This window comes from Apis mellifera, linkage group LG14 (genome assembly GCF_003254395.2).
Source record: "Apis mellifera strain DH4 linkage group LG14, Amel_HAv3.1, whole genome shotgun sequence".
Taxonomy (NCBI): Eukaryota; Metazoa; Arthropoda; class Insecta; order Hymenoptera; family Apidae; genus Apis; species Apis mellifera.
The window spans coordinates 9,574,793-9,646,464 of record NC_037651.1 but is presented as its reverse complement, the minus strand read 5'-3'; the positions used below and the strand labels follow the sequence as shown (position 1 = coordinate 9,646,464).

The 71,672-nt window shown below is 49.7% G+C and overlaps 1 long non-coding RNA gene across 1 annotated transcript; it reads right to left on the bottom strand.

Annotated features, from left to right (window-relative positions):
• Window positions 1–52,588: 52,588 nt before the first annotated feature.
• On the bottom strand, window positions 52,589–69,882 carry LOC107965550. Its single transcript, XR_001705629.2, has 2 exons — window positions 69,594–69,882; window positions 52,589–53,111 (listed from the first exon to the last, which is right to left on the bottom strand). It is a non-coding gene; the product is annotated as an uncharacterized LOC107965550 (long non-coding RNA).
• Window positions 69,883–71,672: the final 1,790 nt, after the last annotated feature.

Below are 71,672 nucleotides of genomic sequence, written 5' to 3'. Positions count from 1 at the left end.
ATGGAAAGTTTTTACCGGCGCCCGGCGTCTGCCGCCGCTCTCTCTCTGCGCCGCCAAGTAGTGGTAGGGGTGGAATGCGAGGAAAAAACGGGGATTCGTCGGCGGAAAACGAAAAGTCACACCCACTGGGTCGCGGAGACATCGATGCGGGGTGCAAGAATATTCTTTTCCACGCGTTACTCCCAGCATTTTTTCCCCTCCCTCCTTTCTCCCTTTAAACGCGTCTCTGTTTCCTGCCCTGGCAATCGTTTTATTTCCCATCTTTCGTCTTTCTTTCCATCTTTCTTTCGACGATCACGAATCTCTTACTTTTTCCTCCTCCTCTTTTTCTTCTTTTTTCGAAAAGAGACGAGACGAAAGAGGGGATGAAGAGATCAGAGGATCCTGTCATCGAGTAAAATATCAACAGCAACCGTGTGCGATCGACGATATATCTCGACTCCTTTTCCAGGTTACGCGAATTTCGTGGGATTGGAGGAAGATTGGAAGGAGAAACAACAGTTTCGCGAGGAAGGATGGGGGGGAGAAGGCGGGTGACGCTTCAGCAATGAAAATCAGACGCGTCTCTGCTGATTACACGACGAGACGAGCCTCGCGGGTGGTGTTGTCTCGCCAGTTATCCCGAAACGTTGCCGGCAAATTCTCTCGTGTTTGGTCTTAGCGTATTTTCACAAGGATTGCTCGTCCCGGATCGACGATACCTACTAACCTCGGAGAAATATTACTCGAAATACTTTCGCTCGTCTAATTCTCCCCTCCGCGTTTCCTTTTCAAACGGGGAGGGGCGAATTAGAAAAAAAAGAAATTCCCTTTCGATCGATATAACAACCCTCTTTTCCTCCCTCCCTTAAACACTCGCCACGATAATTCTTTCCCCCGTTTCCGACGAAGCGAAACACCGTTGCGGCGGAAACTTGTAAAATGCATAATCAGATGCAAATGGAAGCTGGAGAGGGCGGGCATATCGGAGTGAAACGAAGCGGGTGTTCCCAAGACAGTGGGTGGTTTTAGTAACGAGTCGGGGGTGCACAGGCATCGAGGAATGTACCACGGCGGATCCGTACGATCCGAAAGAGATGGACGGAACCGGTGGAAGGAGGAGGAGGAGGAGGAGGTAGGTTGGGAACGAAGACAAGGAGACAGACAACTTGCCGCCCCTTCCTCGGCCGGTATCTTAAGTCTTACAGGATGGCTCGGTACGCCTGACAAGCGACGTTAATGTATGTATGAGATCCAAGAGAGCGCGGACCTCTCTCTCTCTCTCTCTCCCGTGCCCCATCCACCACCGCCGTTTCATCCCCTTTTCATTCACTCCCCCAGAGGAGGGGGCACCTCCTCGTACCCTCCCCCACCCGGCTCGTCCTCCTTCTAACGTCCTCCTTCTCCTCCATCCCGTCCTCTCATCCATCTGTACGTGTACTCGCCTTTGAATTTCTAAGGGAGGCTCCACAATGAAACGAGAAACATGAGAGAGACTGAGCGGAGTCGGGACCTACCCTCCCCCTCCTCGTAATCAGCTCGTCTCCTGCCAACCTATCCCGCCTATCCCTCTCCCTCCCCCCTCGTCGGCCGCCGCGATATACTCTCATCCGTTCAAGACGAATAACCCCGTGAAAGCGCGGCAAACCCGAGCGCGCACACCGCCTCGTTTCCAAGGAATCTTCCTATTTGAATGACAAAGTGACGCAACGCGTTTGGCTGCGTGCAATCAGAAACGACGTTCCTCCGAGTTATATATATATATATATATGTATGTATGTATTCTCCGACCTCTTTGCCTCCCAGGGAATTCCTCCTTCCTCCAAGGGGGGAGGAGGCCGCCCTTGTTTAAACGATTTACGAGCAATCTCGATCGTTGGACTCGTTGGTCGGACGATGGAGTTCCGGTAGCTGGAGTAGGCTAGAAGCGTGGTTAGGTTAGGAAAGGGAAACATATTGACAACCATTTTCCCCGGAATTTCGTTTCCAAAACTCGTAAACTCTGATTTGTGCCCCAAGTTCCCCATCTCTGCTCGCTATATGTTATATATCCTTGCTCGCTCTCTTGCTTGCTTGCTTATTTGGGAAAGAAGGCGATCGAGGATCGTGATTGGAAAATTTGAATCTATCCGAATATACTCGTCCTTCGCCATCATTCTGCTATATATATATATATATATATATATATATATATATATATATATATATATATAGATAAGTAAGATCCTAGGAAGATAGAAGAGATTGGAAAGCCGAATTTGGAAGGTACGTCAGACTCGAGACGAAGGGGAAGGAAAGGATGGTCGGATGTGCGAAGGGTGGCTGAGGGAGGGGAGGGGGGGGGTTTACGGTACGGCATAATATAAGGATAGTTTGCGTTGGAACAGCTAGTGGTGGTAGCACGCTCCGCACGTGTCTCCCCCTTCGCCGGAGCACCCGCCACCCCCCCAAGACGCGCGAGCTCAGCTTCTGATTGGTCGACATTATTCAAAATGGCGTCTTCGCCACATAAGATCCGTTTTATTAGCATACCGTGGAAAGGAGGACCTACGTTGCAGGACCTACGTTCTCTCGCGGGAAAAATCTTTCCCTTAAACCGTCCCTTTTTCCTCCCTTCCCCTCCCCCTCGGCCGTCCGAATCTCTCCGAATCTCGCCCGCTCCTCCCTCTCGCCCCTCGATCGTTCAACGGCCGGAGGTCATCGATATTGACCTTGAAAGGTGTGCCAACATTTGGCCCAGCTTTCCACGGACAACACTTTCCAGAGTAAGGGGTTTTAAGCCGCCATCTCGAGGTGGTGGGGCTTAAGGGGGGAAGAAGGAGGAAGGCAAGGGATCATAATGTTGGATCCCAGGAGCCTTGGATGTTCAGAGGGAAACTTTCATTACTGTACCGGCTCTATATATTTATCGCTATGTAGTTGGAGAGCGCTGGGTCGGCTGGGTAACGTAAATCCTATATTAGGCGTCCTCTGTCCGAACACCGTTGCAAGGAAATTTCGTTACGTTCTACTTCCTCGTATCATCAATTACGCTAAGACGGAATTAAATTGGGATCCCCCTGCCCTCCCTAGGCGGATCTCCTCCCCTCCTTCCTCCCTCCTTCTTCGCACAACTGGTCGTACTGGAAACCTGGGAAATGAACGTGTTTCGTTTTCGTGAATCCTCTTTTCTTTTTTTTTTTTTTTTGAGGGAAGGGGAAAGAAGTCTTCGAGGACGAGTTCTTAATTGGGGAAACGAGGGATTTGAGGGATGTTCGAAAAGAGGAAAGCACGGGAGAACCGGTCGGCGTCCTCCCTCCGAAGGACGATGAGTGAACGAAGGGAATATTTGGCGCGTCCTTCGCAAAACTAGTCCAACGATTCTGGTCGAGCGGGCAAGTTTATTGTATCCTCGCGTCGCGGATTCGAAACGAGGAATCTTTTCTCAGGAAGGTTGAAAAGAGGTGGCGGACCACCCCGAAGGAAACCTGTTCGTTTCACCCTGAAAGAATCGCGTGAAAACTGATCGAAACAAGTTTGATCGAGATCAGGGAAGGGAGAAAAAAAGAAAAGAAACAAGAAAGGAAAAAGGAACTGGTATCTTCGACTTGACTGGTGAGAAAATTCGAGAGAAGCGGAGATATAAAAAGATACGTTTATTCCAAGAATAATCGCTCGTCTGAAAATCGTGTCTAATCTGAACGTATCTAAATTGAAAACGCCGCTATTTCGAGCGATACGCGACGATTCTGACAATAAACGTTTGAAACGTTTATTTCCCGATCACGAAAGATGGAAGAAACTCGTGCACGTTCGATCGATCGATTTTACACGTTTTCGAATGTAAAAATAGGCGATCCAAGAGGAAGGTATATTTTTTAAAAATATAATGCGACTGAAGGGAGCGACTCGAAACTAGTAATACCGGTAAAGGAGTTTCTAGGAAGCACACGGCGCTTTCCCACCGCTGACCAGTGGTCAAGCAACACCGAAGACCCTTGAACTGGCACGTAGTAACCGATACCGAGCGAATACCGAGAAACAGTTGCCCCAGGTATCGAGCGAACCGGTGAGATTATTCGCCAGATAAGGGGTGAAATAACAGGAGGGAGGGGTAATGCACTTTCTCTACTATATTCTTATTATAAATCACTTTCTTCTGTTTCGCCGACTCGATGAAAAATTCGAATAATAATGGAACGAAATCCGGTTTTCACGGAATCCAGAGCGTGAAAGATCGGCAGAGATACCTTCTTTCATCGATCTTGACCAACAAATTGTCAAAAGGCGAATTGTAGTCCAGATCCTATTTTTATATTCAACCACTCTTATAAACTACTCTTTTGTTCGTCGATTCGATGAAAATTGTAACAACAAAATCGAAAGCGAGTTAGCGTGAGAGAAAGGAAGAAGGGAAGGCGATATCTTTCATCGATCTCGTCCGCGTGCAACGTAACCAGTCGGATTGTCAGAGGACGAGTTGTAGTTCTACAGCTCTATAAACTACTCTCTTTGTTGGACTCGATGCAAAATTGTAACAAAAACGAAACAAGATGGAAAGCGAGCGAGCGTGAAAGGGAGATCGGCGATATCTTTCATCGATCTTGTCAGAAAACGAGTTATAATTCAGAAATGTAGATCAATTTTGTATCCAATCGTACAAATTATTCTCTTGTTAGTCGACTCGGTGAATAATTGTAAACACAACAGAACGAAATGGAGAGAGAGCGAGCGTGAAAGGGAGATGAAACGTGAAGGAAGATCAGTGATATCTTTCATAGATTTTGTTCGTGTGCAACGTAGCCAGAAAAATTGTGAAAAGACGAGTTCCAGAACAGCAGATCATTTTTATATTCAATCATCCTTATACATTATTCTCTTGTTCGTCGATTCGATGAAAATTGTAACAACAAAATCCGGACAGAATTCAGATCGAATGAGAGAGGAGAGAAGCTCGACAGAAGTGGCGATATTTTTCATCGATCTTGTCCGCGTGCAGCGTAACCAAACGGATTGTCAGAATACGAGTTATAATTCAGAATTCCAGACTTTTGTATCCAATCAGTCTTATAAATTATTCTCTTATTCATCGATCTGGTGAAGAATTGTAATGATAACGAAACGAAATCCAGAAGGTAGTCAGAAGGATCGTAAAAATTGCAGTTCAGAATTTCAGACCAGCATTTATATGCTTATAAATTATTTTTTTGTTCGTCGATTCAGTGAAGAATTGTAAAAACAAATCTAGAAAGAGCGTGAAAGGAAGCAAGATCAGTGATATCGATTTTATTCGCGTGCAACGTAGCTAGAATTATAAAAAGACGAGTTGCAGTTCAGTTGCAGTTCAATTCCCTTTTTTGTTCACTAGATTCGTTGGACTCGATGAAAAATTGTAAAGACAATGGAACGAAATGGACAGCAAACGAGCATGAAAGAGAAGAAAATCAATGATTTCTTTTATCGATCTCGTCCACGTGCAATGTAACCAAATGGATTATTAGAAAACGTTATAGTTCAGAATTCCAGATCATTTTTATATCCAATCACTTTAAAAATTATTTTTTTCGTCGATTTGATGGAAAATTGTAGATAAGGGAAAGAAATTCAGAACGAGCAAGCGTGAAAGGAAGGAAGATCGGCGATTTTTTCCATTGATTTTGTTCACGTAGCCAGACGAATCGTCAGAGAATGAGTTTCAGAATTCCAAACCATTTTTATATCCAATCATCTCTGTAAATTATTTTCTTCATCGATTTGAAAAATTGTAATGAAACGAAATGGAAAAAAGATCGGCGATTTTTTCCATCGATCTTATTCACATAGCTAGGATCGTCAGAGAGTGAGTTTCAGAATTCCAGATCATCTTTATATCCAATTATCTCTGAAAACTATTTTCTTCGTCGATTCAAAGAAAAATTAACAAAATGAAATGGAGAACGTGAAAGAAAGATCGGCGATTTTTTCCATCAATCTTATTCGCCTAGCCAGACGGATTTTCAGAGAGTGAGTTTCAGAATTCCAGACCATTTTTATATCCAATCATCTCTGAAAACTATTTTTTTTGTCGACTTGAAAAATTGTAATGAAAACGAAACGAAATGGAAGAAAGATCGACGATTTTTTCTATCGATCTTGTTCGCGTAGCCAGACGGATCATCAGAAAATGAATTTCAGAATTCTTATTCAACTTAATAAAAAATTATAAAGACAATAAGGAATGAAATGGAAAGGGAACAGAAAGATCGGCGATATCGATCTTGTGCAACGTAATCAGACAGATCATCGGAAAACGAGTCGCAGTTCAGAAATTCCATTTTTCTATCCAATTACCTTTAAAAATTACTTTCTCATTGATCGATATTCGGTAAAGACAACGGAACGGAACGGAGAGGGAGGGCGAAAGGGGGCAAGATCGTCAGAAGTGGCGAGATACCTTCTTCCATCGATCTTGTCCGCTGGCAGACGGATTGTCAGAGGGCGAGTCGCAGTCCGAAAATCCTATTCGGACATTAGGGAAGTTCGAGACGCGTGCACTGGCAAACAACAAACTCTAATTACCGTAATTAATCCCGTTTAACTCGGTTAATCGGATTTTTCAGTTAGCACTGCGGCCGCCTTGTCGAGCGGCGAGTTCCTCGGCTGACGCCGCTTGGACATCAACCAACATCTCCGAGACAATTAGCGAAGACCGAAGGACAGACGACCGATGAAGACGGTCTCTCCCTCAAAATTGTCCCCTTGTTTCCCTAACTGTTTCCCCGTTTCCTGTTCCTCCATCTTCTCTCCCCATCTTCTTATTCCTCCTCTATCATACCTCTATCCAACATCTATCTATAGATAGTGAAACAACTTATAAAATACACTCTTACACTCTCGTACTCCCCTCAAATATAAAAGTAACATGATCAGAGTACATCAAATAATCGTCATAATTCGATCGAGATGATTAATCTCCCGGTTTCGCGGAGAGATGCAGCGTATCGAGTTTTGAACTTGTTCGAAGGGGAGGAAAAAGCCGGGGAGGAAGCAATTTGGCGGTGGCCGCAAGTTTCGACGCGGGCCGGTCAATTCGAAACACGGCGGGGCCGGGGGGAGGGAGGGGAGGGCGGAGAGGGCATAGAATAGCAAGACACGCGATCGCGCAGATTCTTCGGTGCACGACGTACACCGTTGATAATCCATCTCTCGGGGAATTACTTCGCTAACTACCTCCGCAGACTTGCCCGGGGTAGGGTTCTTTCCCTGCGATCTCTACGACGATCATGCCGGCGTTGCACCACCGCCACCATCGCCTCCGCCACCACCACCGTCATCGGTGGCAGAAAAGCGGTAAAGGAGGGAGGGGGGCTACGTAGCTGCTTTCGGGGCACATTAACGTCAATTTCCATCCAGGCTCTCGAGAACTTACTTCCAGTCCAAGTTGCTCGCAACCGAGGCTTGCAGCCCTCGTCGAGTCTGCAGGTGGAGGCGGAACAAGGGGGCAGGGTGGGCTAGGGTGGGAGGCAGTTCCCTCTTCGCTCGCATTATTAATGTTACGAGACACGCGAGGGCCGCGAGAGCGACGGAGAGAACGGAGCGGAGCCGCGCTTCCGGGTTTAAGGAAGAGGATTTGGAAGGAAGAGGAGGAAGGCCACGCCGGCGAAGGAAAGCTAAGTAAGCAGGAGAGGAACGAACGGATCGGATCATCCGGAAGGAAGTGCGCCAGGCTCGTGCGTTAGCAGCCCCCGTTTCTCCTCCTGTCCTCTATCCGTTCGCTAATTGTGCCCGGTGATGTTTCCCGAGGCAAAACAGAGGCGCGCAGAGGAGAAGGATTCGGGGAGAACCACTTTTCGCGGCCATCCGTTTCCGCGATCGATAGACGAAGACCACCGGTTCACGGTTTGTTATTATAGCAATTTGTTGTATAGCAAGGGGATATTGGTCTTCTTCGAAATTCTTTTCAGAGGGAGATGCGGAGAAATTATCTCGAATTACACACCCTCCCCCCTCGTCCCTGTCGAATTTTCGGCTTTTCAATAAAGTTGATTAACCGGTCGGTGGGAAATTAGAGAGATACGATTATCCGTGATTGAAATAACGGTGGGAGCGAGGGAAGGGAAAAATATGGGGCTGGTCTCGTCTCGTGGAAGTCCCGTTTCGTGGAAAATTAAGGACGATGGTAGGTCGTGGACGCGGATACGCCGTGTATAGAGGGAGCGTTCGGGGCTTTACCCTGCGGTAATTGCGTAATCGAGTAAAATATCGTCTTTCGAGTGCAGAGGCTTCGAGTCGAAGGACGGAAGAAGGGAAGGGTTGGTTGGGTGGGTAGGTAGTAACCCCGCGTTAGGGTAGCGGGAACGTTAGAAACGAGTAGTGGCTCCCGAGCCGTCTAACTTATCGATTTCTCGGCCTCTCCTTTCGCGGCGGGCCCGGATGTGCCATTGGCCCCTTAAAGGCTCGCGAAAAGCGAAGAAAAGCGAGCGCGGAGCCAATGGCCGTGGCCCGCTCCCTCGCCGTCGCCTCTTTTTCCGCCGATTTTTCCGCGGCGGCGACGCCTCTAAGAAAGCAAGGTGCAGCGAATCGCAGCGGCGCAAAATCGGCCGCCCGCGGCCCCATTGGCGGAGCGGCAGCGTCTTGACGCCGCCCCTCGAGGAACAACCCGGGAAAACAGAGCTCTCTCTCTCTCTCTCTCGCACTCTTTCCCTCTCTCTTCCCTCACCTTTTCCTTTTCTCTCGCTTCAACCCCGCTTTCTTCTCCGCTCCCTCTTCGTCGCCCACCTGCCGCATCCACCACCGTCCTGCCTCGCCCCTCCAACCCTCGTTTCCTCTCTTTCTTCCTCTCTCTCTTCTTCCACCTACACTTTCTCGCTTCTCTCTCTTTCTCTCCTTCGTCCCGGTCTGCCGCGATCCTCCGCGTTCCTTCTTTCTCTCCATCCCTTTCTCCATCCCTTCCTCCTTCTGCCTACTCGCAGCCTCGCCTGCCTTTCGTTCCTTTCTCTTCGACCACCCCTCCACGTTTCGTTTCCTCCGTTTCCTTCTTGTTCCACACCCGTTCTCCTCCTCCTCTTTCTCCTCGGCTACGACGACGACGTACGTACGTAGCCACCACCGATCATGGGATAGAGGCGCGGAAGAACGAAGAGGACGAGGAGGAAGAGGCGAGAGACGACTACGACGACGACGACGCTTCCTCCAGATATTAGATTTTACAAGGAGCGCGCTGGGATTTTAGAGGGGTCACGGAGGGGGGCGACGTCGGTGGTATCGTCGGCTCTCGTATACAGAGGCCATCGGGGGTGGGATAAATATTAATTACGTTCCTAAGGGTTGCCTGCGGCTACCGGCCGTTATACTTCCCGGTGTATCGGTGCACGAGCTCCTCTTAGCTCCCACCAATCTCTGGAATTACCTCGCTCCCCCCTTCTCTCTTTCTTATCGATCATCTTCTCCGCTTTCTCCGCCACCAATATCATTTTTCTTCTCTTCTAATCGGAGGAGATCCGTTTTCGATAGGGCAGAGAGTAATTATCGTGGTTTTTCGTGTCCGGTATATTCTCGACGATGTTCCCTCGACTCGATGAATTTCACTCAGAAAGGAATCGGGATGAAGCCTGACTTCGAGCGGCGCGGCGCGATGAATGAATCGGCGCTATTATCCGTCCTATTATCGTTTTTCTTCGAGGCTTCGAAGGGAGTGACATTTGTCGGGAAAAGGAAATAAAAAAAAAAAAAAAAAAAAAAAAGAGGAAAAAAAATACTCGATACGAGCCTCGATGCAAGGACAAAAAGTATACTCGGCCGTTCGATCGAGTTCCACGGCCGGTCCATTATCTCTACTCCCCGGTAAATTGATTCCCATTATTAGAGGCAGCTTGAATTGGCCGCGAAAGTTTTTCAATTTCCCTGCCACTGTCTCCGCCCGTAAATTACATTGATAAATTACACAATGCCGTTAGTGGGATGATGCGAAGAGAGAGAGAGAGAGAGAGAGAGAAAGACTCCAAGACACGCGCGCTCCAGCGTCTAGACGCATTTATGCGCTTCGTATAGGGGCGAAAATTTCATTCCGTCCGAGAGTGAAACGTTGATTTTCCAGCGATTTTCCACATGATTGATTTTTTCACACACGGGCGAAACGCGATCGCTTTTTTTTTTTTTTATTCATATTTTTTCAATACCCTTCAACGCGTTTTCGCGGTCCGGCTCGCAGGATTCACTCCCGATTGGTTTTCGATTACGGCCGAAATTGGAGAGGAATACGATTAAACCATTCACCGACACCTCAGGCATTTGATAGTTGATCCATCGAATCTGCGGGTAATTATACGAGATAGTGGTGGTTAAAATGGAATGATCGCATGATTTCGCGTTACGCGTGGCTTGTTGCGATGTTATGTTACCCGCGGAGCAGTTTTTTACTCGGCGGGTAACGAACCGCGGCAGGCTGGTTCGTCGACCATCCAGCAGGGAATCGAAACGAAAGGGGTTGCTGGTTCGAAACCGGGCTGAGATAGTCGGTGCTGCCGCGTTGCGGATCCTTCCGTAATCGGGGGATATATATAATATATATATAAAACGCTTCTTCGACCCCTTTCCAATATTTCACGATAATACAATATTCCGATAAAATAACCACGTGTTACTCGCCTTTAGAAACGAGCCACCTTCGACGAACAATTTCCAAAAACCTACATATCCTCGATCTTGACTCGAAACTATCTGTTTCCCCAAATTTACTATTTATTTATCTAGTGCATATCGAAATGTTGTTTTTACTTTTTCGAAAGAAAATTTTGTTACTCGTTTCGAAGCGTTTTATTCCTTCTTTCGCAAGAAGTGTCTAAACCCTCCCTTTCTCGAGAGGAAAGAGGATTGCAACCGTAGCGTTTAACGATCGACGGATCGATCAGAGGGGGATCATCGATAACCGCCGTGGGCTGAAACGCGACTGAACGCAACGCGGCAATCGAACCACCGCTGGCCATTAACCGCAAATGACGTACTTAGGCGGCGGTGATTTCCCATTGATTTGATCCCGCCGCCGTCAACGTCCCGTTCCTTCGGACAATGATTCCAACCCCTTAGGAGTACGCGTAGGTTCATGCCCCCTTCTTCATCCGTTCACCCTATTGATTTTCCATTCGGGAAGAGGCCTCGCTCCTCGCTCGAGGCGCGGGAAACGTGGAGCCGCGCTCGACCGATTGACCGACATTCGATTATCAATCAACGCGTCTCGATCGATCGCCCGCCTCATCAACAATGCTCGGCCCCGACACGCCTGCGAGTGCAACGCGTGCCCCGAGGGATACTCGCGCGGATTCCATTCTCGCCACGGATTCCACGCGACCGCGTGGACTTCGCTTCCCCGCTTCCTCTCCTCTCTTGCGGAAACGAAAGAAGTGGAACGAGGATGTGCACACGAATCGGGGAGAGGCGGTGATTACGCGTACTGTTTGAATTGGACGACGCGGGACTCTGATTGGACTTGGCTTTTGGAAACGAAAGAACAGCCTCGGGGCCCTCTCCCTCCCTCCCTCCCTCCGGATATGGATGCGATGCGAGAAGACGGGAGAGGAGAAGACGACGAACGCCACTTAAGGAGCCGGCGAAGTCGTCGGATGAGATGAGATAGAGGCGAAAGAGGAACCGGCGGCGAGATGAGAAACACCAACCACGGAATGAGATACTCCCTGTAAAGGTGCACAAAGTTGGCCCCCGAGCTGTCTTCTCCTTGCGATAACAAACCGAACGTGTGTGCGTACGTATATATATGTATGTATGTATATATACACACATTATCTATACTCCATATCTTCCAACAGCCTTTGCAATTTTTTCCTTCTTCTTCTGCCTCCTTTCCAATTTTCAAAAATATTATAAATAATCCGTTTTTCGATTACTCTCTCTTCTTCATCCACATTCTTCCTTTCTTTTATTCCCATGTTCCTCGATTTGTCGAAATTGGTGTTAACAAGGACTGTTATTATTTTGTGTTATTATATTTTAATCGAAGAGAGAGAGAGCAGCGAAGAAAGGTGTATAATATTTTAATCGAAGGGGGAGAGGGGATGGAACGGAACGTAGGGTCGAATTTATAATTTCGATGGTAACGATCCTCGAGGGAGCCTTTTTTTGAGAAACCAGTTTGCGACAACAACAACAACTAGATCCTCCAGTTCCAGTTCCAGTTCCAGAGTGGACGGATTTCGTGAAATCGCCCTACGATTTTTACGGTACAGGCGGCGCGTGTATTCCACGACTGGATTTTCCGAGGGGCGAGGTTGAAGACAGCGAAGAGGGTGGAAAAGCAAAAGGAAAGGAAGGCGTAGGGCGGCGGGGGGGAGGCGAGGGAGAGGGTGCAAGAGGATGTAAGACGAAGGAGGCGTGGCCTCGGCATTGATCCAGAACCCCCACTCTCGTGCTTAAAAGTACGGCCCTGGCTGTACTCCGTCCCGTGCTCACCCCCGTGTCGACCTCCTGTAAGAAACCGGCAAGAAATGAATATTCATGAGCCACCGGCTTCGTCGTGCTTCCCTACCTTCTTGATTCGACCCGGACCATTCGCTGGAAAAAGGAAAAAAAAAAAAAAAAAAGAAAAAAAAAGAAAGCACGGGATTGGATGATATGGATAGAATGAAGAAGACACGCGTTTATTGAATTTTCTTCAAACTTTTTTATTTTTTTTTTCTATTTGTTATCTTTATCTCTCTCTCTATCTCGCTTCGAGTAAATAAATAATTTTACAGATCTCGGTACAATTTTTTACAATTTTCCAAATTACCGAAAGAAGAAGAAGAAAAAAGAAAGAAAAAATTCTCACGCATGGCGAGACGCATCTTTGGAAGAAGAACCTTGGAATCTTAGCGAGCACTGTTCGCGCAGAGGGGGAGAGGGGGTGGAAGGAGAAAGTTGGATGATCGAATTAATAGACGAACGTCGATCGGTGTGAAATTCCGGGAGCTGGTTCCACTCTGGAAATACTCAAACTCGGGACGCGTTTAGACTAATTATAGCGATCCCGTTCCCTATTTACTGTCGCAGGATATCGCCTTTATCTAATTATCGTGAACGGAAGAGGATCGCGAGCAAGGAGGAGAGAAAGTGAGATTGTCGATGGGCCTAGTAATGGAGGGGAGATTTGTATGAATCGAAAGTCGATAGATCGTTCGTTCCTTTCGAAATGTATATACAACAGCACAAGTCTGACGGAAATCTGACAAGTTTTCGCAAGTTTTAAACTAAACTCGGAGTGGACGAGTTTCCTTTTATTTCCTCGGCTATCGCGGGCCGCAGCCCTGTTAACCCGTGCCCTTCTTATCGCGGGATTTAATGTTTCCCCGGGAATCAAAACGTTCCCTCGTTACCGGCCGGCCTCTGAATCTCCCTGGGTTAAAAACCTCTTTCCTTCCCTCCTCCGCCCGAAAGATCACAAGTATTATTTTCACAAACTTTATACGAAACGGCGAGATCCAACTTTACACCGCCAACGTAAATTCATCTTTTCACTCCTAAAAGCTTCAACATTTTCCCGTAACGTTTTCCCAGATCGTACAAAGATAATCGCTCGCGATCCGTTATTAACTTTATTTTTATTAACTAAGCGTCTTTCCAAGAGAGAGAAAGAGAGAGAGAGAGAGAAAGAGGGAAAAGAAGAAAGAAAGAAACAAACAAACAAATAAATAAATAAGGACATGGTTTATTTTCCTCGAATTTTTCAGGGGAGGGATAAAGTCGAGCCTTGCCGCCTGCCTGCATCTCCATTTCCGGATAGACCGCGGATTGGATGTTATTTTATCCAATTTCGGGGATGGTTGCGGCAGACGAAGAGGGAACGACGAGAGAGCGACCAGGGGGTGGTGGTACGTCGGTGGATTGGTTGCCGGCTACGACGTTCCCAGAGTACATTGGGAGTTTGTTCTAACTTGCAGTCGGTGCCAGTTCTCCTCAAACAGGATAGATTATATTCCACGTCTCCCCATTTCGTTCCCGCCTAGCTCGCGAATCGCTCGCGCGCACCGATTTCTCGTGTTTGTTCTCCATCCAACTCCACTACGCCATTTCGCTGATTGTGAAAAATAGCCTTAGCCGGCCCGGTCACGAGCCTTCAGCGCCTTTCCTCCAACGAGAGTCCCTCGAGAGAGAGAGGAGGAATGTTCGTGGTTGCACGATCCTGAATCGTTCGATTTCCCTTTCATTCTTGGCTTGTTAAATCGCCTTTTTATTTCCATCCTCTGAAAAGAAAGTAAGATACGTGAGAAATGTTTCTTCTGAGGAAATTTCTTTGATATAAAAAGGGGAAGAGGGATGATATAAAATAGGCCATATCCCACGTGGAAACTTCAATCGGTCGCTACGTTTCCCACCCCTGGAATATTTTTGGAGGGTGACAAGGGAGAAAGAGAGAAGAGAGAGAGAGAGAGAGAGAATCGCGTAGCACGGTGAGCGCCCTCCGCGATTTAATTCACTTTGATCGCGCGGACCGAGCCAACCGCGCTGTATAACAGAAACCTCGAATTCAGATCCGAAAGATAGGATTAACTAGGCTTCGTGGAATATATCGTCCGCCGCCTCTCGTCTGCCGCACAAGTTTGCCCCCCCCCCGCGCAACATTTCGAACGATGTTTCTTCCCCGACGTTTTTTTCCTCTCTCTTCTTTTTCTTTTCCCTCCAATTCCTGCCCCTCGCCCTTCTTCGTCGAGGAAAACGATCCTCGTTTCGTACGGAGGGAGGGAGATCGTTACAGGGAGAATATTCTAAATATTCCTCTTGGAAGCATCGATGGCCCGTCGATGAAGAGGAAAGAAGGGTCGCTGCAGCGGCAGCTCTCCTCTCGGTCATCTGCGAGGAAACGCTACAGTCGGGCAAAATTATCGAAGATCGACTCGCATCCTGTGGTCAAAGTAGTCTGCAACATCAAATTAAAACGTCAGCTCACAGGTTAATTATGGTCACTTTAAGGGCCCTTTGAACCCCCACGACGCGTTGAAGGGTGATATGTATATATATATATATATATATATATATATATATATATAAAGGTTGCCGTGAAGGAAGATATTAATATCGGCGCAGATGCAGTTTTCCACGGGAGATGCGGCCGTCTTTAAATTGAAGTGTTTCCAACGGTGTCGTATATTCATAAACTGCATTCTCGCGATCCTTTAAAATATTTAGAGGATCCTAGTGGCGCAGGGGTGTGGGGGGTAAGAGGACGAGACGAGGGGAGGTAGGTGTAGGTGGCGGAGAAGGGAGAGAGAGAGAGAGAGAGAGAGAGAGAGAGACTCATCCAAGTTGGCAACTTTCGGTCGTATTAGCTTTTGTATATATATTACCTCATTTGCGAGAGGAAAGCTTATACTTCTACCCCCTGTAGACACTATATAGATATACGTGCACTCACCTACCACCTCTCACCCCTTACAATATACTCGTGCACGTGCTCCGGCTATATTCCAACCTCCTCAAGTCGCGTGTTACCGCCGCGTGGCCGATCATCCTCGAAAACGAAATTTTTCCTCTCGTCATTCACGAATCTCCAAGATTCCTTGCGGGTAAAGTCGATGCTTCGTCCCTCGAAACTCGAAATTCTCGAAGAGAATCGGAGAAGATGGGGTGAAAGGGATTGGGTTTCGCCAGTGCGCGGCGATCGAGTAAGAGAAAAATCGGAAAGAACGGGGGGTGAGTGGGGGTTAGTGGTAAGTAAATGACGCGAGAAAAGCAACGGAGGGTATCGGCGCATCCGGCAAGTATTGGCCGGCTGTCAGATGGTAGAGTCGGTGGGTAGAGAGAAAGAGAGAGAGGCAGAGAGAAAGAGAGAGAGAGGGAGAGGGAGAGAGAGAGAGGGTTGGGTGGAAGGAAGGTACCTACGCGGAGGTTAGGTCGGAATATAGTTTAAGCTAGACGAATGGGCTGGTGGGTGGCTCTGGAGGCAGAAGAGTGAGCCGAGGCGGGTAGTTTTGCCTGGGTACCTCCACTCCACCTCGCCAGCCACCCCTGCGCATCCCGCCACCCTTCCCGAGCCGCCCTCCCCCTCAGCCTCCCCCCAGTTACTACTCCACCACCTTCTCCACCTCCTCGACGACGCCATACCCTCGTTCATAATATCCTGCACGTCAGACTTTGAAAACTCCAACAATTTCCTCCTGCCGCCTGGTTGGAGAGCCGAAAGAGGAGGAGGCAGGGGAGGAAGGGGATGGCCGGGGCTCAGGGGGGTGGTTCTACCCGCTCTACATGGAGATGGTTCCGTGTGCTGTGCCGTGTGCTGATGCTGGTGGTGCTGCTGGCTCGTCGTCGTGGTAGTCGTGGCGGTGGTGGTGGCGAACCGACGGTGCGAGGGAGACGAGTTTCGAGTTTATATAAAGTTCGGGCCACATCAATAATTATAAGTAGAGAGCCGAGGCAAGATGGCGCGCCCGACCGGCAAACCCCATACCCTCACGTGCCAACCGAGTCATTATTCAAACCATCTCTTACTTCCTCTTGTTTCCTTCTCTCTGTATCGTCCTTCTCCTCTTCCTCCTCCTCCTTCACTCTGGATCGAGGATGATCGACGTGCCTCAGCGATCGAGAATCGATCTTCTCTCTCTCTTTCTCTCAGACGATCGGCGGTTTTAGGGGACGCCTTCGTTCGGTTTTGGCGGCGTTCGATCCATCCCTCCCTGAAGGATAAAGGAAACGTGACACTTGAAATATCGTTTAATTACCACGCATTGATACGCTCGTTCCTTCTTCTCCGAATAAAAACGTACGAATTGGCGGGACGAACGTCCCGTTGCCTGCGAAATTAAAACATCCCTCTCGTTGCCATCCCTTTCTCTCTCTCTCTCTCTCTGTCTTCCCTTTCGAGAAGTTCATCTCCCCCTTTCGGGAGACATTGTCTCCAAGTTTCGCCGTTGTTGTTCGGACGACGATCCAAGGTCGCCGAGGATTCCTTTCGCCCGGATGACGGAAAGGTCATCCGTGCATCCGCCATACGTTCGAAAAGAGCGAGTGGCGAGTTGCTCGGGTTGAATAAAACAAATCACGGTGGAAAAGGCGAGCAATGTTTCTTCGGGGGGGGTCGTCAAAGATTTAACGAAGCTTTAACGGGGAATTATTTAGGAGGCTAAAAACACACGAGGGAAGGCGATAGGAGAACGCTCGGTTTCCTGCAAAGATGACGGTTGATTAATGTTGGGGATAGTTTCTTACTCACCCCCTCCTCCGGCGGTTCGGGATACTCGGTTACAATGGCGGCCGCCACCTTAGATAACGCGCAGAATTAATATCGCGCGTGGTGCGAGCCTGGCTACGGCTCCACCCCGTTCAATTTATAATTTTAAAGATCCCCCCCCCCTCTGTTTCCACGCGCAAAATCCGTCCGTCTGATAAACATCGAGAAGGAAATTTCCTTCTTCGATACCTTGAAAAAGGAGAGACGAAATTGAAAGAAAAGAGAAAGAGAAGAAAAATACTACGAATTGTTATATCGTCGACAAGAAAAGAAATTTCTTTTTTTTTTTTCGTATCTCGGCAACGAAAAAACGTGGCGCGAACGATCGTTAAATTTTTCGTCGGCCGGGTTGATTCTCGAAGTCGGTGGACACTTTGGCCGGCCGCGTAGATACACAACGGATACACCAGACTCTCGGGCCGGGGTGGAGATCGGTTCGAATCTGTCCCTAACGTAGTTTCCAGTTGAAACGCAGATCTGGTGTTGCCCTAACTCGACTGGGGAAACTCAGAAATCTAATGCCGGGAGGACACACACAGGCCAGGCTGGCCGGCCAGCCCGACGTTAACTTTTAATGCACGGGATTAGTGGCGCGGGTGCGCGCGGGTCCGCTGCCCAAACTTTGCGCTAATTTGTTCGTCTATTAATCTCGTACTTCCAACAACCTCGGCCGTGAAAAAGAACAATCGCGACTCTCGGTGGTGGTTGCGATTTTTTTCGTTCGAGAGAAGTTAAAAGAAAGTGGTTGAAGAAGAAAGAAAAAGAAAGAAAAATATTTAAGCGAAAGGAAAGGGAGAGGAAAGGGAAAGAGGGAAGAATCACGTTGAAATCAGAGTGTCCCGGGGGTGGGAGAAAAATGTGGGTCGAATGGCTCGTGCGGCGAGCAGCGGCAAAAAAGAGAAGAAAATCCGGGCGAGGCGAGGGAAGGAAGTGGAGAAAAAAGAGTGGCTCGCGTGTAACCGGTGGCTTGGGTGGGAAGGGTCAGGAGGGAAGAAGGGTCCCGCGCTCAATTTGCCGGCCGCGGAAAAAAGGAAAGCCGGGAAAAGACGGGAAACAGCTCAACCGGGGTTAAAACCAGCCGGTTCGGGTAGGGTGGGGTAGGAGGTAAAAAAGCTAAGCGGCGTTTTATAGACCCAACAAGCAGGCCGCCGTATACCGAGCCGGGTGCCAACCCCCGTTTTTACACCCTCGTTGGAAATTAGAGGCTTTTTGTGCTAAATATACCCTCCCACCACCACCTCCTCCTCCTCCTCCTCCTCTTCCTTCTCCTCTTCTTCCCTCTCTCTTTCTCGTTTCCTCTTCCGGCCCCGGTCCGGCGCAGCCAGTGAATCTCACATTAATTTGGAATCTGACTACGCCGCAAATTACTCGCCGACACTCTTTTTAATTGTCTCTCCCTTCGGCGAGAGACCGGTTTTATAGACGATAACGGGAGATTTTTACTCTTTTTCCTTTTTTTTTCCTTTGATGAATACGCGCACGATGACGATTCGAAATTGGCGAGAGAAGGAGAAGGGGAAGGAAAGTTAGGAGTAAATGATTCGATTTAATTCGGATACGATTTCCGTGGAAATCGGCGGGGGAAAAAATTTAAGAGCCGTGACAAACGGAAGAGAGGAAGAGAGTTTGGGAATAGGGCGGTGTAGGTCTAAGTGAAAATAAAACGCTCGAGCTGGTTGGGTAAGAGGGTGTGAAACGAGGGTGGCATTTCTCTCACATAAATTAGGCCGCAAGGTAAAATGCAAAACATTCGTTCAAACCGCAATTCAACACGGACGAGATTGGTCACGTTCCGACTTTGCCCGTCCGAATTCGCGAGGGGACGACCAGGATATCGTGCATCTCTTTTCTTTCTTCCTTTCTTTTCTCTCTCTCTCTCTCCTCTTTTCTCTTCCTCTTTCGGATGAATCCGAATGACGATCGAGTGTAACGAGGATCATCATTTCGAGGACAAAAAGATTCGTATCGCGTTCGCTTGGAAGGACTTCGAGTTGGAAACTATCGTTCGAAATGTATAATAGTAGTTGGGGAAGGCAACAACTTGCGAGTCTGAAATCTCTATCGCAGATCGGGGCATTGCGTCGGGCGACGTTTCGATCCAAGAAGCGGTGTGGTAAAGGAAAGGGATGTCCCTTCGAAGGAGGAGGAGGAGGAGGAGGAGGGGAGCCATTTTTAGTTATATCCGGTCGCTACATCCACGATTACCGGAGGATGCAATACCCATGGGCTCCATCCAAGACTGCGACTGGGAAGCGGAAAATTCATGGGTCGCACGAAGGAATCGAATATCGGCGTTGCATCGGAACTCGATGTATCTCTGCCCCCTCCCACCCCCTTATTCCCCCGGGGTGGAGAGGGGGCGAGTCGGAACGACGAAGGTTGATACTCTCTCCTCTCCTCCCCCCCTCCCCCCGTAACGCGTAAACGTTTCTCTTTACCGGCCGAATATAGAGGTGTACGGATATAGGTGTGCACGTGGAAATGTGGGCCCAGATAGCGGCAGGTTCCAAGCCAACGACTACCGCACGGGGTTATATTAGAGGTGAACCGAGAGAAAGGTGTAGCAGAAGAGGAGGACGAACATCCAGGAGGACGAGAAACAAGAAGGTTGGAGGAGAGCGAAGGGAGAAGGAAGGTTGAAGGTGGTAGCTGAGTTAGCTCTCTCTCTCTCTCTCTCTCTCTCGAACGCACACATATACACACACTCTCTCTCTCTCTTCCCTGCCGGTTCTGGCTTTCGAGGCAATATAACTCGAAAATGGTGGCTGGCTTGCGAGTGCCGTTATCATTTCTTAGCCCGGTATCAGCCCGCCCTCCCGGTTATTACTGCACCCCCGGGGCTACGCCATGGACTCTTAGATAAGCCACCCACCGCGAAGGTGTATTGTCTGTTTCACCTACCCTCGCCTTTCTATAGGTCTTCCTTCCCTCTCCTCCCTTCCTCCCCCTCCCCCTCCCCCTTCCTCTTCTTGCGCACCCTTTCTCACCCTCCCCCCCTCCTCCCCTTTTCCGTGCCACCGCACCTCTCTTCCTATCCTATCCTCGCCACTCTCCGGAGCCACTTCCGACACTCGGCAGACGAGTATAGAATTGTTTGAGAATCGCCCGAAGCGCCGCGAGATTACTCGAGAAAACGGATATGTCGTTCATTCGTTCGTTGGTTCGTTCAGCCGGCCGATATTTCTATATCCTCGAAAAGGGTTAAACTATCCATCGATTCGTTCGTCGACGACCTGTTGGAGAGAACGCGACCTCCCTTCTTCTTTCCTTTCGATCGGAGGGATAATCGGGCGAAGAGGATAGGCGAGGAAAGTCTCTCTCTCTGTCTCTCTCTCTCGCGCGCGCCGGATATCCTAGTCGCGTGACCGCAAGCGATCAACCAAGCACGTACTTGGCCCGACGTAACGTTGCCCGACGACCGTTGTTTTCTTCGCCGGGGGAAGAATTAATTCTTGGCTCTCTCGGAGGAAGACGGACCAGCAAGGAGAGGACATTCCCTTTCTCCTCCCCTCGTTCTTCGCCAATAAAATTCCATAGCTTCCGTCCATAACGAGAGAAGAAGAAGAAGAAGAAGAAGTCTTTCAGTCCCTCTCTTAGCCTCCCTTTCAAAGATACGAGTTTCCTCTTCTCGAGATGGGAAAAATGGGTACGGAATTTTTAGATGAGAAGGGAGGAGGGGGGTATAAATTCGCTAGTAAGAAGGCGTAAAAGGCGGAAAGTAAGCAAGCGCGGCCTACCGGATGGTCTGGAGCGCGCGAACGATTCCAAATGAGGTCGAGCCGACTGACTGATGACGTCATTACTGTCAGGCTTAATGAAAATTTCCGGAAAGTTACCGCTCGCCTCGACTGCTGACGCCATGTTACCTTCGCCGGGGCGCGCTGCGGGGGGCGGGAGGGAGGGAGGGAGGGAGGGAGGAAGAGAGGCCGGGGCGCGAGGGAGGGAGGGAGAGGGTGGCTGCCGCCCGCGAGCGAACGAGAAATTTTACGAGAATTTCCGAGACTAATTTCTCCGCCGCTTTGCGCTCGAGGCAGGCGGGCGTCGTTAATTTCTGACGTTAATTGCTAAACCTGAAGTTTCTAGAAATTTCCTGGGCGCCCCTAACCTCGCCTCCCAAACCCAACCGGTGGTCTATACACTCTGTCCCCTCCTCTCCCCGAGCAACCGTTTCAACCCTCTCTCTTTCGCCGCTACTTCTATCTGCGAACGCGCACCGATCCACCGACTGGTATCCTCCTCCTCCTCCTCCTTCTGTCTTTCTCCTCGCCTCGCGTCCCCCTTTCTCTCCTACGAAGTACCGAGCGGATCGTTTATTTATTTATTCAGCCTCGACGCGAGGTTCTTCTTCTTTTTCTTCTTCTTTTTCTTAACGAAGACGCCTCGCGAGTGAAAAAAATTTGAACGGTGATCCATTGTTGTCCATCGGCAGGGAAGTGTTATACGTACAGGAGAATCGGTGTCCGGGTTAATTCGAATGTTTCAAAAGAGAGAGAGAAAGAAGAAAGAGAAAAAAAAGGGAATTAATTGGAAGAATATATCCGCGGTTTCTCCCAGGACTGAAGGTAAGTGGCTTCTTTCAGCATTCCGGGGGAAAGACGAAAGGAAAGGATTGTTGGGGATCCCTTTGGCATCGGGATCGTGTGTGTGGCAGCGATAGGGAGGGGGGAATTCGTCGCGATAAAAGAACGAAAGAGAGAGAGAGAGAGAGAGAGGGAGATAGGGAGGGGAGAGAGAGAGAGAAAGGAAGTTGTTCCTTGCAGCACCCTCGCCTAGTTGTTTAGTTTTCCGCCATCTTTGTTCGCGCTTAGACGAAACAGGGGTGGGGGAGGGGGTGCAGCGGGAGGAGCAGAAGGGAAAGGAGCGGGTTAATAGCGGGCTCCAGCGGTTCTGCAGCCCCGTGTCGAGGGTTTCCGTGCGAACGAGAGAGAGAGAGAGAGAGAGAGAGAGAGAGAGAGAGAGAGAGAGAGAGGCGTGCGTGGAAAGGAGAGAGCGGAAAGCGGTTCCGGAGAGGGTGGGAAGAAAGAGAGGACGTCGGACGGAGAAATAGAGGCGAAGGAGAGGGAGGGGGACGGGGCGAGGGAGCGAAAGGCGAAGAGGGAGAGAGACTTTACTTACTTACACCCTCGCTCTCTCCGGGGGCTCTCTGGACGAGACGAAACGATGCGAGGCCCGATGCGGAGGAAAAGGAACGAGGGAGCTAGGTATTTCCCGTAGCGCGCGCGCAAAAGGCACCGTAACGATTTTCTGCTCCTTCGAAGGAATATGAAAGGCGATATTTGCGCGAACCCAGACCAGGACCAGAACGCGTACGCCGAGGCCGAGAGAGAGGGAGGGAGAGAGAGAGAGAGGGAGAGAGGGAAAGGGAGAGAAAGAGAGAGAGAGGTGGCGGCTCGGCGTCGGAGAGAGGGAGCGAGAGACGCGTCGAGCTTGTTCCTTTCTTACCCTCCCTCCCTTCTCCCCCTCCCTTCTCTACTTTCTCCGTTTCTCTCCTCGGTAATGACGGAAAGCGAGGGAGGCTGGGTCGCTCCGGCAAATACCACTCGGGCGGGATTTAAGGGATGAAAAGGGGCAGGAAGCCTTCTTTGCTGCCTCCGGCAGAGAGCTCTTTGATGTCACTCGACCTGCCGCCTAATTTTCACTCCGGCTCGCCGGCTCTCCTACTCGAAAGACGCGCGAAAAATTATTAATGCCTCCTTGAAGGGATTATTAATGGGAGAATTGAACGCGACGAAAGTTCGGGTGACAGGTGGGAGGGCGGCGTCGCGTGGAAAATTTATTCCTCCATCCTCGTGGCTCGAGATATCTTGCGAATCTCTTCCGACTCCTCCTTATCCGCGAAACAAAAATTTGTCGTCGAAGCGAAGTGTCGTCAACGAACGTGCGAGGATCGAAGAAATTTCTCAGAGGAGAAGGAGGAGGAGAAGAAGGAAGAAAAAAAGGAAAGAGATTGCAGGATAGAGAGGACGGTCTTTCGTTGTCGAACGATGATCGTTCGCGTGGAAATTGAAAAATTGGTGGCGTCGTTCGGAGCGAGAGAGTGGTAACGGGGTGATCGAGGATAGCGATGGTGGCGAAGAAGAGGTGTGCTCGGGTGGAAGCTCCCTCGTTCCCCGGCCGGAGACTTAGAGTTGGTAATTAAATACAAGGAACCTTGCCTCGCCTCGTCTCGCACGGAGTCAGCTCCTGTTCACCGTCTCTTTCCCTTCCCTCGCCTTCTTGTATCCCCCTTTCGGTATGCCCGGAATACAGAGAGGGCTGTATTTAATTCGAGACTTCATTCGATTTACTTCGAGTCGCGGATTAGGCGCTGTCGAACTTGGAGCGAACCGAGTGACGCCATCTCCGCGATCGCCGAGCAACGCGACCGACATCCTTCGTCCGCCGATTTCTTTAAATAACGAAACCACGCATCGTGTCCTTTCTAAAAAAAAAAAAAAAAACTATCGTTGGATGCGAGATAAATTTAATTATCCATCGCTTCGACGTTCCTTTTCTCCCTTTCCCTGTTTCTATCCTGTTGCTTCATCCTCGAAACGCCTTTTCGTCAAAAATCGACGTCGATCAACAATTAAACCATTCCTTTTTCCAAATATATGAAAAGTACACCGCGTATTGCACGCTCGAAGGGAAGGACGAGGACGAGGAAATAGATTTGAAAAAAATGACATTATAATGATAAACAGACGCGCGGCGAAAAGGGTGGACGTTAAAAAGACGTCACACGAAGACATTGCGAGAATATCGGAGAAAGGAGTTCGAGAGGTGAAATCCTCGCGGAGATGACTCGCGAATGATTCGGGATCCAGAAGCATAAATCGATTGCCCATACGTTCACGGAATGGAAACGTACGGCGTTCGGTCCAACCATCCAACCAGCCAGCCAGCCAGCCAACCAGCCAGCCAACCAGCCAGCCAGTTTCTTTTCATAAATCAATTTCTCGATCAACCTACGAGACATATACGCGCATAGTCGTGCCATTATTGGCAATAACAGTGTTACGGCAGCCCATCCAGAGCAAGCCAGAGGCCTTTCTCTCCTCGTCCTCGCCATCCATCGCGCTCGCAACGGAGCACCCCCTCGCCCCTCCCCCACCCCCTCCCCCGCTCCCTCGTGGCGAAACTCAATTCCCCCGGCCCGTGAGAAACGGAGAGGGAGAGAGAGAGAGAGAAAGAGAGAGAGAGCACACTTTGCTCGCTCCCGCTACACAAGACGAAATTTCATTCCCGCCCGCGCCCATCCTGTGCCCGGTAATTGTGCACGTGAACCAACCTGAAACCTGCATTTGCCCCGTACCTTCGCAAAGGAGCTCGCTCACCCACCCCCTCCTCCCATCGCAAGACGTTTTGCAACCTTTCTTTCCCTCCTTCCTCCCCTTGCATCGACGCGAGGACGCGATTCTGCATCCAACCGACTCGTGGCCGTATGAAGAAAGAAGCTCGTTTCCCGTCGAAACGGAGGCATCTTCCCTTTTCGGATGGAAGGAAGGAAGGAATGAAGGAAGGAAGGAAGGAAGGGATGGAGGGAGGAAGGAAGGAAGAAAGGAGAGGAGAGGAGGAGGATGGCGTGGATGGAAAGCTAAGTAAAAGGAAAACAGCGGACGTAGGCAAACAGAGGCAGCTAACGTCGTTGGAAACTTGAGCGGGACCCGGCACAATAAGACGGCTCAATGAAAAGCGTCCTTTACTGCGGCTGCACCGTGAATGCTTATACGCCGTGTTCTCCTCCGCGTTTATCTCTTTCCCTCTTTCCTCTCCGAGGATCCAGCTGTTTCCCTCGTTCCTTCTCTCTCTCTCTCTCTCTCTCTCTCCCTTCCTCCCTCTCTCCCTCTCTGCCTCTCTCCCTCTCGCTCCGTGGCCGTGGCCCGTCGTTTCGTCGTCGCTATTTGCGCGATATCTCGCTCGTTGGGCGCCGGCTCAGCCAATGAAAGCGCGCGGAGGCGAGCTTTTACGGCGTTCTTACGGTATGGCGGGGATTGCAGGGGGTTGGGGGCCGCTGCCTCCGCAACGTTCTTATTGTTTCAACCACCCCACAGCCTCGCAACCATCCCCCTGGTACCGCTCCACGAGTTTACTCCTACTCTTCTCCTGGTGCCGCGGCACTGTGCTTAGAATTTTAATGGACCGGCTTAGAAATTGTTGGCGGAATTAGATTTTAGGACGAGATTAGGCGGGGCTGGCTCGAAATTACTGCAAGGAGCGCGAGAGAAAACGGAGCGGGTTGACTGGGTGGAAGGATGGTGCTCACCCTTCCTCCCTTTTCCCTCCCCCCACATCGAAAGAGGCCTTTCCACGAATTTATGCCATTGTGGAAAGAGCACGCGGCCTCTCCTCGTGAATCTCGGCTCGCTTCCTTCAATTTCCACCGAAAGGAGGAGGAGGAGGGGGTAGCGAATTTTACGATCAACCTCGACGTGGCCTTCGCGCCCTTTGTCGTTTCGATCCCTCCAACGTGCCAGCCAACCGGCATTTTCTCTTCTCTCGAGCCTCTGCACGCTTAGCCTCCCGCTAAATAAATCCTAATTAACGGTGACGGGGGTATTCCCTTACTATGCGTCTTAAGTACAGAGAGAGAGAGAGAGAGAGAGAGAGAGAGAGAGAGAGAGAGAGAGGGAGAGGTGTTTTAAGCCGGATCTTTCGCTCTCCATCGAGGGTTTTGTCGTCGGGATAGGAATGCGAAATTGAGAAAGTGTGAGAGGGAAAAAAAAGAAAAGAAAGGAGAATCTCGAGTCGATTCCTCGAGGCCGACACCCTTTCTGTTCCACCTCCTCGCACGAATATGGATAGAGGCGCGGATAGCGAGGGTGAGTCGCGGGCTCTGTTTGAGTTTGAAATTAGAGAAGCGAGAGAATTTATATGCCTGTGCCGGCTGTTCTTGCGTGGCGCGGTAGAAGTTTCATTTATTTAAGGCAACTTGTAGAAAAGCGGGGGAGGGGAGGCAACCCCTTGAGAAGAGGGCGAGCCCAAGGCGAGCTCCGCCGGTTGTCGCGCACCCCCGCCGCCTTTTCTTCCGCCGCGTCTCCCGACTCGACTTAGCATGGGAATTCGAGTGGTCGCGCGCCTTATGCTCGTGTCAGCTATGGGGTCAACTCGCGTATCTCTCTCATCCCTTGAATCCGGCAAAATTTGATCGCTGAGTAAGCGATTCGAACGTGGAAGTGGTTAGAGATGGGTCGAGTATCGATGATTAAAAATTGGAATTTCAAAGTGAAACGAGAGGCCGAGCAATTATAGTTAATTGATAAAATATCGAAAATCGAAAGCTAGAATCTCTCGATCTTCCTTTCTCGATCGGAACAGCGAAGTAAACAAGAGAGAGTCACTCTTTTCTCGAATTCTCGTAGAAAGAAGAGCAAAGAAAGGATCTTTTCTCGAAATCGGAATTGTTAATTGATAAAAATATCGAAAATTAAAAGCTTAAAAGTTTCAAAGTCTCTTCGCGTTTCTTTCTCAAATGGAAAGATTTCAATCGAAACAATCACTTGATGAAATATAGAAGATTAAAAACTGAAATACCAAAAAATCCAAGATCAAAAAAGAAATTTTAGAATTAATTGATAAAATATTTGGAAACAAGAAGCTGGAATTCCAAATTCTCTTCTCATAACGTTCCTTCTTAAAGTCTCGCGAAAAGAAACGAAAGAGAGACAAGAGTGAACTTTTTCAATCGAAAAAATTGAATGCAAAGGAATATCGAAAACATTCAAATTTCCAATTTGAAACAGATCTTTTCTCTAATATTGATCTCGATCGACGAACCTACGATTCTCGTTAAGAGAGAAACGAAAAGATGGATGAAACTGAAGCAAAGCGAGGAGGGGGGCATTCGAACCTTCCTCTCTTTGAGACACTTGGGTCGAGAAGCGAACGAGGATGTACCCCCAAAGTTGTCGAGCTATCTGGTTCCTCAGCTTCGTACCCCTTCGTTCTGCTCCTCTCTCTCTCTCTCATTCTCTCTTTCTCTCCATTCCAACGGAATGCTCGCCCTCTCCCTCTCCCCCGCCCCCTCCCCGCGCCCATCCTAGCCTGCAGCCCGTGTCCTCTGCCACGGCGGCTTTGTCTGCAACTTCAGAGCCGGGGTGTTTCACGATTATAATTTAACGACGCCGGCAACGAAGCGAAGTTGGCCCCAGAAATCAATGCGCGCACCGAGACAAAAGCCAGCGACGACAGAAAGTCGGAGAGGGAATGAGACAGGGCCAGAAAGAGAGAGAGAGAGAGAGAGAAAGGGAGGGAGATGGCCTAAGCGAAAGAGGACGAAGACACGGCGCGGGTGTCGAGGGGGGACTGTTTTCATAGAATATAAGGGAACCTCGCCTTGCAAGGGAAGGGAGAGGATGCTCGATCGAATGCGTGCAAACTTTCTTTCATCTTCGATCTTTGGGGATTGGAAAGATCGCTTCACCCTTCTTCGAGCTTCCTTTCGTACGCAAAGGGAGGAAATTCCTTTTTCTCTTTTAATAGAAAAAAATCTCTCGATCGAAGGAATCCTCGAAAGGAATGTGCCCGAGAAGAAATAATTGCTGGCCATAAACGTTCTCCCCGTGGCATTCCCTCTTTCGATCCAGCGCGGACCATCCCCGATCCCTGGACGACGGGCGCAGGCACAGACGCCACCCATTTGCGGCGGGTATTAAGAAATCTCTGCGGACGTTTGGCGGTCGGCCAACATTCCCAGCGAATTAAAATACCGTGCCGAACGTGCGGCTTGTCTCCGAATTGCCGAGCTTTTCCTATACCTGCCGCAAACCGAGCACGACCGAGCCGATCCGTCTTCCGATCCTCCGTCTCCTCTTTTCTCCCTCCCGCGAAAAAAGAAGAAAAGCAATCTCGAAACAAACAAACGTTTCATCTGAAAGATGAATCATCCCTTTAACGTTACGTGTACGCGATCGGCGTACGCGTTATCGATAACAGGGGTGGATAGAAGGGTGGGTAGGTGGATAGGGGGGACAGTAGAAGTAGAAACGTCGTGGAACAAGTAGCGAATAGATTGGAACTCCCCGTAAAGGAAACCCCGTGGAGACGATTTTCAAGGTGTATAAGAGGAGAAGGTGGAGGAGGAGGAGGAGAGAGGGGGGGAGGGGGTAGTACCTTAGAGTCACGGACTCGGAGCGTTTGCAGACGCGCGTACACCCGGCTTACAAAGTCGTAGCTCGCGGCCCTTTCATTTGTAAACGAAATTACAGAATAAGGCCGGCTAGGAGGAGCTCGGGGGTTGAAGAAAGAGAGGAAGAGAGAGAGAGAGAGAGAGAGAGAGAGAGAGAGAGAGAGAGAGCTGGCGTCAGCATCGAGCCGGCGACGGTTATGCGACTAAGCTCGGCACAAGGTGAGGGGGTCTGCTAGAAAAGCGGAGGGAGGGCGGACAGAAGGGGGTGGATTTTACTCCGAAGCAAACGGCTCAAAGGAAATTAAGGAGCATTCACTCTGCGAGAAGCTCCTACGGAGAGAAATATCTTCTCTGTGAAGAGAGGCGCGACTAGAGAGAGAGAGAGAGAGAGAGTGTGTGTGTGTGTGTAAGCGCGCGTGTACCACAGAGCTGAAAGCTTCGAACTGGTTTGGAATACGAGAGAGAATCTGAATCTTTCTCTCCGCAAAGGACAAGACCTCCCTTCCGTTCCGTTCCGCGTTTGCCAATATGGAACCGATATGGAATTCGAATACGTATTCGGTCTCCTCTCCTCGATCTCTCCTTCTTTCGAAGAAAGAAATCAAAGCTTGGGAGCCGATGGGGAGGGAGATGGAGAGGGGACAAGGGTGAATAATGCGAAAGGGAGAGGCGCTATTTGTCTGGGAAAACCGAGTCATCCGTTTCACAGATTTTCGCAAAGCGCAATTTCTAGCTTAGGAAAAGCAATAAAGGCGGAGGTATGGAAGGGTGAATTCCCGATGAAGGTTTGAAGCAGGCAAGGCGGCATGCTTGAGAGAGCAGCTCTCTAGAAGCACCATTGCCCTCATCCTGTTTTTCATCCCTTATTTTGCCAGAGGGGGGAGGGGGCGAGGTGGAAGAGGGTCGGTAAGACGGGGGTGGCAGTATGGCCGCTTTACTCCGGGACTCCGCCCTCGAGTGGCTTCCCTCGAAAGGGGAGAGAACTTGGAAAACCTGACTATCCTACTACAGGGTAGTACAAAGTACGTACTTACGGCGTGGCACGAAACGAAATGGGGGCGAAGCAGCCCCGCTTGGTGGGGGATGAATACGTCGTTCCATCCGCCAACCGTTTGTTACCTTGTGTTACGCGTTTATTTTTATCGCCGACTGCCGCGACAACGCGACGTGTTGTTTCTTTCTCACGCGTCACGCGTATGTTATACGTTCTGAAATTCTGTCCTCCTCGCTCGTCCAAAAATCTCGAACGGAACTCTCACTGTCGCGCGATACTTCGACGAGAAAAAGATCAAAAAAAAAAAAAGAAAAGGAACGAGAAATAGAAAATGCTTCGTATGCTTCTTAAAACGGAAAAGAAAAAAAAGAAAAGGAAGAAAGAAACGATGACTAATCCATTTACACCTCGATTCTCTTCCTCGATTTTTCGGCGAAGAGAAGAAAGAGAGAGAGAGAGAGAGAGAGGAAGAAAGAGAAAAAGAAACTCGAAGAATCCGAGGCGGCCGCGCACTGTCGATCACGGGATAAAATGGTAAACTGACCAAAGGACGGGGACGCATCCGGGAACTGGTCAGTCCTCGTGCCCCACTCTTCCTGTTTCCCCCTAAGTGACCGGCGAGGCCTCGACGGATATGTGGGAAAGAAAACCAGTTTCCAGTGCGGGATAGCGGGCCAAGAAAGATGGACACAATCTGGCCGAGTGGAGGTCAATCCGACTTGGACATTGGAAAAGGAAAAGAAAGAAAGAAAAAAAAAAGAAAGAAAAAGACGCGAGAAGGAGACATAAAGAAAAGTAAAACCTGTTCTGGGTCAGTCTCTTGACCAGTCTTTTGACCCAGAGAAGAAGGGTATTTCCACTCTCGTTTTCCTCTCCCCCCTCCTCCCCGAAAATCCGGCCGCTTCACGTAGTGAATCCGTATCACGTAGTTCCCTTCGGTGGGAAAATGTTGAAAACGTTCGATCGATGTATCTCTCAACGATTTCGAGTAGATTCTCGATTCTATATATACATACGATATACGCACTCACAGAGAAGATAAATTTTAATTCTTTCAAGATTGCTCCGAGAGGAGATATCTCGTCTATTTGAATTTAATTCCTGTGGAGGATTCGATTCGTGGAGGAAGCGCGTTCAAGCTTTTTCGCTTCAATTCCGAGGGGGGAGGGGAGTAACACGGAACACGAGGTATTTCTTTCTCGCAGGGTAACGAAGGGGTATTGTTGGAAACGTAACAGACCGGATTTTTTTCGAGCGCAAAAAGCCGGGGACCAGTTTTTCGACGAAACTGTCCAGTAGTACGTGGCGCCTATTTCCTATTCGTGGAGCAGTTGAAGCGTCCAGTTCGACCAGTTTTCAAATATTTCTCGGGGACAGGACAATGTCCAGAGGTAAGAGGCAGATGCGGCCGATCCCGATGAAAGAGCCGCGGCTCCCCCGAGCAAACGAAATTTACTTTTTGATTCAAATGTCTCGCAGTGAAAAGGATTTATCGCGAGCCATCTTCTCCCCTCTTCCTTCCTTCCTCCTGTTCGAGTTCTCCTCGCGAGCTGTCCTCCTCGAGTGCCGCACGAGGAAGAAAGAAAGAAAGGAAGGAAGAAGGAAAGAGAGAAATAAAAAGGGAAAAAAAAGGATTTCGCCACAGTATGCGCGCAACGTCTGCGAAAATAATGGAGAGTTCCCCCGTCCCGAGTTTCGTGTGCCGATACGCCGGAAGGTAATGACGGGTGCGCCAGCGACGTTCATTAAGAAACTTTAATTAAGTTCCATCAAGTTGGAGGGAAACGGGGGGGAGGAACGGAGGCGAATAAGAAGTCCTTCTCGCGTTAAAATCGACGTCGGTCCGTGTCCTCGCGATAAATGAACGGCAACCTTCGAGCGAATAAAGAAAGAAAGAAAGAAAAGGAGGAGGAAAAGAGAGAAGAAAAATTCTCCACTACTCGAGACGCGTGATCCACTTTCTTTAAATCGTGTCAACGTGTTATCAATTAACGTGCCTGTGCATTATGGGACCGGTAAGTTTGAAAGGACGCGAGGGGGAAGGAAGGAGAGTCGAGAGAGAAAGAGAGAGGGGGGCGAGTGGTCAGCGATTCGCTTTTCTTCGTGGTGCCATAATTAGCCCAGCGGTGTCGGTGCAACAATGGGGGCAAATCTCTCGCGTGCGGTCAGTTGATCATTAATAAGCAATTATTCAACGGCTCATTAGATCGCGCGCGAGAGGGATACAAGATTGCGACAAAAGGGGCGGCGAGAGAGAGGAGAGGAGAGGAGAGGAGAGCGCGTGCTGGCCACGTCGGAGCACGCGATGCACAACGCGCCTTTCTATTCCAGAGAAACCGTCGCCCCAAGGCATCGGCACCCCTCCGTCCACTCCGAACTGCCACCGAACTGGTTCCCGGCCATTGGTCACTCTACGACTAGCGTGATTAATACCCGACAGCTATTAATCCATCGGGGTTGACCTCCACCAGAGATTCCTTCAATCTCGCGAAACGTTGACTCGATCGAATCGCGACCGAGAATTTTCACCCTTCGGTCGGACGATCTTCTTTTCTTTTCTTTTTTCTTCTAGAAGAAGGAAATTCAACTTTTAGGAAATTTTTATAAAGGGAGAGGACTTGGCTCTCCTCGATATTCGAGAAGGCAGGCATCCAAGATCTGTTGGAAAATGGAAGGAACGAAGGAGTAAAGGAAGGAAAGGAAGGATCCGATGATGCGAGATAGGAGAGGATAACATCCTGTGACAAAGACGGAGCTGAGAGAGCGAAGAGAGAGAGAGAGAGGGAGAGGATGCGGGCTAGCAGTGGGCGCATGCGGGGATGGTAGTCGCGAGCATATAAGTAAAGTTTGTTCGCAACTTATAATAGGGATGCCCCCCCTTTTGCATCACGAAGAGAAGGATGAGGTAGGTAGCAAGGCTGGGTTACTCTCTCGCAGACGAACTTGCACGGTAATAGACCGTGCAGGTGCAATCTACGGGAGCAGGCAAATTGCAAAGAGGACTACTGGCACAGGCAGGACGTGGTTATCGATGCTTTGTGTGTTGCGGCCCTCTGTTGCGCCTCTCTGTCTCTGCCTCCCGTCTCTACAATCAACGTTACACGTTACCCTCGCGCTGATAACGAAAATATTCGAGGGCCCGCTTCCCCCTGCCTTCTTCCTATTTTTTTCTCTCTCTCTCTCAAGAGGAAAAGAATTACGAAATTATTCGTGTAGGGATGCGTATAGAGAGGGGGGCTACGAAGATTATCCAAAAGTGGGGTGGAGTGTTGTTAAGGGTGACAGACTATAGAAAAACTATCTGAAAGATTATCTAGACCTGGAAAGGGTGACGCCCGTAGGTCGAGGGGCACTGTACCGTGCCTGGTCTGCAGGGGCACCGAGGCGGGGCCTGTTCCATCGTTTGGGCGGGGGGTTGGAAACATGGTCGACGCCTAGAAGAAAAATTCTTCCCCCCTCGATATCCCTCGGTAGAGAGGGATTGATCGAATGGATATTTTATGGATTTCTATTTCTTTTTATTATTATTATGGAAACTTTAAATGAGATTGAATAAATTATTCCTTTACGTTTATTTGAAATCTTTGAGTGGTTTTCTGTACGATATAATGATTCGAATTTTTCTTTTTTCCCTCGAGATATAAAAGTGGAAATCACGAATGGATATCATAATGGAAAGGGAAAAAGTCAGAATCGGAAGAGAGACGCGTCAAAATTTTCAATTGCAGGATGCATCCTAGCTGGCTCGCGCGCGCGCACGGTCGAAGATTAGAAAACTTTCATGCATGCAGTCGATAGGAAAAAAAAATGGAAAAGTTTTTCTTTTCTCACTCCAGAGGACGGGATGGTATAATTCCAGACGGTAATGCAGGATTGGAAAGTTTCCTGCGGGACCAGCAGATGTCGGGACGGACCCGCATAAAAAAGCTTAGGGGACGAAAGGGCGAGGGGTGATCTTTTTTCCTCCCCTTTTTTCTTTTTCTTTTTTCACTCCTGAAAAAAACGACCCCGCACAAATATCATACGCACTCCCCGCTAAATCAGGATCAGGGGTAAGTTATACCTATACCTTTCCTTTCTCGAGGAACGTTCTTTATTTTCTTTTTCGACGACTTCTCTCAACAAGTGTTTCAGCGAAACGAAAACACTCTCGCAGAAGAAAATAAAGATCGCAGAAAGAAATAAGGATCGCAAAGAGAAATAAATAAAAATTAACGACGGTCGGGTGGAGCGTTGTAAGCAATCCATCGAACGTTCGAGGAGAATATAAAACGCGGCCCCTCTCCACCCTCTGGCAATTATTCGCAACCCTCCGAGGCTCGAATTCTTCGGTTCGCTCGTCCGTCCATCCCCCGGCGAGGGGGAATTATTAAAATCCAGATTGAGACGAGAGCGATCGCTCGCGAAAATCCCGCCCCCTCCAGCCACGAAACAAAATCGACCGACCCCTCCTAGTTTGCTAATCGGAATAATCTGTCCGGGACGAGGTCTTCTTCGAAAGGGTTCGCCTTCTTTTCGAACAAGAAACAGACAACCACCCAGGCTGGAGAGGAACGAGAGAGCTTTTCTCGCGAAATTTTTAACGCGAATATATAAATAAAGGGGATGATTGGATAAATTAATTAATCGAGGAAAAGGAAGGAATCTCTATCCAGAGATTCCTTGGAAGGGAGCGCATCCGGCCACCCTGGACAGGCTTCCCTTTTTCAAGGGCGTACTCTGGTCGATCCTGTCGGTTGGCCAGGCGGCTGGAAAGAGCAACAAAAGGAGAATATCCCGGGCAGCTCGCTCGCGCACTTATAAAACGCTTGTTACTGGCGCACACCGGCGCACTCGCCTCGCAATGTTTAATAATTACAACGGTCGAGGAGGATAGAAGCCGACCGAAGAGCAGGAAAGAAGGAAAGAAAGAAAGAAAGAAAGAAGCGGGCTCGTACAAAACGAGCGAAACTAAGGAAACGATAAAGAAAGACGGCGGATGGGGAGGGAGAGGTTGGGTGAAAGCAGGACGAAAGGAATGGACGGGCAGAGCGAGGTTGGACAGGGAAAGGGAGGGTGGCAAGGGAGGAAAGTGTCTGAACGAAAGAAAGAGCACGAGTGACGGAGGGAGGCAAGGAAAAAGAGGGAGGGAGGGAGCTGAGTCGAGGGAGAGAGAGAGAGAGAGAGAGAGACCTTCCGTAGACGGAGGTTGGAGGTGGCGAAGAAGGTTCGTGGAAAAGGCAACACGGCGCGGAAGGGAACGGAACGGGGGTGAGAGCGAGACGCAGCGAAGGGAGAGAGAGGCGATCCACGGCTGTTGGTTGGGATCTCTTGGTGCGTGAGAGAGCAGCAGCGCGGGAGAAGGAAAAAGGGGGGAAAATAAATTGAAAGCAAAATTGTACTCGCACAAGAAAATGGAATTATTCCTCGACGCTGTTCCACCGAGATACGAAGAAAAAGAAGGGCGGCGGGAACGGCGAAGCGCTGAAGGAGAAGCCGTGGGGGGAGGTTGAGGAGGAGGAGGAGGAGGAGGAGGGTAAGGTTGTCCGAGATGAATTCGGGCTCCATTGTGCTCGGAAGGAAGAACCGGAAGAGGAGGTGAGGTGGTGTAGGCAGTCGTGGCCGGGGGAGGAGGGAGGGGGAGGGCCAGCACCACCGGTGCCGAGGTGGGAAACTCGAGACGAAGGCGGGAACCGTCCGCTTCCCGCTTTCCAGAAATTTTCACCGCCGAGGGAAAGGAAGAAAAAGAGGAAGAAGAAGAAGAAGAAGAAGAAAAAAAGGAAAATAAACTTGAGTCCACGCCTCGTTGGAAACTGATCCGATTCCAACCATCGTTCTACCCCGATGAATTCATCATCATCGCAACGATAACGACGATGACTCTCGAACGATATTACATTTTCGAATGTCCTCTTCGTTCCTTTCGAGGGAGGGGAAAAAAAAAAAAAAAAGAAAGTGGAGCGGGTGCTCCGTTCGTGTCCCGTTGCCGGTATACACACACACACACACACACACGTATACAAACACAGCTAAAAGCGTTGCCTCGGTACACATCCGGCGAGTGCAACAAATTACAAGTCTCCCAACCGACGCAAATGAAATTTGTATCGCGAGGAGGAAAAGAGTTGCGGAGCCGAGGGTGGCCGGAATAAAGAGAGAGCAGGGAGAGAGAGAGAGAGAGGGAGAGAGAGAGAGAGATGGCGCGAGAGCCATGTCCGTTCTTAAAGGTCTTGCCGGGTTGGAACGCAAGCCCTAACTAAGTTCCGCCGATAATGGCAATTAGCGGAAAACACACGACTGGGGTAATGATATTCCCACGCGTACACACAGCCTTTAAACGTATATACGTGTGTGCGTGCGCGCGCGCGCGCGTATCTTCGTTCCGTTGCAAACGCGCTACACGGCCACGTAATATACGTATATACACGTAAACGCGCGCCAGTTAAAGAGGGTGTATGGAGGAGGATCGAGGAGGAGGAGGAGAAGGAGAAAAGGAAGGGGGGAGGGCAGGGTGGTTTCTATGTACGCGCGAGCCTACCACCCAATAAGGTCGCCCGCTCTTGGTCTTTTGAACGCGACCTCTGTGCAGCAGCAGCTGCCTCGTACGTTAGGTATCTATCTATCTATCTATCTATCTATCCATCCATTTATTGGAAGGTAGAATGGAAAGCCGGTGGAAAGGAGAGGAGGAGAAGGAGGAGCAGGAGGAGGAGGAGGAGGAGAAGGAGGTGGAGGATGTTTGGTACTTAGGTCCTCTCAGCATAGCTAATTACCCAACGATACCGGTGAGGTTGGTTGGCGAGGCGCGAGTGTGTATATGTATATATATATATATATATATATCCCTCCCCTCCCCTCGATCGACTACGGAGAACGTCTAGCTATCGGTTGCGGAGGAAAAATACGCGGCGTGGTCGTGCGTTTTCGCGTGGGTCTTTCATTCGAAGAGCAACGAGCAAGCCCAGAGACGGTTCCGGGAAACGGTTCGGTGGTCAGGTTGAAAGGAAGCGAGTTTTTGAACGAGGGCCAACCTCTTCCTTTTTCTTCCCTCCCTTCTTTTCTTTTTTTTTTCCACTCGCGCTTTTCTTCGATTAGACACTCGGACAGACACGTTGAGCGCACGTCGGAAAAGCGATATCATCCCATCCAGGGAGAGATTCGGAGGAGGATCGATCTCCCTTTCGTTCCGCGAAGGGAAAGTTAAGAAGTCGATGTATTCGATACTACTACACGGCGTGGTACGGGAACAGGTACGGGGGTAGGGGATATCGAGGAAAGTGCACGCGTTTATGCATTTTGAAGCCGAGCCAACAGCGTGGCCTTGAACGTGACGCGGAAGCGTACAGGTAGACAGGAAGGTCGCGTTAGAGTTCCGTGTCTATATAGATAAGGGGATGATGAATACATTTTCCGATAGCGCAAGTTTTTGGCTGACCTCGGGGAATTTAATTTCGCCGGATGGAAATAGTACACAAGAGGGAAGCGAAAGTTATCGATAATTACTCGAATTACACGGACGCTTCGAAGCGGAGGGAAAAACGAATATATCTCGCGTTTCGTTTTATTTATCATTTATTTAGAAGCATCGTCAGTCTATAATGCAGCCTCGATGTACGTCGAATATCATCCGGCCTCTGTTTCCTTAAATAGACGGTCTAACCGACCTCGTTTCGCAATAACTTTCGTTTACCGTTTCTTTCGATATTTCGCCCCTTTCTCCGAGCAAATGTTGCCATTAAAATCTTCCCTCCTATCGAAGGGAAGCGTTCGTTTCGTACGTATCTCGCATGCATCTCGACGACGCATCGGTCTGTCGTTCGTAAGATCGAAAGGCACGCGAGAACGTTAATATCTCGGCTCGAGATGTGGACGACGACGTTGACACGGGCGAAACGGCGAGGAACGAGTTACGAGGCGAGCGTAAGAAACGATTCGAATAGATAAGAGGCGAGAGAAGCGCGAGAGGGAGCGGTGAAGGGAGGGAGAGAGGAAGAGAGAGAGAGAAGACGAAGTGTCGAGAAGCAAGAACGAAAACCGCAGGGGTAGGAATCCCTTAAAACATTCGTGCAGCTTCCATCTTGCCGATATTATTGACGTTTTTTGCCACCCCTATTTTTCCACCCCCTTCTTCTCCACCCATCGTCACGGTGGGGTTGACGGGGTGGTTCAGGGACGAAGAAGTAGAAGGGGGGGCGGGAGGGTGGGCTGCTAGCTCGAACGAAAAGGGGGATGAGGGTGGCTGGCGCGGACGGGAAGGGGCAAGAGGAAGTAAGACGGCTCTTATTCGCGCGGGGTTTTTAGAATACTTTATTGACTGAGCCTTCGTGGAACGAGGGTGGCTTCGAGGGGTGGGCGCGAGGCGGGGGGAGGGGAGGCTGGTACTGTTGGAGGAGAGCGGTTTAGGGGGAGGGGAGGGTGGGCGCGCTTCGAACCAAGGATGAGAAACGAGAGAAAAACATTAGGAAAGCCCGTAGGTGAGACGAGGACGAGCGAGGACGAGAATAAAAGAGAAGAGGAAGCGGAGAGAGAGAGAGAGAGAGAGAGAGAGAGTTGGCTCGCTCTCGTTTTTGAATTTAAATACCAGAGTATAGGAGCGGAGAGAGAAGGAGAGAGAAGAGAGAGAGAGAGAGAAAGAGAGCGAGCCTCGGGTCTCCACGAGCCCCTGCAGCAGCCGGAAAACCCCCGTGACTCTGACACTGTCTTTGCGAGAAATTAATGAAGCGAAGTGGGTACCATGGCCGAGATACAGGGGGAGCAAACCTTTCCTTGATCTCTTTCTTCCTCCTTCTCTCGATTTCTCTTTATTTCAACCACCTCCTCGCGCCCTTCAACGCGTCCTTCTTGTTTTTCCATCCTCGCGAAATTCGCGTCGTTTCGAAACGATTCGTTTGATTTCGCCTCCGTCCACATATCCCGCGTCTTTCCTCCGATCTTCGATGCTCGTAGCATCCACGCAGGATCCACGTTTCTCTCCTCGATCGAATTTTGAGGAGCGAGAGAGAGAGAGAGTGAGAGAGAGAGAGGAGCGAATATTGAAAGGTAAATGCCGAAATTAAAGGTAGAAAGGCGTAACGAACGTGATACGATGGAAAGGGAAGGGGGCGTGTTTCGAGAATTGTCCGAAATCAGGAGGGGAGTGGAATTCGTGCGGCGTAACGAGCGCTTGGCCCCAGGATTTGGGCCATATGTCGAGTGACCCTTACCGCTGACCCGCCAGCCTTCGCCCGAAACGGCTCGTTTGGTACTCTCAATAGCTACAACTCGATAGGCACGGCGCAATCCTCGATACAATCCTATCCCTATTTCGTTGCGCCGTTATATAAAATAACAAATATAACAACCTCCTTCCTCTCCACCGTTTCGTTTCTCTCTTACATCGGTGAAACAAGATTGTTGTTTCGTCGCGAAAATGGAAAATGAGGTGGAACAGCACGCGGACGAGGAGACGAATCGAAAGACAATTTCCATTCGTTTATCTCGGACGTTTCTGCCCGTTCGGGCGGGGGAAGAAAAAGAAGAAAAATCGGCGGAGGAGCGGGAAAGGGTTAGTCGAAACGAAGGATGACCCCTTCCGTTGATAGGCAGCCCAGGCCGGAGAAGGAAAACTTTCTAATCGAGAATTATGAAAGTTATTTGCTGTGCCGGTGCTCTCTCCGCGAGAAGGGTGGTTTGCTCCCCCTCCTCCTCCTCCTCCTCCTCCTTTTCCTCCTCTTCCTTCGAGGAGAAGGTTGGGATGGAGGGCGACGAGGATGGGTCGGCGAAAGAAGAGAGGGTCGAAGACGAGAGTTAGACGGGCGAAAGAAAGAGAGGGAGAAAGAGAGGAGCACGGAATCGGAAAAAAGGAAGGAACGCCCAAGGCAAATCGGTAATTTCGTTCTGCGCGTGCGGCTATGATATTTCCAACCGTTTGGAAGGCCCCTTCTTCTTCTTCTTCTTCTTCTTCTTCTTCTACTTATTCTCCGTCCCCCCGGCCACGCTGTCCCTCTTCCTTCCTTCTTCTTCCACCCCTCTGAAGAAAGTAGCTAGGCTCTCTCCGGAGCTCTGCAGAAGACAAGGGCGGCCGGGTGGCGAGTGGGGTGGAAGGTGGCTGTCGCGGGGGAACGGGGATGCAAATTAAAATCCTCGCCGTTTTCCCGTTTCTTATTTTCCACGGTGGTTCTCAACCACCGACCTTCCTTATTCTTCCTCCATCTTTCGATCATCCCTTATTTCGATCGCGCGTCTCAATCTTCTCGTCTCCACTGTGGACCGTGTATAATCATATACTTATCCATGCTCGTCTATCTAACTATCCATCTATCTATGATTTAAACAAAAGTGAAAAGTCGAAGCTGTGTCCCAAACGGCAAATTCGACGTATGCTAGTCGATTTGATCAAACAGAAGACTACATCTCTACTTCTTTCCTTCTGTTACTCCAAGAGAGAAGAGAGAGGATAGGGGCATCGATGGGAAGCGCGAACGAAACGAGGAGACGTTTACTCGCGTTCCTCGCGTGTACAGAGCGAGGAGGAACAACAGTTGCATTTGACAACCTCGCGTGGCTCCGGACTAAGACAGATTAAGTATTTTAAATTGAACAGAGGAAGGAGAAAGAGAGAGAGAGAGAGAGAGAGAGAGAGAAAGGGAGGGGGAGATGGCAGTCGTCGGAGTCGGGGGCTTTTTCCCTCCTTATCTGCTTCTCTCTTCGTTCTCTCCTCTGGCCGGAGGGAGTTCAGTTTTTATAATAAAAGACCGTAATTAATGCCGCCCTCCTTCTACCATCGCCGCCCAACCCCGTCCTTCTTCTTACCTACCCCTTGGTTGCTCGCCCAACCACCCACCCACCCACCCACCCACCCCGACCCTTCCGCCTCTCCGCCTCTCCGCCTTCTCTGTCCGATTCTCAGCGGGGAGAGGGGGAGGAGGGGGATGGCGAGAACCGCCCTGAGCTTTGCCTTTTTTTCCCTTTTTCTTCTTTTTTCCCTCCTTTCCCCGGATCGGAAAGCGGGCGACTCTACTCCGCTTCCCAGTTTCTTTTCACGTGAAACTGGGGAGGGGGAGGAGGAGGAGGAGGAGGAGGAGAAACCGTTTATCGCGTTTCCAACCGCTACCATCGCTCCTCTCCCTCTCTTTCTCTCTCTCTCGCATCGCCGCCCCCGATCCTTTATTTTTCATTCCCAGACTTTACTCGGAGAACTCGGTATCCAGGCTAAAAGATTCGGGGTCATCGTTTGTTCGCGTTGCAGCCAGCTATCGAGAAGTCATTAAGCAAATTGCTCGTTACGGGTCAAAGGAAGGAGAGAGAGAGAGAGAGAGAGAGAGAGAGAGGGAGGAATTTTCTTTTCCGTGAGACGGGAAGGGGGAGCAGGAGGTGGAGGTCGTGCAACGGTCGTAACCCATGGTCCACTGTCTTTCTTCTCAGCTTCTCCCTGCGGAGGAGATTCCAGCGAGTTTGGAACTCGCTTTTCTGACGCTCGGAATTAATGTTTCGACGCGTTCGATACGTCTTGCTCGGGATTTATCGCGGTCCCTAACCGGTCCTCTCCCCCTCACACCGCCGCCATCTGGATCAACCTGGACGCAAAGATATCCACGTACACCTCCTTTCCGATTAATTTATTATCATACTCGGCGATACAATGTTGACTCAAACTTTTCCATATCCAAATTTTCCTCTCTCTCTCTCCGTTTCTCTCGTTGAACGTGCGATCACCTCGAAGAAAGTGGCTCGTACATGGGAAGAGGAACACGTGTCGAGGAAACGAGGCACGGTTTTACCTGAAGGTTGCGCACCCGGTCCGGGTGACCGTTAAACGTCCGAAAAATGCCGAGGGCCTAATGGTGGAAACCGGTTCTGCAATTTTTACGGGGTCATCCGGTCGGGCGAGAGGGGAGGTCATCTCTCATTGAGGTCAGATCTCTCCCCCTTTTTACGCAAGCCGCCGGGCCGGGCATCTGGTCATCGGGAATTAAAAAGTGCGAAAAAACTTACCTGACCAGTTCTCCTGGCGGCCCCCTGGCATACCGTGCACACGTGGACAGCTCTCGCAAGGGTTATGCTAATGCGGAAAGGGCCGTTTCCAAGCTCCCTCTTTCTCTCTCTCTCTCCATCTTTCCCTCTCCATCCCTTCCTCTTCTCCCCTTCCCTTCCCCCGTCCTCGGACAAAAGCCAGGCACGCCAGGTAGGGTCACTTTTGAGGAACGGGTTTCCGGATTTTTTCGCCGTGATCAAAGGGTCCCGTGCAAGGGTGGGGGGAGGGGGTTGGGCAGCGCGATCTCCGCCACGAAACCGGGTTAGACGGTTTGCCGGACACCGGTGAGCGATCAACCGCTTCCTCCTCTCCGTTTTAAACGCGTTTACGAGTACGTAAAAGTCGAAACGAAACATTTGGTGATGATTCTGGTTCCCTTTCACGAAGGAGAGCGAACAGAGTCGAGTACGAGTTCGTCGATGCGGCCCAGTGTTTCCCTTCGTTCAGTGACAACTGTTATCGAGCAGTGAGAATATAGTGTCGTACGATGGTGTCCAAGGAGGAAAAATGGAAAATTCGAAGACTCGAAACTTTCGTCCCGCCGCTTCGAATTCCCCACCGGGGGAATCGTTTTGATTCCACGGCGTCGTTCTCGAAACTCGAGAGGAATAACCGCGTTAACGTCCCGGCCCATCAAGCGCGTCACTCTTTTCCCTCTCGTTTCCATCCCACACGGATTCCGGCCGATCGAATTCATAGAGAGACGGAGAGAGGGAGAGAGAGAGAGAGAGGCGGAGGAGGATTTTTCCCTGGCTCGAGGGAACGATTAAAACGAAATTAAAACTGCAAGTTTCGCGAAAGCTTCGTTAATCTCCAAGTAAAACGCAACTTTTCGAAAAAGCCTTCTCCGATGAAACTCGCGAATGAATACACGTTTCATTGTTGTACGCACGTTCGAGCAAAAGTTCGATTCATATTCCTTTTTTTATTAATATATTTCTGCCGCGTGAACAAGTGGCAAACGAATGGATCACTTTCAAGTTTTCTTCAAGCTTCCTCGACGTTATATTTACCGCTTGTGTTGTTGGCGGGGAGGGAAATTGAACAGGCCTCGCGGAAACGAACCGAGGATCAGACTCTTCGAAAGCGAAACCCTTTAAAACGGAACGCGAGGCTTATTATATATTATAAGAAAATTCGAAAAGAGGGAGAAAGGGGAAATTTTATTCCGCGCGATTAATCGCCTCTTTCCAACTATCTCCAACCCTCCCCTCTCCTTTCCCCTCCTTGATGAAAATCAAGAAACGAATAACTTTCGATCCGGCTCTCGGTTTTCTCGGATTGAAATTCTCCCCGTTCGGAGGGGAGGGAGGGAAAAATGCAAGGAGGAGAATAAAAGGAATCTGGCACGGCCATTTTACTTCGGAGTTTCTTTTTCCGGGCAATCCCCTCGCCGACTGGCTGCCAGTGGTCCGCAATGGCGAAAGGGGATGGAAGAAAACTCGGGGGACGGAAGGGTGGCTGAATTGGACGGGGGTGGTTTTTCTGACGTCAACCCACCCTCGCCAACTCGGTCTACAGGCCTCACCCTCGGTTTTCGGTAGGAATGAAAGACGAATAACATGGCCGATAGCTTGCTTTAATACTTACAATGCGCCCGGCTCGAGACCATCTCGATAAACGCGAGAACGTCACGGCAACTGGCATCGATCGTTCTTAACGAAACAACATCGTCCTCTCTCTCTCTCTCTCTCTCTCTCTCTCTCGCGAAATAAATCTTTCTTGGAACAATTAACATAGAAATAAAACCTATCTCTTCTTTCCATGTATATATATATATATATATATATATATATATATATATATAAATATATGTATATTTCGTAGAAAAAATAAAATTCATTTCTTCGCCTATATACATATACATATATATCTTAATGAAATAATATCGTGCTCTCTTTCTCTCTCTCTCTCTCTCATGAAATAAATCGTCCTTGGAACAATTAACATAGAAATAAAACCTATCTCTTCTTTCCATGTATATATATATAAATATATGTATATTTCGTAGAAAAAATAAAATTCATTTCTTCGCCTATATACATATACGTATATATCTTAATGAAATAATATCGTGCTCTCTGTCTCTCTCTCTCTTTCTCTCGCGATGAAATAAATCGTCCTTGGAACAATTAACATAGAAATAAAACCTATCTCTTCTTTTCGTGTATGTATAAATATATATATATATTTCGTGAAAAAAAATAAAATTCATCGCATCTCTTCACCTATATGTATATATCTTAATGAAACAATATCGTCCTCTCTGTCTTTCTCTCTCTCTCGCGATGAAATAAATCTTCCTTGGAAAAATTAACATAAAAATAGAACCTATCTCTTCTTTCCATGTATATATATAAATATATGTATATTTTGTAGAAAAAATAAAATTCATTTCTTCGCCTATATACATATACGTATATATCTTAACGAAACAGCATTCTGTGTTCTCTCTCTCTCTCTCTCTCTCGCGATGAAATAAATTATCCTTGGAACAATTAACAATTAATAGAAATAAAACTCTATCTCTTCTATCCGTGTATACATAAATATATATATATCTTTGGCTGAACGGAAAGAACGGAGGAAAAAAAGGAGGAAAGAGAAAGAAATTCCGTGGAATGCAGGAAGAGATGATGTATCCCGTTACATTCGATCGCGCAAACAAGCCGGAATCGATTTCAGCGTCTTTCCGCGAGCAAGCAAAGTACCAAACCAAGTTTCCATATTGAGTTTCCGATTAGAGAAACCCTGCCCCAAGATTCGCTCGTACTAACATCGTTATCGTTTAATTTCCCGATAGTTATACTTCGCGTAGTCTGGCCGAGCGAAGAAATCGCCAATTTTCAATTCTCACGGGGGAAGAGGGTGGGAGAGGAAAAAAATTTATTTCGAAACACATCCAAAATACCGCTCGATCGCATGTAGGGGACGATCGTTTCTTGACTGAAAGTGCTTGTTGAGGTGCGATTGATTTTGGGCGAGTCATTTTCCTTTTCTTTTTCTTTTTCTTTTCTTTTTTTTTTCGGCGCGAGGATGGGGGTAATTAAAGTTAGAAACAGCGGTGCATATCGAGGAGGAGAAGTAGGGAGAAGGAGGGAGAAAGGGGGAAGGGGATGAATCTCGGTGCTCGAAAGAGGGACGCTTTTTGTCACTTGAAATATGTTGAACGAGGGGTGCGCTCGGCCGTGGCGGGGGCGAGGAATGATAAAATGGCGTCACCGAGACAAAGGGTCTTAAGATTTTTACCCTCTTCTCGCCACCCCTTTTGTCGTGCTTCTTTAATACGACGCCAAGTCAAGTTTCGGTCGATCGACCATCTCTCCCGCCGCACCAGTCGGCAGGGTACAATAACGTCCACGCAGCGATAAACCGTCACCGTGTAAATTATCACTCCAACTTTCCACATCCGCTATGCCAATCTTTTAGAAAAAAAAATCCTTCTGGAATTTCTATCCAATTCCATACGATAATTACAATTAATCATTTTCGTCATCATCGTTTATACGTTACGAGTCTCACTACAAATCAATTATTACGTAAAATAAACTGTGAATTTCCAAAAGCGAGATGATTAAGAAAAGAAAAATCGACTTCGAATTGGAAAATTCGATACAAAAAGTATATACGAAATATTCCAAATATATTCATCCCCTCCCCCCCCTCGATCACGAGTATTTCAGAGGAGAGTGTTTGCTCAATTATCTCGCGTAAACGTCTACAAATCCGATAACAATAAGCATTAATCCCTGGATACCTAGGTATCGAGAAAACATCTGCGAGAGGACAATCGCGTTTCTTTTCATCCCCTTGAAACGAGATGGAGAAGAAACGGCAAACCGTTCCCTCCCCCTCTCCCCCTTACGCTGTTTTCGCTTTGCATCTTAACGCTGTATTTATACGCGACGCTTCGGGGGCTCGCTTCAGGCTTTTTGCCGGGCTTTCACGAAGCTCTTCAAGCGCCGCTCCGGCTACCATTCCGAGAAAATCTTTCGCGGCACGAAGAAGGAACAAAAGAACGTGGCCCCGGATGATTTGCCGGATCGCAGGGGCGTAGGAGGGGTCCGGGGGCGGGGAGGAGGGGTTCCAGGGCGGGCGGCGGGGGCGGGGGGGTCGTCCAAGGAACGAGGGTAAAAGAAGGCCGGGGGTGGGGGAGGAGGGGGAGCCCAGCCACTCTTCCAAGGGGTTGTATTTTAAGATTCACCCTCCTTCCCTATCTCCGCCGCTCTATCGGCGAGGGGATGGATTTTTCCTTCGGCTCAGCCGCGCGGAGAAAAGAGACGACTCGGCCGCCTCGATTACGCCACTCAAACTTATAATAATAATAATATTCGAATAACGTATACTCGCTCGTTCCCTTTTCTCCAGTTTAATTTTTCGTATCCAGATTTTTTTCCTCCTCCAGAAAATATTCTTATGTTCGAGTTAATTCGTTAAACTCAAGTATCTCGAGATTATTGAAGAGATTTTAACAGCGTTTTTATTCGTGTGTAGAATAAAATTTAATAACAATATGGTATGATGATTGAGGTAGCCAGTTCGATAATTCATCGTAAATAACGATCAACGTACGAATAAACCAAAGTGGAAGAAGATCACAGTCGAACAAACGTATTACTCTTGAGCATCTTGATAAACGATCGTTTGAACTAAACTTTGTTCTCCAACTTTTTAACTCGGTTACTTTTTCAACGGTTGAACGCGTTGCTTTTCGCACGGGAGGCGGGAAAAGTGTCTCCGCCTCCGGTGGGGATCGAACGATGATATTTCTTCGAGGAAATGGCTAGGAATATTCTGTTTTACAGGGAGGGAGCGAATGGAAAAATGGAAAGCGGGAACAGTTTTGGAGAGCGGGGCGTTCGAGTATCGGTCAAACATTTACCAACTTCTTCGAGAAGCACTTTGTCTTACGAGCACTCTCGACTCTCAAAGGTACTTTGCCACGATCCAACACCGACGCGAGGCTAGTTCTGGAGGGACGCAACGAGGCTCGAGTGCCGCTCGCGGCGCAAAACACATGCCACGACACTTGTAAGCGCGATAGGAACGCGACGCTATGCCTCCGCTCGCCGAATCACATCGCAACACGCGTGGAAAGATGGAATCCAGTTTCCTTTGATCCAGTGCACCACGATAATTCGAAATAAAATCTCCCTTTGCGTCTTTTTTCGATTCCTTATCCTCGCTCCTCGCCCGCTACCGTCGCATATGACACGAAACGAGAACGTTTCGTTGTATTCGAGAGAAGACGATCGTTTATATAATCTCGCAGAAAGAAATTGACTCTAATTTAAAAAGAAACGTCTGTTTTTGCATGTATTTTTGTATACAGGCATGGAATCTAGAGAATGTATTGATAAGATACAAATTTTTGTATTCCTCATCAACATGTTAATTACGATTAATTAAGATTTCTAACAATAAATTAAAAATATTTTCCAGTATAGGAAAATGTAAAATAAGATAAAATGATTGATATCCGTACACGAATAAGTTTAAATGTACTATTAAAATAAATAATACAGTTTCGAAATTATTTCTTAGCTATTCGAAGCTTGGACGATTGTCCCAACCTGGGCGAGCAACGAAAATATTTACGATTCTGAATATTCGAATTAAACCTCTTCTATTACCCACGTACCGCGTAGTATCGTCGAGCGATAAACAGTGCACACTCACACACATACACCTTTACATTCTTCTGGTATCATCTTCTCTAAAATTGAATCAATCGATCGAATGAATGAAACCGAGTCAAGTCATCCCTTCGAATAATCGTTGCCGAGAATTTATTACGAAGAATAATACAAATAAAATTCTTCATCTCGACCGTTTCGATCCCCTTCAAAAAAAAAAAAGGAATTCGAAGAGGCACGAAATTTCGAGAAGAAAATTTCGAGAAGATTTTCGATGGTTATAGCGTCGGCCGGGTGGTTGGCCGGCATCGAACAAGAACACTTTCGTATTTTTATTGATTTGCCTCGTAAGGGGTAGTTAAGGGGCGCCAACCGCCAGTCTTACCCCCACCGTTGGTCCAGCGACCCAGCCACCCCTTTTTCCGAGAGGGCAACGGGGATGGATTCTCCTTACCTCCCTCCTCCTCCTCCTCCTCCTCCTTCTTCTTCTTCTTCTTCTTTTCCTTTCAAAACCCCCACCCTCGGGGGGCGGACTAACTCTCTCTCTCTCTCCGCCGCGCTGCCTTTTCCTAACGGATCCAACGCCGCCGTTAAAGAAAAGTACCCACGAAAAAGAAAGAACTTTTCCCTCCTTTCCTCCCTCCACACGCCCATCTACCCTTCCAGCCCGTCTTTTTCCGCCGCTTGGTGGAGGAAGGGGGGAGGGAAGGGGAGGAGGGCGAACGCGAGGGGCCGAAGGAAATTTCGCCGGTGAAAGAGAGAGGTCGAATTGCTCGCGGCGAAAAGATTTCGAGGTCCACCGGGAGGGGGAGAGGGGGAGAGGGGGAACGGGGGAGGGGGAGGAGGGGAGGCGACGAGAAAAGTGAAAAGTTTTCTACGCGCTTTCTCGGTTTCAGAGCGGAGGTCGCTCGTTTGAAGCGGTGCGCGAAAGAAAAGAAACGAGAGCTGGGAGGAGGAGGAGGAGGAGGGGTGAACTTTTTACCGCGGTTTCTCGCCCCCGCGAGCAAAAACTTGGCTTGGTTAGATTTCATTTTCGCTCGTTCGCGATCTTATGGGATTCCTCCTACTCCTCGCTTCCCTTCGCCTCGATTAAAATAAAGAATCGTCGCCCCTCTCCTCTATCGCGGCAAATTGTTCGTCGTGTTCGTGGATTAACGAAGATATTGGAACGCGATATTCCTCGGAATATCGTAATTTTCGTAGGAAAGAAAAAGGGAGAAAAGGAGAGAAAGAGAAAAGAATGGAAATAGCGAGGAGAAGGACAGGGAGGAACGATTGGAAACGATGGACAATGAGTCTCGCGCGGTCGAAGGGAACGTCTTGGATCTTCTCCTGGTGACGCTAATTACACACCCCGAGCATCCCGTAGCTCGTTTTCACTGCATGCTAATTAACTCTTCACGCCGTGTAAAGTCCCGGCTCTGAAAAACCGGGAGAGACAGGGGCGGTTGGAGGAGGGAAAAGAAGGGAAAAGAGGAGAAAAAGTAATTTATGGAACGCGGCAGGCTTTCCCTCCCTCTCTCTCTCTCTCTATCTCTCTTCTCCTTTTTTTTCCACGGTATAAAGCGAGCGGGGCAGCAGTTTATGACCTCTAATTAAGTGAAAAAGCGTGGAGCAAGTGGCCACTCTGGTCTGCGGTGGATGAATAGGACACCGATGCGAAAGCGGAACGGGGGATAATGGGTGCACCTGTAAAAAAAAGAGAAAAAAAGAGGGAAAAAAAAGGCGAGAGGAAAAGAAGGGAGAGAGAGAGAGAGAGAGAGAGAGAGGAGGAAAAACAGTGGAAGGGGTGGAATGCGAGAGAGGAGGGGTGAAATAAAAAAAGCGGCGCCTCTGTGGGCCACCACCTGTTAGAAAAAAAGTACCCTCCCGTGGTGGATCGCGCGCTTGGGGATGGAAAGGGGCAGGGAAAAAGGAAGGGAAAGAAAAAAAGAGGAGAAAAAAACGGAGAGGCAGGAACGCACGCGCACACGCGTACGCACCACGCACGCATGCATCGCACGTATGCATGCATGGCATAGGAGGGACATCGTTGGACGATTGGAACGTGGAGAGAGAGAGAGAATCTGTGGAGTGGCGAGGCACGCCACGTGTCAACAATCTGTGAACGTACACGGGCAAGTTAGCTTCCACTCGAGGGTGAAAGGGTGTTTTCCTTTTTCTTTTTTTCCTTTTTCTCTCTCTTTCTCTCCGCTTCTTTCGTTCTTCTTTATCACTGCACGTCACGATCTCTTTTTTTTTCTCTTTCCTTTCCCTTTCTTTCCTTTTCCCTTCCCTTCTCTTCTCGAGCTTTTTTCAAGCGCAATTTGGTGGAGCGTTGACGCGAAACCGTATGCATCTTTTACGGTAACATCGTAAACGCCCGTTTATGCTCGTTTTTCCGCCATTTTATACGGGAATACGGGAGTTTTTCAGCCCGCTTGTAAAAGATTCAAGCGGTGGCTCGCTAACGCAGCTGGTTTCTAATTTGCCCTGCTATTAAACGCTTTCCCAAAGCCGAGTTGCTTCCATTCCGTGGGTATATAAGGATAAAAACCGCGGAAAGAAAGACGGAGGGTAAAGGGACGGACGGGTAAGCAGACGGGTAAAACACGGGCCGGCTCGTAAACCTTCGTCGGGAATTGGATGATAAATTTAAAATAGACGTTAAGACGGTTCCTCGGGGGAATCTACACGGATGGATGATAAGTTTTCCTTTTTTCTTTCTCCTCTTTTCCCGCCCAACGAAAAAGAAAAACTTGTCAACATTTTCCCCAAACATATTCACATTACTTGTTCCACGCGAATAATAAGAGAGAAACACTTTCCAAGGGAAAATTTATCGCCAATTTAGCCCGGACAAGAACCTTGATAAAATACGGTAGGACAATCCTCCTGTTGCCATCTAACGAAAGGACGGCGTAGCTCGTAGCTCGACGCTTCGCACGCGCGGCAAACTCCCGTTTCTCCGACTCTTCTTCCCCGAACGAGGGAAGAAGAGAGGGGGGGGTAAAGGGACGGACGAGCAACCCCTCTGTTTCCAACGTTTCCCTTCCTCGCTTATAAAACTTGCCGTGCTTCCGTGCATCGCGTTAATTAATGCGTTTCCACGTCGATATTAAGGTCGCACCTGAAACCAATCGAGCTCGAGCGGCGTTTCCAACCCTCCCCCCCTCCTCCCTCCCTGCGATAAATTTCCCCTCCGTGACACGATCGAGCATTATACACTCGCGGTGCAGACCTCCTCCACTGTGCATCGTTGCACGGATGCGAGTATCGGTCTCGAGGGCCGGCGAAATATCCTCGAGATGAAATATCCCCCGTGCACTTGTGTCCTGGAGAAGGGCCGCTCACCCTCAACGCTTCTCTCTGCCGGCACGCGACACGAGACTCGCGGCGAAACGGCCGAGTCTGGCGTTATATCTTCGTGGATGTCTGGAGGAACCGCGTTAACGTTCGGCTAACCGTGTAAAATCGTACTTACTTACTTATCTCAAGCAGGGAGAGAGAGAAAGAGAGGGAGGCTCGGCCGAAAAGAGAAGAGAAGAGAAGTAGGGGTGAGCCGAAGCGGGTGGTTCTTCGCGCGCTACCATTTGCTTTTTAACGAAAATTAACGGCCGCCAACCGAGATTCTGCAGATGCTCCTTGTAATCTAATAGCCGGCAAAGTTTAGCCGCGGGGAGAGAGGCCAAGACAGGAGGGAGGAGAGGATGGCCCGTGGCTTTTTCTAATTTATTATATCTGCCCCCGCTCGGGCCAGACGGTCCCTCCCTCCCCTCCTCCCTTTCCCTCGGATTCCATACGTACGTACACGCATACACACACATATGTATATATATATACGCACACGCGCTCGTACAAGTTGCTTCCACGATATTATACTTGCCCTTCGCCCCAGCCCCGACTGAACTTCTCTTAAATTTAATACATCCGCGGATGGGAACGCGCGGATGGATAAGCTCAAGTTGGGCAAGGGGGGGACCTTCGTTTCCCAAGAAATGGAAAGGAGGAAGGAGTTCGAATTTATTCGCGGCCGATGAATAATAGCGGCGAAAACCGGTGGATGAAATTAAGGGGAATGGAGGGGAAATCTGGGGAGGGAAAAAGTGAACGGCGGGATTTCTCGGAACCCACGTTCGGGGAGTTGTAACGAACGAAATTGCTACGCGCGACGATTGTTACGATGGTCGAGGATCGAGGCGTGGAGATCGCCTATGGTGTATTCATCCAGGGAGAGGGAGGGGAAGAGGGAACGAGCGTTAAGGGAAACCCTTTCGGGCCTTCGTGCTTTTTGTCCGGTGGCAAGGAAAGACAGTATGTTTTCACTTAAAGGGCGGTTTAGCGAGGATATTTCCAGTGGCGCGGGGGACTCTCCTGCGTCCCGGGCAATTTTTCACTCGGGGCCGAGCCCCGACGCAGCGAGCGGACGTCGCCGACCACTTCATAAAATTACTTTATTACTCGTCCGGCCCTTGCGGTGACCCCCCTCCCCCTCCCCCCCCCCCAGTCCTCCCTTTTTCGAGGCCATTTTTTACCGCGACATATGTCGACGAGGGTCTCGCCCTCTCGCGAGTTCACGGCCCGTCCACGGCGCTTTTCCCTCCCTCTCCCTCTCTATTTCTCTTCGCCGTAGCCGCTAAGAAGTTTGCCGGTTCACCGGTGGAAACAGGTCTTGTGGAGGGGATGCGGGAATGCTGATTGGTTTTTTTCGCGTATTTGTGTCTGAATCTGTATCTATATATCAAAATTAACGTAATACAATACAGAAAATTCTAAACTCTAAATAAGTTTTTATTTGTCGTGATGTGTTAATTTTTATTGATTTTTACGAACGATGTAATTTATAAATCGAAGATACTTTCCAAGCTTCTTAAATGAAAATGATTATTTATACAAGTATTCAAGTTCACGGCTCTTCTATCGGATTGAGAATTCTAAATTCGTTTTTATTTGTCATGATGTATTAATTTTTGTTGATTTTTACGAACGACGTAATTTATAAATCGAAGATACTTTCCAAGCTTCTTAAATAAAAATAATATTTTCAAGTATTCAAATTCACGGCTCTTCTATCGGACTGAGAATTCTAAATTCATTTTTATTTGCCATAATGTGTTAATTTTTATTGATTTTTACGAATGACATAATTTATAAATCGAAGATACTTTCCAAGCTTTTTAAATAAAAATAATATTTTCAAGTATTCAAGTTCACGGCTCTTCTATCGGATTAAGAATTCTAAATTCGTTTTTATTTGCCGTGATGTTAATTTGATGTTAATTTTTGTTGATTTTTACGAACGAGGATTCGTAATTTATAAATCGAAGATACTTTCCAAGTTTCATAAATGAAAATGATTTCAAGTATTCAAGTTCACGGCTCTTCTATTGGATTGAGAATTCTAAATTCGTTTTTATTTGCCGTAATGTGTTAATTTTTATTGATTTTTACGAACGACATAATTTGTAAATCGAAGATACTTTCCAAGCTTCATAAATGAAAATGATATTTTCAAGTATTCAAGTTCACGGCTCTTCTATAGAATTGTGCGAGATGATTTATAAATCGAAGATATTTTCCAAGCTTTTTAAATAAAAATAATATTTTCAAGTATTCAAGTTCACGGCTCTTCCATCGGATTGTGCGAGATGAACGAAGCAGCCAGTCTAAACCGAAGTGAAATTTCTTTCCAGCAGAGTATCACGTTTGAAAAAGATTCGTTGGAAGATACGGATTTGTATTTGGGCTTTATTCGATTTATAGTGTCCAATATCGTGTCGCGAGGCGAGGTTTTTCTTAGGCGGTTTAATCGATCGGGGGTAATATTAAGCGAACGATGTAATTAAAGTTACGGGGAGAGAACGCGGGAACATTATGGTGGTCCAACATGGTGATTCGATCGATAACAACGTATCCCTACGGATGAACAGGCCATTGTTAATGAAATTATCAACGAACCGCAGCGTCACGAGTCACTTGACAAATGAACCAGTAAGTTTCCAACGTTTTCGAATATCAACCGTTGAATATCACGCAAATGTACGAGTTTACACTTTTAAAAGTTGCCGCAATTTTTTTCAAAGACGTTTCGTCCACGCGGCAAACCGATGACACCCTTTCCTCGATCATCGAGCACATCGAGAAACTGCGATCGTAGACGTAATCTCGTTGCAGCTCCAACGTATCGAATCAACCTTCATTCACTTTTTCTCCCTCGATCCTTTCCCTTTCGCGTCTTTAGAGAGGGATGAAATCTGCAAAGAAAAACGACGAAACGTTGGAAGAAGATTTTTACTCGCAATCGATAAAAGAGGATAATTGGAGGGGAAAAGGAAAAGAAAGGAGAAGAATATGTAAGAAGGGAAACGCGAGAGGGCGCGATCAAGGCTGGTCGGGATATAAATTCAAGACGGAGGTGGGGCACGTTCGCTTCAGGGGTGGATTCTCACGTTTTAAGCACGCCTTGCAGACAAAGTTGGCGACTTAGCTGAACATTTTTCGGGGTTATCTTAATCTCGGCGGGATTAGGTGGCTGCCACGTCTATGGAAAGGAGCGGGTTGAACACGCGCACAGAGAAAGGGGCTGGGAACAAACGTGAGTGCAACCCCTACGGTGCAACACACACCGTTCCTCTTCTCACTTGCACGCTTGCCAACGCGCTTGTGTGCGCGCCGGTTATTGTGTACGTTTCCGCGCGAAAAGTTCGTCGCCGCGGATACCGGCAACTTCATCCGCGCTAGCCTTTCCGAAATCCGCCCCCGCAACTTCCCCAAAGTCGCCCAGCAATTTTCAAAATAAAACGACGAGCCGGGATTTCGCCGCATCACGCGCTCGCTCCTCTCTCTCTCTCTCTCTCGAATCGATAAATTTCTTCAAAATTTTCGAGCGAAAAATTCTCCTCGAAGCAACGGAAGAAAGAAACGTAAACAATCTTTCGAGAATAACAATCCTTCGCCAATTCGAGACGCTTTGTTGATAATCCTCTGTTGACGCCACGCGCTGCGTAGCAACGGAACAGATATAATTCGTACATTCGTAAATATTAATTTCATTCGCGACGTTACCTTCGTACGAATCGTTCATATCGTTGAAAGTTGGAATATTTTTCGAAATTGTTGTAACTACGCGAATACGAAATTATTCTAATAATCTATAAATCATCGAATCGTAATTAATCTACGTAAATATACGATTTGAAAAACGAGCAAAATTTTTACATTATATTATACCTAAGTGTATTATATTATACCTAATCCCATCAAGATGTAGACGTCGTCGTTTTGAATATGTGACAAGTACGACACGTAAGACTCGCATTTCCTTCCTCGAGACTTTAGTTTCGACCAGCAAAAGCATTTGTCTAATCGTTGGAAAATCCGCGGTTACGGGATCGAACCTCCGATTCCTTTTTCTCTTTATCTTCTCTAGAGGGGAAAGAAAGAAAAACAATCAGGACAAAGAGGAGGGTGAGAGAAAGGGGGGAGGGGGGTGAAAGGATAGGTACAAAGTCCCGTATCCTCTCGTTGGCGGCTTGCGGTTTGAAGCAACAACCTCCTTCCCTTTCGTACCGCGAACCACCTCCCCCTCCCTCGCCCCTCTCCCCGCTCGGCGAGCGAATGAGCACAGGCACAAGGGGGTGGAGTGTACGTGCGGGTGGCCGCTCGTTATTTTTATTGGCCGCGTTTATCGGAGGGCTTACCGGGGCGAGAAAAAAGGAAGGGGAAAGAGGGAAAAAAAGAGAGAAAAAGAAGGAAGGGAAAAAAGGCCAAGCTGGCGAGAAAAAAGTCTGGGGCGACTGATTTTTTTTCCCCTGCCCTGATTTCACGGGGGATGAGCAAATCTCGCCCCTCAACCAGGGACGGGCAACACGACTTTTTTTCTGCTTTTTCTTCCTCTCTTTTTTTTTCTTCTTTTTCTTTCAGACAATCGACATGTAACCAGATTCGACCTCTGCTATCTTTCTTCTACCTGCTCCTCCCCAACGTGAATATACGGATTTACCTGTTCTCATCTAACGCGTCTACAAAACCTCCTATTTCTTTAACTTACATTTAATCTAATCTTCATTTCCTTGGAAGGATTTTTAGGACACGCAGATTATAAATGTAAAACACAAAAGAGAAGGAGATTTTTCGAGAGTGGAAGAATGGAGCAAGAGAGATGTAATTCGGGGGTAAGGAGCCATCTTGCCACGGACCAGGCAACCTGAGGTTTTTCCGGTAGCTTTCCTGCCCATTTTCCGTGGACTATGCGGAAGCACTAAATAATGCGGATGCTCCTGGCGCGGCGAAGGGGCGGCAAGAAGGAGGGGGGGCTCTGCTCTAGGCCACGGGGAAACGGCGAGGGGAGGGGGGGCGTCAAGGAAAGAGGAGGGGATAGCAGGACGAGCTGGAGATTTTGCGCGCAGAGTTATAGTGAAACTTTCGAGCATTTATTTCACGAATCTGCATACTACGTCCGCCGCCGTGGTGGCTGCCGCGCGAACAGGCCACCTACCTACCACCCACCCCACCCACCTACCGGAGGGGAGCCGTGCCCGAGACTAGTGTAGTGTCCTCGCCTTAGTAAGTACATGCACCAACCGGCTAGAAAGGGGTCTTGTGCGTTCTCCCGTCGTCCAGGGAAAGGGATTGCGAGAGAGGACCCGACTTTCCGACTCCAGCCACGTCCGGCTAACGAACCAACCCCTTTTCCTTCCCCCCCGATTCCTCCCTCTTTCTTTGTCTTTACTCATCCTCCGCGCCTTTGTACCTATCATCTTCCATCCATTTCTTTTTTTTTCCTCCAAACGAATCGTTAGCATATGTGTGTATATATATATATATATATATATGTAAGGTGAATCTAAGAGAATTTCTTGGTTTCTCGATAAGGGTGAGCGCACGTACCCGATCGAAATCGACTCTCTAGGATTTTTCAAAGTTTCGCCGGATGCATTATCGCGGCGCGAGTTCGCACAAGGCCAAGTTTCACGTGCAGAGGGTGGTGGATGGGGGATGGAATTATTGATAGAAGATGGTGGAAAGATATGTGGCTGAGGCGAGAGAGCCTTCGCCAGCGTTTTGCCCGCGGCCCTTAACTCCACCTCCCTCCCTCCCTCCGAAACCACCACCACCACCACCACCGGGACCAGGGAGAAAATTTACGGCCACGCGAACTACCCTCTTAAACTCCGCGAGACCGGCCCCCCGCCTCCCTCCTACCACCATTGCCGCCATTGCGCACAACTTTCAAAATTCGGCCCATAAAACTTTTCGAGAAACTACCGAGCTCGCGCGCTCGACCACCCGCTCGCTTTCTCCATTACCGAATTTCGTGATCGGGTTTTCAACCCCTTCACCTCGATACTTCGCCCGGATCCTCTTTCTCTGCTCTAGAGCGGCGACGAAAACACGCTCTTATTTCACCCGTCGATATTTTCCAACCGAGACGGATGGATTGATGGGAATGCTTTCGCGTAAACTTTTGAAGATCGAATCGTTTTTCCCCATGTTTTCCAAAAAAGAAAAGGAAAAGGAAGGGAAAAGAATTATTAGGTATTATCTCGGAGGTGGAAGAGGTGGTGCAAATTGGACAGGTGAGGAGCTTGCAACGCGATAGTCGAGCGCGTTCCGACCGCGTTTCGGATGGCACGAGTTTCGCGTTACTCCCGTGGAAGAAAATTTCTCTAGCCTCTCCCTGGGTAAAGTGGGCTGGCTCGTGGAGCTGGCTCTTGGTCGAGCGTGTGGTTCACGAGACGGGGACAGGCGATCCGACCCTAGGTGTGCTTTAAGAGGCGACATTTTTGAAGAGGCCATTAGCGCACACGTGTGTGTAGATGCGTGGATCCTCTCTTCCTTATTCCTCTCTTCCTCCCTTTCTCCCTCTCTCTCTCTCTCTTTCTACCTTTGCCTCTTTTTCGAGTGGAAACGATTACGTTACAGGGGGTGTACGGGCAATCACGAACCGGTGTAACGCGTATACGTTCACGTTTCACCCAAGTAGCACGAGTTGCGAAACAGCGGCGTGGAAGAGAGCGCGAGTGCGGGGGAGAGAGAGAGAGAGGGATGAGCGGAGGAGAGTGGGCGAACTGCATCCCTGTGTCTGAACGAGCGCGAGGGATGGGGTTAAGAGGGTGTATCAGTTGTTTACTACCCGGCCGCAAACCGCCGACAAAAACATTAATGTCGAACGTTAGCGACGATAACGCTAACCCGACCCCTCTTTCTCGATCGTTCCACGATCACCGCGTTTGTTCGAATTCGAAGACGAGCGAAGAAGAATTCTCTTCTTTCGAACGAACGAACGAGGATTCGCGATAAGGAAAGTTTCTGCCCCGTTTCCTCCAGAATTTCCTTGGACGGAATTTAAAAATAGAAAGAACGGGGGAGGAGGGGAGATACGGGGCGAGAGGAGAGCAATTCGGAAGAAAATGGCCTCGTTTATCTGAAAATTCTCCCGCGAGCGCCGATGCCTAGGCTTGGAAGAGGATTGGACGAAACTTTATCCATTTTTGCCCCTGCCCGCTCCCCTCCGCCCCCGGTATCGCCTCGCCCCGCGCCTCGTCACGTCCCTTCGGTGGCTCGAACCACTTTGCCAGTCTCCGCCAACCGCCCCGAGCCTCCTCCAGGCGCGACTCTTCCTCCAGGCCGCACACCACCGTCCCTGGAATACGGAGAGAGAACCCGTTCCCTCCCCCGCCCCCGAACGGGTGCGAGAACTAGGCGATCAGGGAGGGTGGCGGCTACGAGAGTTCGGGTCGGAAGGCAAGATGAATATTTTCTTATCTTGCCGTTACTTAATTTTACGATTCCTCCCGATACCACCAGGTTCGTCGCTATGGCAACCCCGCCTAAGTACCCCGTAAAAAGATGAATCGCGAGCCAAGCATATTTCCCCGAGACGGGGAATAACAACTTCCAACTTCTGCCACCTCCATCCCCCGCACGAGCGCATCCACTTATCGCGTCGCTTGTATCCCCCGTCGCGCAGGTCGATTGATTTTTATTCTTATACCTCCCGTGGGATTTCCAGCCGCGTTTCAAATGTCGCGCGACTTAATGTCAAGGATTAAACGCCCATCGATGGACGATTATTCCCCTGGCAAGATCGATCGCGCCTCTTCCTCTTCCTCTTCCTCGAAGAGAGAGAGAGAGGACACATTTTCCTCTTTTCCCAATCGCGTTATCGCGTCGTATAACAGCGTTTCGAAGGGAAAATCGGAGGATCGGTCGGAGGAGTAGGGGGATCGGGGAGCGGAATTATAGGAGCGATCCGTCTTGGAAAGCGGTATTCGTATATCGGTGACAAGCGATCGCCTATGGCATTTTGGCGGCGACCGCGGCACAAGCGAGCAACCCCGTCCGAGGAAGGGACGAAATTGATCGCGGCTGTGTCGCACGATTACACACCGTCGTCGTGGAAATCTTCCGCGCGATCAAGCCCTCTTCTGAGCTATTTCTTGCCGATCGTGGCAAGGCACAGGCCAGCGCGTACCTACCACCGCCCCTCCTCGTCACGGCTGCCTTCCTCGCCACGGCTCCTTTATCCCGCAGTATCTATCTTCATTTTCTTAATCGCTCCCCCACCCCTCCCCCCGCCGCAGCCGCCGCCTCCTCCTCCTCCTCCTCCTCCTCCACCACCTCCTCCCTCGCCCCTTTTCGCCGGCCAAGATGGCGCCGTTGACGAAGACGTATTACCCGCTACGCCGCTAGCTGAAAGGGATCGGCTGCGGATTTCTAAGAGATTGGACTCCTCTCTCTCACCCCCTCCCCACCTCCTCCTCCCCCGAACGAATAGATTCTTTGCGTATTCCGATCGTCGGTAATCCCGTAACGCCTTAGACGCGGGGGAATGGGAATGGGATTAAAACGCGAGCGGTGGCAACGACATCCGTTTCGAAGCGACGATCGATCGATCGCGAGGACCAAGATGTATATATATATGTATATCTCCCTTCCTTCCGAAAATCTAGATCGTCCTTTCCTTTTTTTTCGAATTCGATGAGAGAGAGAGAGAAAGAGAGAGAGAGGCTCGATGAGACGAGGAGGGAATCGAGGAGGAGGAGGATCGAGAGGACAGGTTGATGAGGGATAGACGCGATCTGATTTCGATCGTTTTCGTTCTAATCTCTGGCGCGCTTTCGCGCGCGTACATATGCATGCCCCGCCACGTGTTCCGAGTCACCCTCTCTCTCGCGGTAATCCGGAGACGCACGCGTGTGCACGCACGTACACACACACACACTGTAGGACTGTAGGAAGCCCGAGTGCACGGAAGGAGGAAGCCGAATGTGGGACAAACTCATACCCCCATTCATCCGTACCACGCTAACCGCGTTTGCATTCTGGTGAAAGTCGAGGACCCCTTTCTCTTTCTCTCTCTCTCTCTTTCCGTTGTCCTATCCTATTCCTCGGTCTTTACTTTCGTATCGATTTTTACACGAATTTCCAAGGCTGGCTGGAAATTCCGTTAAAACGGCGGGGGAGCGTCGGAGGGAGGATCCGTCTCTCGATTCTTCGATCGTGGAACGAGCTACGAGAAGCGAAGAGAAATTGGACGCTTGGAGGGTGGTCTCGAAGAGTTGCGAGTCGCGAGAAGAAGACGAAGAAGAAGAAGAAGAAGAAGGAGGAGGAGGTGGAGGCGGAGGGGGACGGTCGAAGCGAGTTGCCGGCGAGAAAACGAGTTTCTGCCCGGAAAGTCTGGCTGCAGCTCCCCTCGGTGGAGGCACGGTGCACCGTCCCACCCCACCCCGTCCCCACACCACCGCCGGTGGCAGTATCAACCCCCCGTGTGCCCAGCGGTTGCGTCCGTGTAACCTCCGTAGGTGTGCAAGAACCAAGTTGCCGGCGAAAGACAGAGGGCGAGACACAAGGAGACAGAAGGCTCGGGAGAAAGAGGAAGGAAGAAGGAGGAAGAAGAAGAAGAGGGAGGGAGGGAGAGGGAGGGAGAGGGAGAGAGAGAGAGGGAAAGAGAGAGAGAGCGAGGGCGAAGCTTTTCCTTAGCTCGCGAGTGGGGGCGGCCATTTTCCCGAGTTCTTAATATTTTCATGATGGCGGCCGGTGCTGGCGGAGCCGGTTGGAAATGGGGAGTGGGTGTGGGGTGGATGAAAGAGGGTGGGCAAGCGGAACGGAGCACCAGAGGCGGCGGCGGGCTGAAGGGGGGCCGGGCGCGGCGAGAGGGGAGAAATTAGAAAAGGGGAGATTTAAATATCAAGCTCCGAGGGGCGGACCGCGCTCTCTCGCTCCCTCCACCCCGCCGTTACACGCCGTTTCTCACTCTTTCCACCCTCTTTCGTCTCTTTCGCCTCTCCGCTTCTTCTCTTCTCTCCGGCCCTCCCCCTCCCCCCTCGCCCCGCATTACCACCCTCCACCCTTTGCCGTTCTTCGCTTATGCACCTACACACCGGTGCCGCGGACCTATATACACAGACACGTACACACGTCTATCGATCCTCGGCCAGAGAAAAGGCGTCTTAGAGCCGTTCGACGTCGGAGGACGCTGCTAAGGCAGTGCTACGTGCTAATTGGACGGCCCCTGCCGACGCTTTTGTCCTTTCTGGACCCGACACCAACTTCGTCGATATAACGACACCATGCGCCGACGAGTATGCGACGCACTCTCTCTCTCTCTCTTTCTCACTCTCTTTCTCGCTCGTGTAGACCTCGAGAATGCACACAGGCCCGTGAATGCTGGCTGGCTCGCATAATTCGGAAAAACTACGGGAAACACGCTCTCCCCGGTGTCGGTGAAATAACACGACATTCCATTGTCTCTGGTCTCGGGGAATCCTCTGGCGACACCTTCAATTTTCCTCCTCCTCCTCCTCCTCCTCCTCTCGTTCCCTAGTCGTGTCCGCCAAAACTTTGCTCCTCGTCTTTTGCAACGAACGGGGGAAATCGTGGACCGAAACTCACGCGATTAACGTTATAACATAATACGTTGTTGCGTTTCTGTCTCGGCGCACAATCAACGGTGCCATACGATTCTCGAGGAAAGAAAATTGGGATAATACTTTCCCGCGACTGAAGTGACGTTTTGTAATCGAAACGTCCAATTTTTCAGATGAAACGAATTAAAAAACAAAAATAGAGAAAGAGATAGAGAGAGAGAGAGAAAGGGAGAGAGAGGTGAACTTCTTCTCCGCTCCACCGCGATGAGACTTGCTTGTCTTTGGAACGCACGTGTGCCGCATCACGTGTACCGTGTCACGTGTTTGATGTAGGTCAATGTCTTCGGCATATCGGACACACAACGCTCCGCAACGCGTCGCCACAAATCAAATAACAACGTTCCAACCAACGCATATTAGCTGGACGTAACCTGCACACCGATGACACGGGATCGTTTCCACTCGATTTCCACTCGTCCATCGTCGTTTCAACTCGAGGAGTTGGGAGGGAAGGGGAAGAGGATAAGGGGATGGAACGAACGAAAAGAGCTCGGACTGATCGCGTTTCGAAAACGAGATGGATCGAATGATTAAGGAGAAATATCGGTCACCCACGTACGGTTACGATCGTTCACCTTTCTCTCAAACAGGCTCGACACGAAAGAATGGAAAATGGACTTATGAAAATCCGCGTGTACAAGGAAAATTCTCAAGAGTGGCCCGGGAGGGGGGGCGTCGTAGGTGGTGGGTGGTGGATTGCTTCGCGCTCGAAAGGAAGGAAGTAAGGAAGTGAGGAGGGAAGAAAGGAGGTAAAAGGGAAGAAGGAAGGGGGGTGGAATAGGTAGAGAACTCGAATTCGTCCTTTGAGAGGCCGACAGCAGGCGCCAGCCGGAGGAAACGGAGTAAAATGTCCTGGAAACAACCGAGTCTTTCGCTACCTCCTCCTCCCCCCCCTCCCCGTCCCCCGTCCCCCGCCCCCTCACCCATCCTCCCTCGCAGGTATAATACCCCCCTCGTCCCAAGAAGCTTACCCGCCCTATATTTTCCGTATCTGGAATAAGTGCGAAGGGGCTTGCAAGACTCTGTGTTACGCCCCCTTCTTTAATTACGTTCAACCGCCCCTCGCCAACAACTACTCTCCTCCCGCGCCCCCCCGCTCGACGCACCACCATCCCCCGTCCCTCGCCTCCCCCCTGGCCCGCTTCGTTTTATCTATTCATCCTCCGGTATCTACTTGTTTTTAGAGAAGAAAATTTTAATTGGAATTTAGACAGTATTTCCCTTCCCTTCTCTCCCCTGCTTCCCTCCATCCTCCGTTTCTCTCTCTCTCACTCGCTCACTCTCATCCAGGCGAACTTCGTTCCCTTTTCGCGCGGCTGGAAGGAACCGGCGGTCTCCCTCGTGCAACCCTTTCGCGACTTCGAACAAGACCGATAATCCAATAGTCGTCGTCTTCTCCACGGGTTGGTAAATGGATGCATATTAAACGAAGCCTATCGCTTCTATGGCATCGATCCTTCTCTCTCTCTCTCTCTTTCTATCTATCTTTATCGAGCGAAACGCGACTTTCCAGAAGAAAATATCTTGGATTTTTTTTTCGAACGAGTCCTCGCTCCTCGGATGAAGTAGATTTTCCATCGTCGGTTGAAAGGGTTGAATTACTTTCTCGCTAATTGCAAAATCGATAAGGGGACGGACGAGATGAAACGGGGAAGAAGAAGAAGAAGAAGAAGATGGCTAGTCACTTCCTCCTCCATCAGACAGTGGAAAAATCGGAAGCGTCTCAATTAAAAAAAGCGGACTGTGAACCGACGCTACTTTATTCGCGACAGTCCACGAGGCCGTCATCGACACGCGAATACGTACTTGCAGTTGGAGGCAAAGAGGTTCGTCCTCGAAATAAAGAACGGTTGATTACCCGCTGTTTCGCTCCGCTGCCTCTCCGCTCTCCCGTCTCTCCTTCACGATTTCGACAAGGCGAAATATTTTTTCCCGAACTTTAGCGACGCCTTCGTTCGAGAGGATCGAGATCAAGATCGGAAAACGTTCAGAAAGGAAATAGGAAAAGTGGGAAGGGAGTTCTTCTCTTTCGGTTTCACGGGAACGGACCGCAATCGGCGGCCAATCGTCTCGACTCCTTTTCAACGAAGGATCGAAACGGTGGTTGGTCGAAGGACAAGGGAACCGCGGAAAATAGCCGGCCCTGAAAACATTTCCGCCCGATTGAAACGCGCGCAGATTGGCCCGCGAGAAAGAAGCGGATGAAAGGGACGAAAGGACGGAGAAAGGGAGAGAGAGAGAGAGAGAGGGGGGGGGGGAGGGAGATAGAACCGCTCGATCGAGTCCACTGAAACAGTTTGTGTCTGCGGTCCACCGAAATTGATCCGGCAACACCGCGGCAACTGTCTCCAACACTCTCCCCAGCCCTACGCCCACGCTCTCTTCTCTTCTCCTCTTTTGATCCCTCTTTCCATCGGTAACCGCATGCATCCTCTCTCGTCCTCCATCCACCGCGGACACCTGTGGTACGTCCTCCCTTCTTCGAGGATCTTGACCCTTCGCACGAGATCGGGATCGAAAGAACGAGAGAGAGAGAAAAGAAAAAAGAGAAACTTTTGTTCCGTTCCAAATATATGACACGCGATACGATACAAGAAAGACGATACGTGAAAAGATTTCGCGAATATTTTCCCTTTAGAATCTCATCAACTGGCATCCCTTTCGATCTTTCCGCGCGGTTCCTTCAACCGCGGTTAGATTCCGCGGAATAAACTTGCACGATTCTCTCCCTCCTCGCCCCCCTCCACGTCCCCGGTCCCCGTGTGCGAATTCTAAAGCGTGGAAACAGCAAAGAGAGAAGAGAAAAGGACGAGCGGTTGGAAGGAAAGCGGGTGGAAGAAGTAGCGGCGGAGGGTGGCGGCAAGAATAAGAAGACGTGGAAAGACAAGGTTGGGTACGGAGGGTACGTACACTCGTTTCCTAAAGGTCGAGTTTCCGCGCGCGGGGAAGCGAGATGGGACTAGAGAGAGAGAGAGAGAGCGGAGAAAGAAAGAAAGAGAATGGAGGGAGAGGGAGAGAGAGAGAGAGAGAGAGAGGGTGAAAGCTCGGCGAGGCAAGACGGATGGAGGTCGTAGGACCAAGCTAGCGGGGAGATGGAGATGGAGGAGACGAAAGGAGAGGATCGCAGGAGGAGGAGGAGGAGGAGGAGGAGGAGAGGGTGGAGAGGTGGAGGGTAGGAGAGAAATAAAGATGGCCGCTCGTGCCTCCGGGGCCGAGCCACCCACTCGAACCACCTTACTCCTCGCGGTAATAAAAGGAAAAAGGGGAGAAAACTGAGGAGCAGAGCTGAAGGTGGTAGGTTGGCCTGTGGGGGGTGCCACGAACGAACAGCCACGAGGAACCCGGGGGGGCATTTGAGGGGGAAACAGTTCTTATTGATTCAGAGGAGCCACCCTCGCGGAGGAGCAAAAGCCTGGTGGACCCGCGCTCCTGGACTTCTCTCCTTCTCGATCTTCCCTCTTTATCCGTCCATACCCTCCCCCCTGCCCTTTTACAAGGAACGATCTCGCGTCGAAATTCTCTCTCTCTCTCTTTCTCTCGTCTCGTCGAAAAATCCTCCTCCTCCTCTTCCTTCTCCTCATGTTTCTCGCCTTTCTCGAGAAAAGAATACGCGTCTCGAGGAACGTGGGCCGAGGCACACGACGCGCCGCCACACGCCGGCGGTCAATATTTACCCGCGATTAAAAAGTAACGAGCCACCCCACCTTCTTTTCGCCTACCTACCCGTGGCGCGGGTAAAGTTTGTCCCGGTTATTAAAGGGTAGCCAGGTTTTTCAAAGTCGACAGATTGAAACGAGCGCCTCGTCTAATTGCCGCTCCTACCCGTCCTTCTTTTCTTTTTTTTTTTTTTTTTTTTTTTCCCCCCAGTGTTTACGCGCCCGTGTATCATCCTCGGGGTCCCTTCGGGTCGCGTTCACGTTAACTGCGGGGATGGGCCACGATGGGTCAAATTGACTCGTCGACTTTCCGCCTCTCTCCTCGTCCCAGCTTTCCTCTCCTCTTCTCTCCTCGGTTAAGAGGAGCCCGAGTTGGCGACGGAGGGGGAGGGAAAGCGGCGGTTTCCAACCACTTTTTCCGGGACCCGGCGGTTGTTTACGCTGCCAACACACCGACTCGTGCCGGCAGGTGTGCTCGCCGCTGATGCGTCGTCAAATATAAAACGAGTTCGCTTAAAAAGCTTCTTCAGCCGCCCCCTGTAGGTGTCCGCCTATGTACTTCGCAACGAAGGGCGAATTTTCCGAAACCGAGTCCGAGGAGCGTCGAGAAATATGTGGACGCGCGACATTTCGACATTCGTCCGCGTATTCCTTCCTTCGACACAGCCGCGTGTCTCGCGAGCGACACGACACGAGCGAACAAGAGGGCGAGGTGGGGGTGGGAGAGAGAATCGGAGTCGGCCTTCGATCCCTTCGAGGAACGAAGGTTAGGAGCGAAAGGAGAAAGGCAACGTCGTAATTTTAACTCTCCGGGACTTTTCTCCACGTGCACGCCAACCGCTGTACAGAGTCGCCCCTTTTCCCACCCCTTTTCTCTTTCTCCCCCGTCCCTCCCTCCCGCCCGCCCGTCCGCCCGGCTCTCTCTGGGCAAATTGACTTTTCCTAATAAACCAACTCGCGAGGCAACTTCGGCGAAAATCATTTAAAACTTTCCCAGACTCGAATTCGCCTCTCGTTTTAATGCGGAGGCCCGCAGAAAGCTCGCACACGAGGTGCGTGCATCATCCCCCGCCCCCTCTCCTTTCCTCTTTTCTTCCGCTTCCGTTCCTCGTCGTTTTCTCGTTTCCCATCCCGCCCCCTTTGTGCCCCAATAACCGGCCCCCTTGGACGCGATCCTCTCCCCCGTACCCTTCCTCGCGCGCGCGCGAAAGACGATTGGACGCGATTCCCTCGCCAAATTTTATCTCACACGCGCGAAATCGAAAGATTTTCGAAGATCGAAGGAAAAGCAATGCGCCCACCCTCTAAATCGTTGCATACGATTCCCTAGTCAAATCTTTTCTTATACGAGCAAAATTGGAATATGATATTTTAGGAAAGCAATGCAAAATGGTTCTTTAAATCGTTGGACACGATTCAGCAAACTTTTATACATTCAAAATCGAAATAATTGGACACGATTCTTTCGTCAAATATCAAATCTTTTCTTAGAAGCGCAAAATTGGAATATCGTATTTTGGAAAAGTGATGCGTGCCCTCTAAACCGTAGCACACGATTCTCTCGTCAAACTTTCATATATTCGAAATCGAAAGATTCTCTCGACCCTTTAACTTTATTTCATATATGCAAAATCGAAAGATGGACACGATTCTCTTTTCTCAGAAGCTCAAAATTAAAATATCGTATTTTGGAAAAGCATAGACTCTCTAAATCATTGGACACGATTTCTTCAGCAAACTTTCACATATTCGAAATCGAAAGATGATTGGACACGATTCTCTCGTCAAACTTCATTTCATACACACAATATGGTATGGAATATGGTATTTTGGAAAAGCGATGCATAGACTCTCTAAATTATTGGCCACGATTTCTTCAGCAAACTTTGGACGCAATTCTCTCGACAAACCTTATCTCCTTACACATACGAAATCGAAATATTCCGGAAAAGCTAAGCGCGTAGAAGATACGCAACGTCGATTTCTGGAGGAGAATTAAGGAGAAAATGGACGGGGGAAGAATCGAAGAATAAATCAGCACGCGATCCTCCCTTTAACGTTATTTCGCGTTGGGGAAATAAATCACGAGCGACGTTTTCCAGGAAACTGATAGGGGAAACGGCGTGTCAAGAAGATCGCGGAAAGGCGGGATTTCAAAATGTTGGAAATGTCGAGGATAGATCGTCCATCTCTTGGATCGCTTTTTCACCGTTTTATTTCCCCCGCGAAAAATCCGTGGCCAAGAAGAAATTGTTCCAATATTTGCCGATCTCCACGCATCAAAGAACAACTTTGCTCGACAAATAATCCTCTCGTTCTCTCTTTCTCTCCCGCCGAGTAAATGTTTGCTCGACTTTCAACTTCGAGGAAAGATTAAAAAAAAAAAAATACCGACATTGACCGCGCTGGAGGAAAATACTCGAAAAAAAAAATCGTTCGAAATCTTCAACGTTTCGAAATCCGATACATCGGAGAAGTTGGCCAGGTTTCTCATCTCTCCTCCGCGCTTGTTATCCCTGGTTTATGGGTTCTCGTTGCGCGATGCTGCAACGACGTCGGCGGTCGTAGGGGGTGGCTCGTATACGGGATTCCGTTACTATTTATTTCACGGCACACGCCCTATCCGAGCGTAGCCGAGACAACGAGCGCGTACGTCACGATTAAAAATAGCTCGCGAATTGCGAAATTTCTGTTCCCCCAGAACACGAATATCCCGAGCGTATATCTCGCGCTCTCGAATTTTTCTCTAAAAGAACGAAAAAAAAAAAAAAGAAAAGAAAACAAAGAGAAAAAGAAAACGAAACTGAGAAACGTGTGCAACAAATCGGAAGAGAGACACGCGCGTGTTGAAAAAGCGGGTGGAAGGAATGCGGAGGAAGGAAAAAAAAAAGAGGTTCTTGGATTCCGGCCACGGAGTCTCGTTTAAAATTCAACCCCCGACGACGGGGGTTACGCTGCCTCGTATCTCGAGATAATAACGAGTTCTTCCTTTTCGTTTCCTCTTTTTCTCGGGCGGCGATGATACACGGGGGCGGGAGCGAGGTTGCGAGGAGAGCGGTCTCGAAAAATTAATTATATCTCGAAAGTTAAAATCGAGTTTGGGGTGGAGGGGCGGGAACGCGCGTTTGTTTTTGTTCGGCGTCGCCTCCTCTCCTCTCTCTCCTCTCTCTCTCCTCCCTCTCCCTCCTCCTCCTCCTCCTCCCGGTCGCCGGGGAACGGTAGAAATTTTAAACGAAAGTTTACTAATGAAGGCGACTTCCCTTCTCCCCCGCCCACCATCCAACGCCCAACGCTGGGTTGCAACGCGGAAGGGAAGGAGAGGGAGGGAAATCGCGCCACGCGGTAGTTTTCCGCGCGTTTTCAACGCCGGCCTCCACGGTCTGTGTGGGGCCGGCCACCACTTTTCTCGAGTATCTCTCTCTCTTTCCCTTTTTTTTTATTTTTCGCGGACTCGTCGCGGACTCGTTCAATGGAAATCTAGGAAGGGGAGGGAGAGGGGAAGGCCGACGGCGTCCAAAAGAGAGCGTCCACCGAGAGAGGAAATGCGCTTTTCCTCTTTTCCGCGCGCTTTTCAATCCGCGCTCTCTTGTCCTCGATGCGCCAATGTTTCAATCCACCCTCCTCTCGCCGATTTTCCACTCACGCCACGCAGGAAACCGCAGTCTGGATCAACCGCACGACGCGTCCACACGAAGCGCGTGGATTTTCTTTCCCTCCCTCCCTTGAAAAAACTCGAGGCGAGAAAAGAAAAGAAAAACACGCGGACGAAAGGAAGGTTGGAAGGGCAGAGAAGACAGGAGAGAGAGAGAGAGAGGCGTTTTCTCCGGTCGGAGATGTCCCGTTTTTCGAAGATCGATAAGGGAGTTGTTCGAAGCGTAGAGGGAAGCCGAGGGACCGGGCATAATAGAAAGAGATCCCTCCATTTTGCCAGCCATCTTTCGCGCAGGGCCGCCTCTAACCCTCCACCCTCGTCCCACTAGCTTTTCTTTCCCCTTCGCCGTATCTCTTTCTCTCGTCCCGAAACAAACCACCCCCGACCCCGGACCGCGGCAACCTTTCGCCGGGGGTGAAAGAGCTACGCGAGGAGCGCTCCGCGAGAGTAGTAGTAGTAGAAGCAGTAGTAGCGTGTAGTAGAAGGGTTCCTGGCCGAGGCAAAGGCTTAAAAATGCCTCCCTCCTTTCGCTCGTCACTCGAGAAAGCCAGCCCCCAAAAATCATTAAAACCATCCCTCCAACGGGAGGATTCCCTCCTTTTCTCCTCCTCCTCCTCCACGTCCGGGGAGACGGGGAATTCCATCCCTCTGGAATGATGCTTCCCAAGATTCTTTCGCGCGGGGAAGTGGTACGATTAAGGGAGATTTTACTGCCTCGACTTGACAAACAACGCGCTCTAATTGAGATCCAACGATTTATCATTTATCATCATCGTCAACGAAGGAACGAACGAGCGGGCGGGCGAAATGGCAATTTCGCGTAATTCGACTCGGAGGGAGGATAATTCCATCTTTCTTCTTCCTCGAGGAAAGTAACGAGCAGTTGGCCACCGATAATTTCCTCAGCCTGGCTACAATTACCAACGTCGGCAAAAATGGTGGAAACGTAGCGTGCGGGCGGGTACCCTCCGCCACGACAAACGCCACGGAGGTTATCACCCTCCGGGAACAAAATTGCAGAATCACTTTCCCTCTCGTGACTTATTTAGCCTTTGGGAACCGTGGCACGTGACGCTCCAAGGAACCACGTAACGCGCGATGGAGCGGCGCGAGAAGAGGAGGGCGGAGGAAAAAGGAAAGAAAGGAAAAGATGGAGAGGAGAGAGAGAGAGAGAGAGAAAAATCACGATACCGTACGCGATCCGCGGCTGGCCAGATGCCGCGTCATGTGCGCGATCCGACCACCGATTCCTTCCTTCCTTCCTTCCTCCCCTCTTCCCTCCTTCCCGCCGAAATTGCGCCGCTTGCCCTACAAACGAACCGTGCAGCGACACGGAAACTCGCGTTTCCACTTTCTTCGGGAAGTTGGCCAAACTTTTCCCCTGTCTCCTCCTCCTTCGACCACGCGTCACGATGCGCGTTTTTTTCTCCCCTTTCCTCTCTTCTCCACTGCTTCGCGACACTTCTCTCGATTGTCGGAACGTCGCGTCGAGCTCACTTTTCTTCGTCGTGGGACGCCGATCCAGGCAATCTCGTTCTAGGACTCGTCTCCTCTCCTTCTCTTCTCCTCTCTTCTCTCGTTCCTCCGCGATGCTTCGCTCCCGTGTACGCGCACCTCGTATTCCCTCTCTCCCTCCCTCCCTCTCTCTCTCTCTCTCTCTCGCTCCCTCCCTCTCCGCGCATCGCGAGTCCTGTTATTCCAGGATTCCAGTTGCCTAAGACGCCTTCGCCGACCGCAGAGTAAAGTATGGGGCCATACTTCACCCGCGGGGGCTTCTCCCCCTCCCCTCCCTCCTCCCCCTTTGCATCAACCCGCTCTAATGAAACTTTGAAAAATCACCGGAATTAACCGAATTTGAATTACACTCGGGTTCCAGGGTGGAGAGGGTGAAAAGTGGCGTAACGACCGTCTTCGAAGGGGCTTCGAATTCCTTCCAGCCTTTTCCATCCATCCTCCCTCTCCCTCTCCCTCTCCCCGATCTCTCGAAGATGTTCTTAGATCGAGATCTCGGGATTCTCGTTACGATAACGATAACGATAACGATGAATCGTACGGGAAGGGAAGGAACGCGAGAAACACGAGGACGGAAGAAGTATCGGTGGTGACGCGGGCAATGCCGACCGGTAGACTGGACTAGCACGAAAAAGTGACCGTCGCAATGGTTCCCCTCCCGGTGGGCCGGGTGGGGACCTCTCTCTCTCTCTCTGTCTCTCTCTCTCCTCTTTTTGGGTCCACTCGCGGCCGGCCAACCCCCGATCGTATAAAGGCGAAAACTGGACAAACCAGTTTTGCCGTTTACGAAACAACGGGGCTCCCCCCTCGGTGAAACGGGACTTGGACTGGCCGATGTCCACTATCCAAGGGGTGAGTCGGCCAAAGGCCACCGGTCGGCCGGTCGTCCGCCTTGTATTTATGAACGAGAACGCAACAATGTCCTCTCGATGCCTGCGACCGGTTTCTCCACTCTTCTCCGTTCCCATTGTCCATAAGCCTCGCCCCGAATATTGTGTCGTACGTTACGCGTGCACAGTCGAATCTTTTCGTCCCATTCGTTTCGAAATCTCGAAACGATCCGCTCGTTTCGTCCAGGAGGAAGAGGAAGAGGAAGAGGAAGGAGGATCTGGAGGATGGACGATCGAGAGGGGGGAAGCGCGGCGCGCGTGACGAGGATTCCATGGAGCGAAGGATCGGTGGAGAAGATCGCGAGAGCGGTGGACGACGAGACGCGAGAAGGAAGGAGCGAGAAGGGTGAGAGAAGAAGGTGGTACGGCCTGGCGAAGCAAAAAGGGGGCCGCGGCAACGAGGAGCCTCGGCCGGGGCTCGTAAACACACCGACAGAGTCTCTTGTTTTCTTATCTACGGCGGCAACAATGGGCCCCCAAGAAACAAAAGACGAAAGACGAGCTATTTATTTCGGTCCATTGTTTCGCAGTAGCGCGGAGTCAGGCTTGCTAGGTTGCTTGGCGCGCAGGGAGAGAGAGAGAGTGAGAGAGAGAGAGAGGAGGAGAGGGAGGGGGAGGGTAATGTAGAGAGAAGAGGTAGCTCGAGATGGCTGCAGAACCACACGCCATAAAGACTAAACGCTATGAAACGCTCCGCGGATCCTCCTACCCAGGCCGTACATCGCCTCTCTCGCCGGAGCCAAGGGTCTATCGTACCTTTTGCGGAGATAACGAGCTTACGAGTTTAATACGACGATGAAATACTTACAACTATAAGTATCGCGAGCTCGTGTAATTATGCCCGTGCATCGTTTCAAATTAACAAATCCCATTTATAGAAAGTAGAATCCGCGGTGTGTGTACATACCGCTTTCGAGAATTCAAAGGAAACCGGAGAATGCATTCGAACCTTTGCCAGCCTTCATCAGCCAGCGATATGCAATCTCCCCCTCCCCCTCGGCTCGCCGCGCCTCTTGTTCGGGAACGCGATCTTCCTCCTCCACTTCCTCCTTCTCCTCCTCCTTCTAGAGAAAAAAATCCCTCTTCTAGAATCGAAATCGATCACAACCCCTTTCTTCTCTTCCCAAGTTCGATCCAGCAGAGATCGCGAACAGGATCGTTTCACCGGGCATCG